Source organism: Phyllostomus hastatus, unplaced genomic scaffold, assembly GCF_019186645.2.
Source record: "Phyllostomus hastatus isolate PE091 unplaced genomic scaffold, TTU_PhHast_1.1 phas_scaffold_1066, whole genome shotgun sequence".
NCBI classification, from domain to species: domain Eukaryota; kingdom Metazoa; phylum Chordata; class Mammalia; order Chiroptera; family Phyllostomidae; genus Phyllostomus; species Phyllostomus hastatus.
This window is the reverse complement of record NW_025334004.1, coordinates 33,768,530-33,836,552: the sequence shown is the minus strand read 5'-3', so window position 1 is coordinate 33,836,552 and position 68,023 is coordinate 33,768,530. Positions and strand designations below refer to the sequence as shown.

The 68,023-nt window shown below is 63.7% G+C and overlaps 2 protein-coding genes and 1 long non-coding RNA gene across 7 annotated transcripts; 1 reads left to right on the top strand and 2 right to left on the bottom strand.

Annotated features, from left to right (window-relative positions):
- Window positions 1-9,378: 9,378 nt before the first annotated feature.
- Window positions 9,379-37,706, bottom strand: GLRX3 (glutaredoxin 3). The gene is made up of 14 exons (XM_045853813.1): window positions 37,512-37,706; window positions 33,954-34,077; window positions 33,154-33,289; window positions 28,185-28,496; window positions 22,827-22,935; window positions 18,471-18,545; window positions 17,516-17,717; window positions 15,033-15,205; window positions 14,724-14,785; window positions 13,496-13,553; window positions 12,356-12,408; window positions 10,503-10,542; window positions 10,326-10,418; window positions 9,379-9,632 (listed from the first exon to the last, which is right to left on the bottom strand). Exons 1-14 carry the CDS (start codon window positions 37,704-37,706, stop codon window positions 9,582-9,584), a joined length of 1,683 nt encoding a protein of 560 aa, XP_045709769.1. The 3' UTR covers window positions 9,379-9,581.
- A 3,216-nt stretch (window positions 37,707-40,922) lies between these two features.
- On the top strand, window positions 40,923-50,011 carry CUNH10orf143 (chromosome unknown C10orf143 homolog). Of its 5 annotated transcripts, none has more exons than XM_045854616.1 (5): window positions 40,923-41,077; window positions 44,800-44,967; window positions 45,076-45,138; window positions 45,506-45,592; window positions 49,558-50,011. In XM_045854616.1, the coding sequence occupies exons 1-5, from the start codon at window positions 41,009-41,011 to the stop codon at window positions 49,585-49,587; spliced, it is 417 nt and encodes a 138-aa protein (XP_045710572.1). In that variant the 5' UTR covers window positions 40,923-41,008; the 3' UTR covers window positions 49,588-50,011. The 5 variants fall into 5 exon arrangements, with proteins under 5 accessions (XP_045710572.1, XP_045710571.1, XP_045710573.1 ...); XM_045854615.1 differs by lacking the exon at window positions 49,558-50,011 and adding an exon at window positions 45,812-46,772; XM_045854617.1 differs by lacking the exon at window positions 49,558-50,011 and adding an exon at window positions 45,783-45,815.
- A 1,567-nt stretch (window positions 50,012-51,578) lies between these two features.
- LOC123828925 lies at window positions 51,579-54,331 on the bottom strand. The gene is made up of 3 exons (XR_006787527.1): window positions 54,139-54,331; window positions 53,258-53,397; window positions 51,579-53,130 (listed from the first exon to the last, which is right to left on the bottom strand). It is a non-coding gene; the product is annotated as an uncharacterized LOC123828925 (long non-coding RNA).
- Window positions 54,332-68,023: the final 13,692 nt, after the last annotated feature.

Genomic DNA, 68,023 nt, shown 5'->3' with positions numbered 1-68,023 from the left:
GCAGCGGCCCCCAGCCACCCCACGGGCCTTACGCCCAGGACAGCCCCTGCCCCTCGCTGGCCGCAGACGCAGGAGGACCCGGCGTGGAGGGGGTGCTGCGGTGGGGAGGGCGGCCACTGTGCGACCACAGAGAGCCGGCACAGGTGGCTGAAGCAACCGTCCTGTGGACACGAGAGCGGAACTCGCCCGGACCCTGCCCCCGAAACATGAGCTGTGAGGTCGGCAAGCTGCACGGGGGCCTGGCCGCCTCCCCAACTCTGGGAACCCGGGTCCTGCTGTGAGGCCCGGGGAAGGTCCCCCTGTGCAGGGGCAGCGACCGGATGGCCGCTGGCGGGCGTGTGTGGGGGCCAGGCCGGCACCGGGCCCGAGGAGCCCGCTCACGTCCCGTCGGACTCCCAGAGGGCGGCTGCAGGGGCCCCTGGCCCACCGTGGCTGCGAGGACTGGCCCCTCGGGTCCCAGCTGGGGCCTGTGCTCGCACCCCAGCCTGGCCCGGGGCCCTTCCGCCGCCCCGCTCACACCCACATGCGGGACACCAGGGCTGCGACCCTCAACCGCGTCCCTGCAGGTCCGCGGCCACGCCGGGGTCTCTGCCACGGCCCCTGCACCGGCTCCTCTGTTCCAGCCACTGTCTGTTGGGCGGATTTTCCCCACAGATGCTCAAGAAGTTTCGTCAGAGGCGCAGTGGCCGGCACGGGGAACAGGCTGGGGGCCACAGCCCGCCGGGCAGCGCCATTCAGGGGGCTGGTGGGCAGGTCCGGACCTGCCGGGGGTGGGGGGACAGGGGGCAGCTGCAGAAGGCAGGGCCCAGAGGGCTGCCGGGGCGATCACAGGCAGGGAGAGAGAGGCTTGAATGGAGATGAACCAAACTCAAAACTCCGACAGGTTGTTTGAGTTTGGAAACTGGGCTGGCTTGCCCAAACGACGCTTCCTCCTTTAGTTACAATCCCTCACCGACCGCCAGGCTCTGCCTCTGCCCGGGGCAGACAAGATGGCGAGCCCACACCCGTGAGCCGGGCGGCGGGTGGGTGTCGGGGTGGGGGGCCAGTGGGCTCCGGAGAAGGGGGGCCCCCGCAGACACCCCCTCACTCTCGGGCTGTGCGAGTGGCCCCGCACCCAGGACAGGAGGCCCCCTGGGGCCCCCGTCTGAAGGTTCCCGCGGGAAGCAGGGCCGCCCCAGGTGCCCCGGCCCAGCACTCACTCTGCAGCCGGTGCGAGGCGGTGGGCACGGCCCTGCGGCCCAGCGGGTCCCAGACACGCCCCCCCCTCCCCCGTCAGTGCAGGCTGAGTGATCACGCGGAGCGAGGAGGGCTTTGGGCGCCGGTGGAAGCCCGGCCTGCCCCCCACCCGGAGCCCTGACCACCATCGTCGGTGCGGACAGGGAGCTGGGCAGGGAGAGGGTGGACGGGCAGGGCAGCAGCCCTCCCGGCCCAGCCGCCCCCGGCCGGCGTGGAGGTGCCGTGGGGACCGTGACTGCCCACCACCCCGTTCAGGCCCTGGACAGCCGTAACCGTGTTCCCCTTTCTCTGCGCCCGGCGTCCCCAGCACAGACAAGAACAGGGGCCACTCGGCAAGACCTGCAGCAGCCGCCGCCTTCCCCCCTCTCCAAGCCATCCTCCCCCTCCCCTCCAGCATGAGATGCACGCCCAGGGGCCACGCCAGTTAAAGAAGTGAAGGAGCAAATAAACAAACAAACGGAGAGCAGACACACGTCTCCCGAAACCTCCGTGGAGAAGGATCCCAGGTCGTTCATGGGAGGGTCCCCGGGGACCTGCCCCAAGCACGGGCTGTGCCTCGACCTCCCTCCAGGGAGGACCGTCGGGGCCGGGCGGGAAGCGGCACCTCGTGTCTCCATGGACGACCTCCGCCAGGGGGTCCGGGCCAGCAGCAGCAGCAGCAGCGACGCCGCGCAGGACGGGCCCTCGACACCACCCGATGCGCAGGACACTTCACTCGGTGGTGGCCTCCTTCCCAGGTCCGGTCCCGGCGAACCGCGGATGAACCCCGTGCAGACACAGCACCGAACACCCGGCCACAGCTTCCGGCGGCCACGCCCACCAGAGACCGGGGGCGTCTGAGAAACTGTTGGAGCCTGACCCCCTGTGCCGGGTGGTCCTGGGACAAAAAGGGGACGTTGGACAAAAAAATCCGGAACTCTGGAACTCGGCCGGGCTTCCGCCAGTCACAGTGTGTCAGCACTGTGGGCAATTACAATAAATGAGCCACACTAACCACGCGGGCCCGTGCCGGGGACGCTGGGGGTAGGGGGCTGTTTCATCTAAAGCCAGTCTGAAGGATAAACACTAGTTGGTCCACACCGTCCCATGCTGTCCCCCAGAGCTCCCTCGTGGAGGGGACACTGGGGACCCACTGAGGCGGAATAACAAATCACTCCTGGGCAAAGCTGACCCCAGAGAGGCCCCAGCCTGTGCCGCTGAGACCCCGGGGGCCCTGAGGTGTGTCCCAGGGACCCGGCCCCGCCCCTCGGTGCACACGGCCCCACCGGCGCTGGGTCTCCGGACACGAGGGTGGGGAGGGGCTGTGAGAGGCGGCAGGGAGGCCGACAGGGTCCTGGCGGGTGCTGGCTGCCGGCGGCCCAGCAGGGGTCACAGGGGTCTCACCTGCAGAATCACGACCTCCAGGCTGCCTGGACCCCGCACGGGGCGGGGTCAGCACCACCACTGGGCCCCACCCAGGACCAGGCAGGGTGGAGGTGTCAGGGCGCCTACCCTGCTGGGGTCCCCTGCTCCCCAACCCCGCTGACCGGACCATGTGGCCCCCAAGGGCCCGGGCAGAGGCCAGGAGCCAGGGCACCGGCCGCGCAGGCGCAGTTCAGCTCGCAGCCCTCCCCAAAGCCCTGGGTCGGGACTGGACAGGGAGGCCGGCATCACCATACAGGGGACCCGCGAGCGTGGCTCCCAGGGGCAGGGGACGCCCGCTTGGGCGCGCGCACACCCGCCCAGCCGCGCTAGGGATCCGCGTGGACTCTGCGCGCTCCGCTCCGCGGTCTTCGCGCGCCTCCTGGCGTCCGGCAGCCGCCCCTGCAGGCGGCGCGCGTCGGCCCGAGCGCGGCGCGCAGCGCCCTCGCGTGGACGTGTGCTGTCACTGCCCTCCCCGAGGTCCGCAGCCACTCAATGGCCGCCGAGCGCTCCCCCGCGCGCTGACCTCGAGGTCCAGCCGGGGCCTGGGACCGGAGCCTGGGCCACTTGGCATGCGAGGCAGCCGGGACAGAAGAGGTTCTGGAGTGGCGTTGGCCGTGTCCGGCAGGCAGTGCGCGCACCGGCCCGGCCCCTTCGAGGTCGCCGCGGGCCTCTGCCGGGGTCACGCGGCCCCGGGGCTGGAGGCAGAGGGGCGGCCCGGCAGACCCCGCAAGTGCGGCGGGCGGGGACCAGGGACAGGGCCCGGCCCCGCCAGGTGGGTGAGGAGCCCGCGGGCCCAGCGCGGACGCGCCCGAGCCAGGCACTCCGGAGGGGGCGGTGATCTAGCACCAGCCTCTCCAGAAGGGGCTCACTCTGCGGCGGACCCCTCCAAAACGGGGGCACACGGGAGCCGACTCCCCAGAAGGGCCAGGCCCGCTGGGCCTCCCGCGCCCCCGCCTGGGGCACGGGGGAGGGGCGGAGGGGGGCGGGGCAGGCCCGCACGGGGCGCGCTGTCTGGGCGGCAGAACAGCACTCGGAGGACCCATCGTTCTCAAGTCAGACGCGGGCCTCCAGGTCATTAGCAGGGCGCATTTGTCACGGTAAGAGGACAGCGCACACACGCCAGCGTTTTGTCCTCTTGATCGAGAACTCCGGCGTTCGCACCCAGCGTGGGAGGCCCGCGCCCGGCCGCAGCGCACCACGCCGCCCCTGTGGCCCCGGATCCACAGAGCGCCCACCCAGGCAGGACCCCCGAGCCCCACGCAGAGGCTGGAGGGGCTTGCCCTGAGCGAGGGTCCGGTCTCCGGCCCGGCCACAAGCGAGCCCAGTGCCCACTCAGGACAGTGACCACTCGCTGCCCGGGAGGGGCAGGGGCCCAGCCTGGGGTGAGCCTCCCACGCAGCCACTCAGGGGTGTAGCCCCAGGGAATTTCTGAACCTTGTGCCCCATGGGGCGCTCCCAGCGGCGTCTTCAACAGAGGGCCCTCCCCGTGGCGGCGGGGCCCTCCCTGCACCCCCAGACCCCCACTGCCTGCACCAGCCTCGGCCCCGTCAGGACCAGCTGGGCCCATGGCTGGTCTCCGTGTCCTCGGGCACCCCGCACCCCGCCCCCATTCACGGGAAGGGGCAGTCTGACTCCACCCCCCCCAACCCCTCCCCCCCGCAGGATGAGCTCCAGGGCCGGCAGACCTGACCCCGGACTGGGTGCCTGCTGCTCCGGCCACTCTGCCTGCCTGGGGGCCGTCTGCTTCACCCACGGCCCCACCTGTACAGTAAAACCGGCCGAGGGCACCTCCTCCAAGGGCTGTGGTGACAGGTGAGTGACCGGCTGTGTCGGGCACCCGGGCGGCGCCTGGCACGTGACCAGCACCGGCGCTGGCTGCTGGTGCGCCAACGAGCCGGCACAGGAGTGCCGCGCACGGGCAGGAGGGGAACACTGCGTCTCTCTCGTCTCGGTCAAGGTCAGAGGGAGGCTCCAGCGGCAGGACTGCGGCTGCCCGAGGTGGTTCTGCCACCGAATCTCGAATGTCGAGGGAAAAGCACAGGTCGGGGCTGGACCCGCACCCTGCCGCTCCTCGGTCCACATCCCCGAGGGACCTGGCCCGTGACCGAGGTCCAGTGGGACAACAGAGCATGCCAGCGGCGTGCCCACCTGTGCCCGGGCCCCCGTTCCCAGTGTTGGCGACGCCCCGTGGGCAAGGACTCCAGTGGCCCCCTGTGGGGGCAGTCGGTGAGACTCAGGTGACAGAGCACACCCAGGTGGGGGCAAGGGTCAGGACGTTCCACCCAGAAGCCCCGGTGCTGGACCCCAGCCCCCCCCCCCAGTGCAGCCCCCTGCCCAGCTGCTTCCTCTCCGAAAGGCCCCCAGCCGGGAGGGGCAGGGCACAGTGGCTGAAGGTCCTGGGGGCACCCACAGGACACACGCAGGACAAGTGCCCTGGGTCTCAGCGCTGGCCCAGAGACTGGCCGCTGGCTCTGCGTGGGCATTCCCCCCGCCCCACCGCCTGCCTCCACAAAGCCCAAGGCCCCGGAACCTTCCCGTGGATCAGAGGAGGGAGGGGGAAGGGCAGGCGCTCTCCAAGGACCCCAGCCTCCTCCCAAGTCCTCGCTGTATCGGTGTCCGTTATTAAAGCCCAGGGCGAGGAGGGCGTGGCAACCTCTTCTAGCCCCGATGACACCAAGTTCCCCTTCCAGGGGGAGACTCCCAGGTCCAGAGGCCAGGCCGTGCCTGAGGCAGACGGACAGCCCCGCCCGCCACCCGGCGGGCACCCCAGGCCGCCCCGAGAAAGGCAGGTGCCCACTCTCCGGGCGCACGCGGGGAACCTGTGGCGCCCTCACAGACGACGGACGTGACGTCTTCAGAAAGGAGGGGCCCTGCCCAGGCGGCTCGGTTGGTTGGGGCGTCATCTCGTGCCCCAAAGGACTGGGGGTTGGAGTGTGTGTCTGGCACAGCGGCACAAGCCCTGAGGTTGTGCAACCAGAGTGCGGACGTGAACAGGAAAAACCTCTCTCCGCCATTGCCCATTTCGGTGCCACGTGGGTGCCAGTCTTTTCGGGGTGATCACCTTGTGAATTACATAGATGCCACTGTTGAACCCTTGGAACTGATGTGTCAGCTGCGTGTCAGCTGTTACTGGAAAATTAAAACTTTTTAAAGATCACAAAGGAAATTCCCCACCTCGGTGGAGCAGACATCGATAAGTCAGCTTATATCCGGTCCTAGGGCTCCGCACCCGAAATGTGTCTGAAAAAGTGAATTTACCCATGAAGTACCAACGGCCTTTATTTAGGAAAAAGCTTTCAAGTTTGGTAACAAGTAATGGTCACGTTTAAGAAAGCTGAATTAAAGGTTCAATCAGAACTACGTTCCACATTCCAAGCATAAGCTCCCTGCTCCGGAGCGGCCGGGGGTCAGGCTCTTGGCCCCTTCCCTCTGACGGCCTCGGGCTGGACTCACTGCCCAGCTCGCTGGCGGCCAGTCCGGCTGCTCCGGCGACCCCTTCGAGTGACCGAGATGTCCTCCTTGAAAGGGGTTCCGGCAACGAGACGTCCTGGTTGTGAAGATACGCTTTCTGTTTTTCACAGAGTGTCTCCACTTCCAACTCCCGAGTTGGATTAAACACCTGTTGTTGTTGTAAAGATTTAAAGTGGAAAATCGTTTTATTCTTCCCCTTTGACGACGCTGACGATCAGTCGCGATGCCGCGGTCCAGACCCTGCTGCCCCCCACAAGGCCCTGCCCCGCAGGGACAGGCGGGGCGGGGCCTGCACTCCGCCGGCTGCACAAGGGCCACGCCCACTGTCACAAGGGCCACGCCCACTGTCACAAGGGCCACGCCCACTGTCACGGCCGGTCTCCACAGCCGCCTCCCGAGCCGCCTGCAAATCAGCCCCGTGACTTGGGGGAGCACTGGGTTCTGCCACGTACGATGTGCATTTTTTGCCCAATTTTTGAGGGAAAAATAAGGACGTGCATCATCCATGGGAAGTAGCCAAAATGCCTTGTATCTGCTCTTGTGGTTTCTAATCGTTTGTTACATAAAGTTTCTTGTACTGTAATGTGTTAAAAAAGTAAGCGCTAAAATCCCTTCATAATACAAAAATTAAGTTAGCTACACAGAAATACATGGAAGTGTGGGCCAAGCACGTGGGTGCGCGTTACACACGGGAGTGCGGCAGACACGGCTGGCCGAACACGGTCCACAGGCCAGGGCTGGGGGCGGGGGTGGGGGTGGCTCCTGAGGCTCCCAGCTCCTCGGTCCGGGCAGGAGGGCGGTTCCCTCGCACGCCCAGTGGGCGGGGGCAAGCGTCAGGCGTGGGGACAGAGACCCCGGCACCCACGCTGCCGCTGGACCCTGGGTCAACGTCTCAGGCCCGAGGGCTTCACCTGCCCCGCCCCCGGTCCCTCCTCCTCCCGCTGGTGCTCTTCTGCCCGTGGGCGGGCACCAAACCACATCAGAGCGTTGGAAAACGCCGCCCTCCCTGTGGGCTGCGTCCCCTGGGGACCCTCCCCTCGCAGGGAGGTCACCTCCAGGCCCAGCACACGCGGGGGGCCGCCGCCCTCCCCTGCACAGTCGCGTCTGGAAGGCGGCGCTGCGACGGCAGGAGCGGTTTGGGGCCAGAGGGCGAGCAAAGCCCCGGCGGCGGCTGCCGGGCCGGTGCTCCCGGGCTTGGTGGGCTGATCGGCCCCGAAGCCCAGGGCCCCGGGCATGAGGAAAGGTGAGTGGGGGCGCCGCAGGGGCAAGTCTCCAGCAGAGCTGGGCGCGCTGAACTCCCAGCAGGCAGTGCGGCTCGGCCCCCACCCCCACACGCACCCCATGCTCAGGGCCCTCCACACCCCCCCCACAGCCCCCACAGAGCTCAGACCTGGGGCCGCCAGACGGCGTCACCTGTCCCTGCCGGGGACCCCTCCGCCTCCAGGGTCCGTGCGGCCGAGAGAGGAGGTCGGTCCTGACCCAACGGCTCCCCGAGCGCAGGCTCGATTTTGTGACCTTTGGACGTGCCGCTGGGCCCAGGGTCGCCTCGCCCCTGAAGCACATCCGACAGGCAGACGGAGAGCGGCCGCCCAGCAGTCGGCCCGAGGGGCGGGCCTTCCCGGCTCTGGCCGCAGACACCGGCAGCATGTGCGCCCCACTCACGGCCACGCACCTGGGGCCCCCGGGGCCCCCCGCCAGGCTAGGAGCAACTCGGACGAACACGTGCTCTGCACGGGACACGCTGAAAACCCAACACTGGCCCAACTGCAACCCCGACACTCGGCCACGGAGGGGACCGCGGACGCTGCTGTCTCCCCGGAGTCGCCCAGCGGAGGGGAAGCCTGTCCTGAAACGCAGGGACCGGAGCGACGACCGTGGGCCGGACCGGCGGTCCCCGAACCGGAGAGGCTGGCTGGTGGTGCCAGTCGGCATTTTCTTCGTCATCAGACCTGCGGTGGCGAGGATGCTCCCGCCCGGGACCAGGTGGGGCCCAGAGGTGACTCGGCAGAGGACGCCACAGGACAGGCGCACTGGCGGGCAGTGCAAACAGCGTGACAGCAGGACGCAGACGGCTGACCCTGGGGGTCAAGGGCACAAGGAGAGGGCGGGCTCCTCCTCCTCCTCCTCCGGGGCGAGGGGCGAACAGAAGCGCGGTCACCCCCACGTCCGCCGGCAGCGGGCAGGTTTGCTTGCACGACTCTCATTCCACACGGAAAAAGGCAGCTCACGGCCCGGGCCCGAAGGAGCCCCGCCTGATTACACGCAGCCGGGAGACACGCCCTCTCGGGGCAGGAGGCGGGGCCACGCCCACCTCTGGGGTGCAGACCCCGCCCCCATGGCATGCTCTGGGCCCCCCCACCCCCACTGCAGCCTGGGAGGGCCAGCCCTCGCTACCGCCCACGCATTTCCTGTTCGTTTGTTTGTTTTAATTGATTTGCGAGAGGAGGGGAGACAGAGACAACGACCAGTTGCCTTCCACACACACCCCAAGTGGGGACCAAACCCGCAACCCAGGCATGTGCCCCTGCTGGGGATCGAACCCACGACCAGCGGAACCACCGACCAGCGGGCGGGGCCTTCCTTGTCTCTTCTCTGAGTGGCCGCCAGGCAGCTGCGGGGAGCCCTAACCACCAGACAACAGGCCGGGGAAACGCCGCGGCCACGGCAGGGCCGCAGGCCCCCCGAAGCTCAGCAGCGTGAGGTGCGCTTAGCCACCCTGCTGATGGCACGCGTGACGGAGGCCCCACTGAGCGACTGGCTTCCACCCGCTTGACTCGGGGTCAGAGCCGGCCTGAGCTCCCCACCGACCTCCGGGGGGTCCCGGGCGGTGCGAGGGCCGAGTCAGGACAGCCCAGGTGACGACGGTGAGCTGGGACGCTGCCCACGCACCGGCGACGCCCCGCGTGTCCCCGCTGCCCGCGCCCCGTGCTCCGGGGAAGGGCTGGCTGGGCTGCACCCATCAGCCACCGAGCAGCACGCGCTGCCGCTCCCGGAGCCGGGTCCGGCCCACCCCGCAGCGCCTCGTGCCCCATGCCTCGTGCCCGAGCTCAGGGAGGCGGTCAGAAGACTGGTCCGAGAGCCAGTGAGGGGGGCGCCGCTGGCCCGGGAGCGGCTCCGAGGGCCCCCAGCCCGGTCCCCGCCCCCCGAGGACTCCCTCCTCCACGGGCCCGCGGCAAGGGCCCCGCGTCCTGAAAAGCAGACTTAACGTGAGCCCATTACGCCGCATTGCGTAACGTCTCTGTAAAGACACACCTTTCCGCATGAGGCTTTTTGTGGATCCCAGGGTGTTTATTGCATTCTGTTTTTGGTGGAAAAACGTAACGTAGGTGTGTTTAGCACAGCCCGCGGAGCGCACGGGGCGGGGCGCGGCGGGGCCGGGAGAAGCCCCGCCCCTTGCGTCCAGAGGCCGCACTCAGCCCCGCTCCGAGGTCTGGAGGCACTTCCCGCGCTCAGGCCGCGCGGGGCGGTCGTCAGTTTTCTCCTTTCAGCGTGGACAGCAACTCGCCATTTTCCTTCAGCTCCTGCAGAGGAGAAAGAAGAGAGCGACGTGTCTGTGTCTGTGCAGAGGACCCGCGGTTACAGACGCGTGTGTGTGTCCGAGACCCAGAGGAGGCCCTCACACTGAACACAAAGTAACAGACGCACTTCGGGGCTACTCGAGTGCCACAGTGCCACACATTACACCTCCTTCCCAGCAGCCACGAGACAGTTGGCTGGAAAGATGCCGCCCCGGCTGGCTCCAGAGGCGCCGTGCGGGCAGCACAGGGGCGGGGGGGAGCCCATAGGCGCAGCCTCCCCGCTCCAGGGCCGGCGCGGACAGTGGACAAGTCTGAACACCCCCCCCCCATGTCACTGGACTCAGCGCTGCCGACAACCTGCCTCCTGCTCGGAAGGGCAGAGACCGGACCCCCGAGGAAGTCCTGGCCACGAGCCGGCTGGCGCTGCTCTCTCGGGCCCACCCCCTCACTGCCACCCCCTGCAGCGCTGGGGTGCTGGGGTGGCGGCACAGCCGCGGCCGGGGCAGAGACAGCCGCGGCCGGGTCAGAGTCCGCTGGCCTCTGCGGCTCTGGGCTGACCACCGAGTCTGGAGCACTCGGGGGCCATCACGCGGGGGCGCCCTCCATTCCACACTGAGTTCCGGAAGAAGGTCCCGCCACTGACAGCCCCGTGGGGGCGTCCTCTGAGTGCCGCGGGGGCCAGGGGACGGGACCCACCTTGACGATGTCCAGGCCCCCAACGAGCTCGCCCCGCACGTAGAGCTGCGGGTACGTGGGCCAGTTGGAGAACGCCTTCAGCCCCTGGCGGACCTGCGGAGACAAGGGGCCTGAGCCTTCCCGCCGGGCTGCGCGGGGGACGGACAGACACACAGAGGACGGACACACGGGACTCACCTCCTCATCCTCCAGGATGTCGAACGTCTCGTAGTCGACACTGGAAAAAGGAAAAACGTTTCAGCTGGAAACTCGGCTTTAAACAGAAACTGCGAAGCCCACTTTGTGCTCCAAGGACCATCAGGAGTGAGGGGACCGTCCGGGCGCTGACGACACTCCCTGTGGGGCTCGCGGGCCTGCCCCAGCGACAGGGCCTGCTGCCTGCCTGCATGCATGCGTGAGGCCACCACCACCCACCGCACAGAGGGGGAAGGTCACCGCGGGGTCGGGGAGCCCGTGGGACTGGGGCCGGGTCGGCCCGAGGTCCCGGAGGCTGGCCTCGGGAGCCCCCCCACCTTGGGGGAGCATGTGTCCGGCGACCGGGCCACAGGGACCGCCCAGAAACAAGGCAGGTTAAATCAGCAGCAGGGATCAAACAAGACACGTTTGAGAGGTGGAAACGCATTGTTTGAGAAAGGGCCCAGCCCGCACGAGGTGAGGCTCCCGTCCGGGGGGCCGAGGGGGGCGGCTCCTTAGGCCAGGCCGTCTGAGAGGGGGTGGGGCACAGGCCGTCCTCTGTCACCAGAGTCCCAACAGCCCCTTGTACAGGTGGCAGTCACGTCTCAGTGTGCGCATGGGACTCAGCCCCTCGCGGCGAGTGGCGTGGGGGTGGCCAGGCAAAGACACGGGCCAGAGCGGAAGAGGGGCAGAAAGCCGGGGCTCCCTTCCCCAGTGCCCAGGGGAGCTCCGGCTACAGACCCGCAGAGGCCTCGGGGGGAGGGGAGAGGGGGGCAGTGGGGCACTCTCTCCCAAAGAGGCCCCAGCTCCAGGGAGCCGGCACCCTGCCCCTCCTGGGCTGCATGGACGCGGGGCAGACAGCAGGATAGACGGCAGACAGGGAGACGCCCCCCAGCACGGGAGCTGGCCCAGGCCCAGTGTCCCAGCCTCATGGCCCAGCCGAGGTGCCCAGGGCCAGGCTGGGGCCGGGGAGGAGTGAGCTGTCCGTGTGTCACTGTGGAGCGGGGGCGGAGGGGACACAAAGGGGCCTGAAGGTAACGACCGGACCGAGCCAGCCTGTCCCCCGCCGTCCGCAGCAGAGCCAACAGGTGCGGGCCAGGCCCTGCAGGACAGCGAGCTGGCCGGCTGGGCTCTGTGAAACGTCACAATCGCACGGAGCGTTCGTGTCTGTCCCCAAGGCCAGGTCCACACCTGCGCTGCTCCAGTGGCTGCTCCCAGCCCCGCCAAGCGCACGGGAGCGCCGTGGAAACCACCTTCCCGGCGACCGCCAGGGCCGCGCAGTCCGTGTTAAGCCGCGGCGTGCACGCTCGCCGCACGGAAAGGCAGCCGAGGGCCAGGACGTGAGGGAAACGGGCGGACACATGCGGGAAGGCCCCCGGAGCGCGTGCCGGCCGCACCCACGTCTCGGTTCTGCGTGGGTCTGCAAACGGACGGGTAACGGACACAGAAAAGGGCCTTTGTCGTCGAGCCCAGAAACCGCCCGTCCTCTCCCCGGCGGCTCGGCACCGGGCAGAGGGGGGCGAGGGCCGGGCGTTCCCGCTCCCACTTGCACCCGGAGTGCCGGCCTCCTGGGCTGGTCGGACGCCGAGGTGTGCGCCTCAGGTGCACACGACCCCTCAACCTTGACACACCGTCGGGCCCAGTGGAAGGGAAGTCACTGACCTCCCTCCGGAGCACAGACAGGCAGTCACTTCCCTGTCACTGGGAGTTGGTCGTGGGCCGGGACACTCTCTCGTCGTCGTCACCACCTTAAAGCACCCAGGGCGCAGCACAGCGGGACGGACAGACGCACAGACACTGAACTGGGAACCAGAGTCTCCCGCCACACCCGCCGCCCGAAGAGCAGGTCCACTCACCCAGTGCTGTTCAGTATCTCCAGGATCTGTCTGCTGAACCCGCACTTCGCTTCCTGAGACCAGAAAAGGGAGGTGAGGCTCCGCTCCCCACCCCCGAGGGTCCCTGGGGTGCCGCCGGCGGGTGCCCTGCCCCGTCCGAGGGTGCGCACCGCGGCCACAGGGTCTAAAACTGCACGCGCCCCCGGGGCCCGGGGCCCGTCAACCCCGGGTGGGGGGGGACTCGGCACCAGGGAAACACCTTCATGCCTCTAGTCTAGCAATTCCGCTCCCAAGGTGAACGAACGCTTCCTGGGCTTCCAGAAAAGCCGTTCGGAGAATCAACACAATCACCGCGAAGGGGGAAGAAGGGGACTCCCTCAGTGCTGGGGACGACCAGCTTCTCCTGTTCCGTTCCAGTGAACGCAGGGGCCCAAGGACCCGGCCCAGGCCCTGGCCCGGCGACCCCAGCGGGCGCGGTTCCGCCCCACTTTCCCGGTGCTGCTGTTCCCCCCCCCCGCCCCCCGCGGCAGCCGCAGAACGACCCCGCGTGACCTGACCGGTCTCACGGCACTGCCCCCGCCGGCCCCTGGACGGGCGGAGTCCGGGAAGCTCTGAGAACGGCCCCGTCGGGGAGTGGGGCTGCCTGACAGCGGGGCCACAGGACGGGGCAAAGTTCGAGGGGAGTCCGCCCTGTCCATGACCCCCAACCCCTCGGGGGCGGTCCTTGCGAGAATGTGATGAACACTAAGATCCTCTTTTCAGAGAAATGGGAATACGCCGTCACAGAAAGGAAAAAAGTACACCCGACGGCCCCGCTCACCCACGGGCCGGCCGAGGTACACTCGGGGGGCAGCGGGGCTCTGCCCGCTGGGGACGCTCCCACAGGGCCCCTCCCCCCCCCCCCCCGAGGACGCCGGGCTGCCCGCGCTCGTGCAGGGCAGCGGCTGTGCTCGGTGAGTGGGCAGCTCCAACCCGGCCAGTCTGCAGGCCAGTCTGGCGGCGGCGAGTGCACCCGGGAGACGCTGGGGCGGGGCAGGGGCACAGGCTGACCGCCCGCTCTGCATGGGCACCTCGAGGCCCCGCCCCTCCCTGACCCCCAGGCAGGGCCTCATGGGCGGATGCCCTGCGCGGCGGTCACAGAGGAGCCACGGAGTGCCCCACCTGCCGGCTTCCCTTCATGAACAGCATCACGGGAGCTTTCCGTGTCAGGGCGGCGAGCCTGCGGAGAGAACGGCGGCATGAGGCCACTCCGCTGGGCGACCGGACGCCACCCCGGCCCCGCTGGCCGCGCCGGGCGGCACCGCACGAGCAGATGCCCGGGCACTTCCCTGCAGACAGCGGGGCCGGGGCGGCCGCTGAGGGACGCCAGGCGGCTTTTCAAGGCCACAGCCCGCCCTCGGCTGTGGTGTCGGCCGTCCGCTCGCAGCTCCATGGAGACGGCAGCAGCCCGGAGCTGTCCCGGGGGCCTGCCGGGGCTCCCTCACCGCCCCCGTGCGCCCCTCTCCACCCACAGGCCGGGCACTCCCCGAGCCAAGGGCCCCCCCGACTGCCCGAGGAGGGTGGGTGAGCGAATGAGTGCTGAGCTCAGGCATGGCCCCCACCCCCGCCCCGGGGGCCCAACACTCCCACCTGCACTTCAGGTGCCGCACGACCAGGTCGCACTGGCCGTCAGCAACGTCACCACCCGTGCGCCTGCCTGGCGTCTAGACACGCACAGAGGCTGCGCCCAAGGGCCACCCTGTCCGCCGAGGACGGGAGTTGGGTTTGCGCTTGAAGCCCCAGAGGTTCCCGGAGTCACACGACGTGGCCGGACAGCGGGGCAGCGCGACCTCCCGGCCGGGAGCCCCAGAGTTCACACTGGAGGGGCCACGCCGCCGAAGACCCTCCGCTTCCCAAGGCTCCCCACCGACTCGTGCCGATGACAGCCCCCCCCCCGTCTCCCTGCCGGGGGGCCCTTCCGGGTCCCCAAGGTCAGAGCTCTGCCGCGATGGGACGCCCGCAAGCCGCCCGATGCCCTTCCGGAAACGGGCGCGGCAGGTCCCACAGCTCCGGACCCCCTGGCCGGTGCCCTGCCGCGGTCTGCAGAGGCAGACCACACCGGGGCGTCGTGACAGCTGAGCCCGGCTCCGACACGCAGAGGGGACTGAGGCCTGGCCGTCCCGCCGTGGCCGTGACCCCCCACACGTAGTCACCACGGAGACACAAAGCATCTCAGTCCAATCAGGGCCCCGGCTGGCGCGGCCTGCCGGACGGCACACGGCTGAGCACGGCCGGCACACGGCTGAGCACGGCTGGGGTGTGCGAGACTGGTCCCGATCCCAGCAGGAGAGGCGGCACACACCGGCTGTCACAGACGGCTCTGGAACGGGGCAGACTCCTGGACGCTCACCTCTCCTCCAGCTTGGGGGCTTTGGGGCAGACGGAGTCTAGTTCCCCCGAGGCTTCCAGCTCCTGCGACAGACAGAGGCGCGGGTCACGGGGGCTCGCTTCACCAGGGGTTCCCTGGTCACGGCACTGCTGCGCCGAGTCCAGGCACGGCTGTGCCATGCCGTGCCATCGGAACTGCCGCACGTCACACGCTGGTGCACGCGGAGGCTCGAAGGAACGTGCGTGTGGGACCCGCGACAGCACGCACGATACCGCGCTCTAACGGCAGACCCCCTGCCCTGGGTGGAACCCCTGCCCCGGTCAGTCCGACCTTCACGATGTCCAGGCCTCCCACGAGCTCGCCGGACACGTAGAGCTGGGGGTAGGTGGGCCAGTTGGAGAAGGTTTTGAGGCCCTGGCGGACCTCCTCGTCCGAGAAGACGTCGAAGCTGCTGAACTGGATGTTGTGGGTGTTCAGGATCTGCACCATCTGCTTGCTGAAGCCTGCGGGCGGGAGGGAGGGGCGGTGAAGAGCGGACTCCCCCCCCCCCGCAGGTGCCCCCACCGCTCCGCTCTCGGAGGACACGCCACCCGCGGACCCGCTCACCAGCGACCCAGTGAGCAGGGCCGGACGGCACGCAGGGAGAAAACCAACTCCAAGAGCGCCGTATCTAACACCGAACCGCACCCCGTGCCCAGGCGTGGTTTAACTTTGTAATGCACTTCTGAGTTTTGAAGAGTGAGTGAGTGTGTGTGTGTGTACGTGTGTGTGTACACCAGGCACATTTTCTGTCCCAAAAGTCCTGGACAAAAGGCAGAGCCCTCCGGCCCAGCACCGGGACCACCCACCCAGGGGACGCACAGGCAAGCCACGGACGGCCCCGCCCTGCGCTGGTGCACCCCCGGGGGCTGACCCGGACGGCGGGACGCGCCCCACGCTGGTGTTCGGTGAGCCTCGGAGGGGGAGCTGTGCCGCAGAGTCCCCAGCTGCCCCTGACCGGGCCGGAAGCCCACTCCGGTCTGGTTTCTGCTGCCCCCCATGCACCCCCCACCCCGAGCACCGCTCGGCCCTCACTGTCCCTGAGCAGAAGACACGGGCCATGTGATGGCAGCGGTGGCAACGGCCGGTCAGAGACGGGCACGCCGGCACCCTGAGTGTTCGTGCTGCCCAGCCCGCGGCGGTCGGGCGCTGTCAGCGCACCGGGGACGGGTGTTCTCTCTCCTCCGCTGCCGGAGCTGGACGGCTCCTCCTGGAGCTGTCCGCACCCCCAGAGTACGTCAGGGGATCCCCCCTGCAGTGCAGGGGCCCCGTGTCCGTGGGTTCGTTATCCTTCAGGGACACATTCCGGTCTGCACTCGGACCCCACCCTCTCGGGGACGTGCGCACTGGAGACGGAGAGTGTGGGAGTCCGTGCGGGGTGAGTCCGCCAGCACTGCCCGGGAAGAGGCTGTTTCCTCCCGCGAGCTCGGCCTCCAGCGGCCCGCCCCCCACACCCCAGCTCACCCCCAGCACTCTTCTCAGCCAACAGGCCGTCTGGAAGGGAGCCTCCTCTTCCGACTCCGAAACCCCGCACGCCTGACAGCGCCAGCGGTTCTCGTGAATGAAGCCGAACCATAACACCCAGCGCGGGACCATTCCCGGAGCACACCCGCCCCGGCGCCACACGGATGTGTACATGAGTGCCGCTGGACCGGCTGCCAGTCTCCCCGGGCCGTCGTCCCCCAACGACGGGAGACTGCTGCTGTCTGACCGCAGAGGGGACAGGCCCGGCCTCCCCGGCAGCCAGCGCCCCTGACGCAGTGACTGGACAGGTGCTCTCAGCCCCGGCACTGTGGTCACCGTGGCTGCACGACAAGGTCAGAGACGAGTTTCAGGCCGCAGGGCAGAGAGCAGGCAGGGGCAGCCTCCCTCAGAGACCGGGCACCACGCCCCGGACGCCTCCCGCCAGCCTTCCAGCGCCTGGGCAGCAGGCCGCACGGCCGTCCCGGCAGCGTGCGCGTTCGAGCAGAACTGGGAGGTAAAGGAATGATCTGCAATCTTTTCGAGATGGGCCTCACCAGAAAACTTGACTTTTAAACTACACTTTTTCGTGATGTAACGTGCAATTTGCTAAGCATGCAGAGAGGAACTGACCATTAAACTTCTCTGGAAGCTTGGCATTTTCCCAGCAAGCCCCCTGGACACGCAGCGACCCGATCGAGGGCCCGCTCCGAGTCCCGCCCCACCTCCACACAGGGCCGCCCGTGCGGCCGGGCACGTGCTCCCGGAGTCTCGACGCCCCCCAGAGGCAGCCCTGCTCGGGCGTGCAGCACGGTCACGCCGCCCGGGGCCCAGTGGACGGAAAACGCCACGAACCCCGTGCCGGAGGGTCGAGCAGCCGTGAGCCTCACGGACGTCAACGTGACAAAGCGTCCGTGTGGCTCCGAGAACAGGGGCGACGACAAGCCCCAGAAGTGGGTGGGAACCTTTGAAGGACCAGGAGCCCCCGGCTGGCGGAGGGAGGATGAGGGACACAGTCCCTCCCTCGGTGCCAAGAGGCCGCAGGGCAGGCGGCGGGGCCCAGGGCAGACACGGGAGCCCAATCAAGACTCGTCCGAGCCTGGAGGGGGGGGGGGGCAGGGGGGGCTGTCCGCGCACTTTTGGGTACGTGAGGGCTTCTAAGACGCCAGCCGGTGCCCCACCTTCTGGGTCTGCAGTGCGCACTGACTCACGCCACACAAATCTCTGCTGCCCTGGGGCTTCCGGCCCTCCTGGGGGCGCCTGAGCACCGCGCCCGACGCCCTGGACGGCCCCCAAACCCCGCGACCTCTCACCACAGCGCGGCTCCTGCGGCGTCCCCTTCATGAACAGCATGCAGGGGGCGGCGTGGGTCAGCTTCTTCAGGCGGACCTCCAGGTCTTCTCGGGGGCGCTCGCTGCCCCCGGCCGGGAGGGAGCCCACCGAGGAGTGCCGCTGGACCTTCCTGGTCAGCTCCGGGGCGTGCGCGCCGTCTAGCCGGTCGACTTTCTGGGAATTCTGGAGTCAGAGAAGTCACTGAGCACCCGCGGGGCACCCCTCATCGCCCGGACACCCGCCAGGCTCCACAGCACAAAGGGTCAGTGCTGTCACCGGGAACTTCTTAAGATCTGCCCACCAGCTGCCTGCTTCTCGGTTTTAGAAATAGTTAACTGCTCTCTGGTTTGTTTGTTTTTTTTCTTTTTTGGGGACATCGTTGGACGACGCCCACACATGTTCAAACAGCAAATCCCACCGAGGAGCTGGAGCTTTTAGAGCCCGTGGTTCTGGGGTCGACGACGCGCCGACGCCCCGCGGGACTCACTGGGCTGACGGGAAGTGGGAGGACACCCCGCACTCAAACCAGACCCCGGGCCAACGTCCCGCAGAAAGGACTTCCCACCCTGGGAGGGACGAAGCCTCCACAGAGGGGGCATGAGGGTGAGGGGACCCCCAGCCACAGCCAGGCGTGTCCTGCAGCACAGACCAGGGCCGGCCAGCGTCTCGCCGCGCCCAGAGGCAGCACCCCCCCACCCCGCCTTCCAGTCATGGGCCAGCGCTGCTCCCGAGGAGCCCCAGGTCGGGCCGCCGGGCCTCCGTCCCCGTGACTTCGCCAGGGCCCCGGACAAGCAGGCGCGGAGGCTGCGAGGAGAAGGGGCAGGGCCAGGAAGGGTCAGGGGCCAGGGGCCAGGGGCCAGGGGCGAGGGCGAAGGAACCAGCACAGACACCCCGTGGCCCGGGGCAGCAGGTGTTTCGTGCCAGCGGCAGCCTTACCTTGAAGAACAGGAAGGTGGGAACAGAACTAATTTCATATTTTTCAGACACTTCAGGAACGGCTTCGGCCTCCAGCTTTGAGAGAGAGAATTGAAGCTCGATTACAAAGAGGAACGCTTGCCTCGGGCAGCGTATTTTCGGGCTGTAAGACGAACCCCCCGCCCCAAATCTGGGAGGGAGGACGGTCGTCACGGCTGCTGTCGAGTTCTGTTCACACCCACGTTGGTGACATGCTGTGTTGCTGAATATTCACCACATTTTTGCCCTATCTTCCTCCTCTAGAACCTCGGTGCACCGTGCGGTCCGGAAAACGCAGCAGCGCGGCTTCGCAGGTGTCACCCCTCCAGGCAGCCGACGCTTTTATGGCGAGTGGCGCAGGGTCTAGGCCACACCCCCACTCGGACGAGACCCCCGGGCCGGCCCGCCGCCCGGGCTCAGAGGGGTTTACTCTGCCGTGTGCTTCGGCAGACGCCCGGGGGCCCTGGATACAGTTCTCGGTGCGCTCGTGACCTCGCCCATTTCCCACGATGCGCGGCCCCTGCTGCGCTCAAGTCCACAAACCAGCGGCCTCGGCCACGTCACGATCACAGCGCCACCCTCTGCCCACGTGGTTCCTGCCGTGGGCTCTGCTGACTAACTCCAGGGGGCAGTGCCTGGAGACCGGCGGCCGCAGCCCGCAGCCGATCGTGAAGCGAAAAGGAGTATTTCTTCAATCAACTGTGGACGTCTGTGAATCTCACTTCTACCTCCGGCGAGACTGCTGGACGCAAGCAGACGTCCGTGTCTCTGCACCCGGGGAGCGCACGCGGCCTGAGATGACCGCCTGTGTCCAGCGCCTCCCCACCAACGGTGCGCCGTGGGCCCCCGAGACACGGGCTGGAGCGCATCGAGGGACAGTCCCCGCCGTGAGGACACGGGCACCGTGGGCTGGGGGTGTGGGACTTCACAGACCGCGTGTCGGGGAAAAGCCGAGACACCTGGCGTCTTCCCTCCCAGGGCTGTCCGTGTGGGCCAGGCTCCCAGCCCAGGGAAACTCCGCATCCACACTGTAGGAAATGAAAGCCACCGTTCCTTACCATTTTTACTGTTGTGTGAACACAGCTGTCTCCATCTGCCCAGGAAATAGAAACTACTGACAAGGTGCACTGTTTAAAGCTCTTAAGATGCAGACACTCCGTCTCTCCAAGCGGGGAGGGCCCGCCGGCCCCGCCTGGCACCCCCACCCCCGCCCTCCGGGCGCTCTCTCCGTGCTGTCACGCTTCCTTCCCCGGAACACCCTCGAAACCGTGTTTTCAGCCACGTTCACGTGAAGTGCACGCATGTGACAAAGCTGTGCCCACCGCAAGCCCACGTCAGCCGTCAGACAGCGGGGGCAGGAACGGCCAGCAGACCAGGCCCTGGGGACGGCTCTCGGCTCGGGCTCCGAGGCCATGCGTCCGCGCCGCCTGCCCTCTCCCACGGCCCACAGTCACGCTGGGGAGGAGCGGCCGGGCCCACGAGGCAGGTCCCGTCTCCAGTCTTCCATCCCGGGACTGACGGCTACCGAGGGCCCCACGCACTGGGCGCCGGGCTGGGCTGGGCTCACTGCAGGGCCCCGCCTCTGGGGCCGCTGGACCCCAACAGAGAAGTAAAACAAACGCAAAAGGGGCGCCGTGGACGGAAAAGGAGGTGGCGTGGCCTTGGCTCGGAAGGAGGTGGGCGGCGCCCTCGCTCCTGACACCAGAGACCCGCTCGCCTCAGAGCTGGCCTCTCCCGCACTGCTGCTGCTCTGGGAGAGGGGGCAGGGGGGCAGGGCCCCCAGCACGGGAGGCAGGGCGACCTGCACAAAGGAAAGCGGCTTCAAAGGGGTGGGGCGTAGGTTCCTGCCCCGAGGACCCCCCAAGGCATCCCCTGACGGACAGACACCCCAAGACACCGCCAGCACAGACTCAGGTCAGAGACCAAAAGAAAGGCCGGGGGGCACACGGGGCAAATCCACACGAAATGGATGTGACTCAAATCATCACGTGGTACACCGTAAGTACCCACAATTTTTATTTGTAACATAAAATAAAATGTAAAATTTCAAAGGTTGCCACTGCTATAAAAAGTGCATTTGATCTCAACCTCGAACCCGACGAGGGGAACCCGACCAGGCCACGACCCAAAACGCCTCGGCGCCTGCCTCCCCCCATGGCCCCCCACCCCCGCACAGCCGCTGGAAAGGCCCCGCCCACCGGGCAGCGACTGAACGCCCAGCGTGTGTTCACTTCCGCCAGCGCCACCAGCCGCCGGCACGTGACCCGAAGGGCAGAGGCACTGGACACTGCATGTAACGTCGTTCCGAGTACAAGCAAGGCTTCCAGCAGACTCGGCCGTATAAACAACTCGAGTGTCACAGCCCCTGGCGGTGTGAGCACCCCCGGATCCGATGAGACGTGGCAGGCGGAGCGGGCGGGTGGCCCGGCCCTGGCCGGCCCCAGGAGGGCCGGCCCGCGCGCCCACCACCGCGGTGCCATGGGGACGCGGGGGCACCAGCCTCAGTCCTGGGAGAGCCCCCCCTGCAGCAGCCGAGTCCGACGAGCACGGACCCCCGGACCAGAGCTGCGAGCCGACTTCCCTCGGGGCACTGTCTCCCCATTCTCTCTGCAGTGAAAACTGCGGGTGGCCACCACCTGTTCCGCCGAACTACGGGAAACACCGAGGTTAAGACCCCTACCTGACGACTGCTTAAGTCTCGGTCCCCGAGCGGACTGGCCTCTACTTGCCACTCAGAAGTGCCGACCTGCTGCGGTCCCTAAGAAACAATCACGCGAGAAGACTCGGAGGTGGCAGAGCCGCAGCCTCACCCGAAGTTCCAGAAAGCTCTGCCTCGGAAACGCCGGCCGCTGTAACACGAACCGCCTGCCCCGGCACCGGGACACGGCAACTGAGCTGGCGAACGCGGCCCTTCCCGGTGGCTCCCGGTGCTTCGGCCACCGCGGCCTTGCCAACAGCCTCTGCCCTCCGGCGCCGGCGGAGGGAAGCCCCGCCCCAGAGCGGGGCGCAGGGAGCAGCCGCGCCCGCAGACCGCACCTGGCCCGCCGCCCCGGCCTGCCGACACGCTCCAGCGCCCGGACGGCGCGAGGCCTGGCTGCCCAGCGCGGCGTGGAAGTGAGAAGTAACTCTATCGTCCCGTTAAATAAGTCATCCCGGTGGCAGCGAGGAGCACTGTGTCACCTACACCGGTAACACTACACACAGGAGAGCAGGCTCGCGACAATTACCGTCACCTTGATTAATCGTATGATTGAAACGTTTAATCATTCATGTCCCTTGTAGTCCTTATCTCCTATCGCTGGCCGGCCATGCAGCTTTAATGTTCCCTCCATTATTCATGCGGGACCTTTCAGGGCCGCGCTCTAAGGCTACGTCACACGTTTCCCGGGAATTTCAGCCGAGCCCTCGGACTTGGAGAAGCTCGCCGCCGCGGTCGCCCCGGAGTCTATGCCGGCCGGCCGGCCACTCAGGGCGCCAGGGCTGCCGGAGGGCGGAGGGGCGGCGGCCTTCCCAGCGCCGGTCTCGGCTTTGGTTTCTGAGCCACCGACGGCAAGGCCTCCTCCGCGCAGCTCCCACCCGCGCAGCTCCCACACCGCGGCGTCTGAGGGCCACTCCCTCCCGATCGCTCCGCTGCCCGAGCCCTGCCCGCGCGTTCAGTCCACGCGCAAAGCGGCGAGTGAACACAGCCGGTGCCGCTTTGACCTCCACACGTGGGTATATCCGCCAACGTGTCTGAGAAAGACACGTTTTTTGTTTTAAATCCATTTCTGAGGCTCTCGCCTCCTCCTCCGGCCTGGCCGCCCACACCCGCACGCCGTCCGAGTGACGACACGGACGTGCTGGGCCCTTCCCGCGGCTCCCCACCCGGGAGACCCCACGGCACACGGCACGCCCAGGCAGCGCAGGCGCAGACGGCGAGAGCACCCGGCCGGCTCGCCCCTCCTCCGCTGGCCTCGCGCCAGCCTCGCCCGAAGGCTCGCCACGCCCCAGGCCGCGGCCTGGCCCTCCGCCCAGGTTCCAGGCGCACGGGCCACACTTCCTTCACTCACTCTCCCTTCCCGCCCAGCCTTTCTCGGCTGGTCTTTTCCGACCCGAACACCGGGGTGGCCCGCAGCGCATGGCCTAGTCTGCCCTGCCCACAAGCGGCCCCGCCCAGCCCCGTGCACACGTGCTGAGTGCCGAGCGCTGCGCTGCCGGGTGCTGCCCAGACGCAGACGCCTGTGAGCTGTTTGAGACGGGTCTTCTGCAAAAGCACAGGCCCCCACCCCAACGGCGAGAGCCCCGCTCCCACACGGCCCCCCAGGAACCCCTGCGGGCCCGCGGCTCGGGGTGAAGTACCTTCAGGAAGGAGACCTGCGGGTGCTCCCTGGCCAGCTCCACCATCACGCCGTTCATCTGAGCGCACTGCGGGGCCCACGGCGCCCAGAAGTGGACCACGACCAGGGACCTGCGGAGAGAGCAAGGGCGGCTGTAAGAGTGGCGTCTCTTCACAAGCAGGTGACACTGCCACGGTCGGTCCCCACAGACACCGTCGTGACAGCCGCTTGAGCCCTCTCCGTCCCGCCAGAGTGCCGCGGTGCGAGCATTGCGAGTGGGACGCACACTGAGACGCCAGGACCTGCGCGGCCTCAGAGCCCCTCCAGGGGAGTGTGCGCGTCACCGAGGGCCCTCGCGCCGACTCCGGGCTCACGTGGGCTGGTCCTGATGCTCACCGCCCCCGCGACGGACAGTCCCGCAAACCACGGTCTCCGGACCCCCAGCAAAGGCGGGGCGCGGGTTCGCGCACCGCGGGCACAGCGCTGGTGCGAGGTGGCTGCAGAGGCACGATCACCCGCGCTGCTAGAGTCTGCCTCTCCACCGCGTCGGGTGACAAAGGAGCACAATCATTACCATGGGAACGGCATATAATGCTGAGAAGGAAAGCACGCAAGCAGAAGGCCTCCAGAAAAACAACTGCTTCTTACAAAGACACGCTTTTTACATTACGCTACAAAAGGTTTTTTAAAAATAGCATGGACAGAATAGTGGATTAATAAACTATTGGTGGAATTCTTACATAAAATGATCTTGACAGACACATCTGTAAGTTTACCCTCATGCCCACTGAAAAGCTAGTTTTAAAGAGCTGTACTCCGGGAAGCTGAGCCCCGGCCAGCGTGGCTCAGGGGATTGAGCCCTGGCCTGTGACTGCAAAGGTCACAGGTTCGGTTCCCGGCCAGGTCCCCAGGTGGGGGCGGGGCCACCGAACGACCCATGTATCCCTCACACACGTCCACTGATGTTTCTCTCTCTCTCTTTCTCCCTCCCCTCCTAAAAGTAAATAAGTAAACCTTAAAAAAAAGAACTCTAAGTTCAAATATAGTCCCCCCCCCGCCCCAAACAACGGTCTGGGGAGTGAGGAAGAAAACGCGGCCTGAGCCCACTGCGTGGACAGAGGAACCGAGGCAGGTGGCACAGAAGGAAGGTGACACGGGAACACAGCGCGAGTGGGGCAGGAGCCACCACCCGGCATCCCAGCGCGGGAGCAGGGGGGGCTCTGGGGCTCAGAGGCGGGGCGCGGGGGCTGACCACCGGGGAGGCACAGGGTGGCGCTGACTGAGTCTCGGGCTCAGTGACAGAGGGCTAGCAGTGGCACCAGACGCAACCCCGCGCGGAAGGCGCCGGCCGAGAGGACAGGGAGCCCAACAGGCGGTTCCGGAATCTGCCGGTCTGGGAGTCAAGACACAGTCGGCCTCCACGCCGCGCTCAACCGCATGGCGGGGTGAGGCCAGCGCCGCTGGGGCTTCTCCGTAGGCAGGACAGGGGATGGAGGAAAGGGGACCAGGGAGTGGACCAGAGGCACGGCTTGGAGAGCGGGCCTCGCCGAAGTGCAGGAGGAAGGCGGGGGCACCAGCCACTGCAGCAGGGGAGGACCCCCGGTGATGGGGTGCGCCGCCCCTGCGGGCGCAGGGCGCACTGCGGTGGGTGGGGCCAGACTGAAGAGGGCCGGGAACCTGCTCTCCGTGCTGTCTGGCTGCGCACGGCGAGCACCAAGCAGAGGCAAGGACAGGCTCAAGGGCTGGGGGTTTCAGTGCAAGGAAATCGGACAGGTTAGTCTGCCAGCGGACCTGCAAAGGGACTGGGGGAGGCTGAGGAAGGCAGGGCGGCGGGGCGAGCGAGGACTCTCAGGCGGTAGGTAGCAGAGGGAGGTGCTCTCCCCTCTGCACCTGAAGCAAAGGGGCCACCACGGGCACAGGTAAATGGACAGGAGCTGGGGGAGGGACAAGTGGAAGGACAGCTCAGGAGATGCTTCTGGAAGTCCTGTTTTCCCAGGTGGGAAGCAAGGTCAAGGCTGAAAACAGGGAAACGGCGGACGGGGTAGAGACGCAGAGACTGGGCTGGTGCTGAGGGGAGGGCTCCCAGGGGCGGCCGAGCGGGTCGGGGCGGAAAATGGGAGACCCTGAAGGAAGACCCACTTGAGGCGGGAAGGCCAGTCTGTGGGGCCCCGTCCCTGCGTCCCCATTTGCTCCAGCAGAACCGGGTGGCGGCGGCAGAAAGCGGGGAGGGGGCCTGGGGTCGGGGGCCTGGGCCGGAGGCCGCCTCCAGCACTGCCTCCACCTGCCGCTGCCTGGGAGCCGGCCTCCGAGGCCCGGCGGCTGGGACGCAGGCCGGGGACGGCTGCCCGGCCCTCCCAGTCCCACCACGCGAGCCTCCCCGCCCACTCCAGCCGCTGGCACAGGGCCTCTGCCCAGGGCATGAGGGGCCGAGACCGAAGGCGAGGTGAGACGGAGGAGAGCCCCCACAGAACCCGTGCAAGAACGGCCACAGCAGGCCTGGACGTGAAGGCCACGTCCAGACGCCCGCCAACTGGAGGACCCGCGGTCCACTCACACGGAGGATGCTACTCGGCCATAAAGCAGCAGCGTGGAGATGAGCTACAGCAGGGAGGAATCTCAGACACACAGAACAAAACCAGACAGACAGACACAGAGGACCCACAGCTGCGAGACCCCCTCCCATCAAGTCCAGGGGCAGGACGCCCGCACCTGCAGCTCAGCCAGCAGGTCAGTGGGAGGGCCGCTGGGGGGGGGGGGGCGCTGCGGGCTCCCTGGGCTCTCTGTCCGGCTCTCGGCCAAGGTCATGCATGTGTGTGCAACTGTCGGAGTTCACCACACCTAATAATTAGGACCTGTGCCTTTTCTTATAGCAAGTTCCTGCCCCAGCCTTTTACCAGCTGGAGAAAGGTGTTTGAGATCGTAATAGCTAATGAGACAAAGGACAGAGTGAAACAGCCTGCTGGTACCTTCGGAAAATCTTACACACTTTCAAGTGTCCATCCTAGAAACGTAGTTAAAGAGACAAAAGTTTATGTGTATGAATACTCCCCCATTACTTTACAAAGCAAAGAAATGTAAAAACATACAGTACATCAATACAGTTTCTAAGAAACTCGATAAAAATATTGTAAAGCCACTAAAATCACATGTCAAAGACCTTTTAAGGACATGGGATATGATTACATTTTTTGAAAAACAAAATAGGTTACCAAACTTTTGACAGTATGAACTGGCAAGTAAAAAAGGAAATGAAAAACGCACACAGCTTAAATTCTATTACTAGGACCATGGCCTGAAAGAGAACTTAACTTCTCCTAACTTCCCCGTCTGCGAAACAGCAGCAACCAACACCCTGGGATGTCGGGAAGAGCCAACAAAAACAGAAAAGCACTCTGACAACATCAAAGAATGACAGTGATGTTCACTGTGACTTTCTGTCATCCACAATATTCTCATACTTAGATGCTCAATGCCCACTGTCCAATTAAGTACGCGACACCTAACGTCATCAGGATGCACAGCTCAAAGGGACACGGAGCTGTCACCCCCTCCTGGACAGGAAGTCGCAGCGTCCTCGCCACCTTCACGGAGCGCCGCCCGCAGAGCGCACCGGGCAGGGAGGCCCTGCAGAGGAGCAGGTCCGGGGCCTGAGTGCTGTGTTGAAACCGTCAGTGCCAGGCAAGTGGCTGCCGCTCCGTCAGGGCAGGGGCTCTGCTCCCAGTCCCTCCTCCGCAGGCACCGCCGGCGGCCACCATCAAACGCTGCCGTGCCGAACACTTCACAGACGGGCAGAACCTTAATCGCGCAGCAAGTGGCTGTTACTACCCCCACTGGAGAGACCAGCTGAGGTTTCCACAACATGTAAACGCCATGCATGTGATTAGATAATTTAAGCAAAAAAATACGCAATTCACATGAAACGTCCAAAGTGAAGAGATCTGGGAAGTGGGCTTTAAATGATTGCACTAATGAATGCTACTTAATATTCTCAAATGCTTCCACTTGCACGAAAAGCTGCAGAGACTTGTGCCTTCCCAGGGGCCAGGCACCGTGTCCCACAAGCCCGTGGGCACCGTGGCCGTGGGAGAGGTGCAGTGTTCTGAGTCACTTCGGGCACAGACCAGTGTCAAGAATGCATCTAAGTGGTAAGCACTTGTGTGCTTAAAAAAAAAAAAAAAAACAGAAACAAAAATGTGTAACAAAAAGCAAAACCGTGCTGCTGACGGTAAGTCCCCTGACGGGGTGGGGGCAGGTCCTCACCAGCCTGCCCCCCTCAAGGGACCAGCTGGGACTCTCACTGTGCTGTCACTGCGCGGCTTTAAGGCTGGTGGTGGGATGGCCCCGACCCCACCTTTCATCAGTAAGAAAACGTCGCTCTCTTTCCTTTTTCAAAAACCATTTCCCCGGTAACCCTAAAATATGCCAGAAGGGCTGTGGTGGCTAACACCTTTAACTTCATCACCTCCACCAAGCTCGGTGGACTCCAAGTCAGACAGGAAATTTCACCCGCCCGCGCCAGCAAGCGCAGTGACCGCCCACCCCCTCTGTCACCTGCAAGGTCCCTGCGGCTGCTCTGCTGTGTGTCTGCAAAACGCCGCTGCACTTGGGCCAGTCGCCCGCACGTCTTGCCGGTGAGCACCACGCAGCCACGGCCACTGTAAGGGCCGACGCCGAGGGCTCCCGCGCCGGGCAAGGTGTGTTACGGGCATCGTCCCCCTGAACCCCCCAGCCCCGAGGTGGACACTGCTCCGACCCACCTCGCGGCCAGGGAAACTGAGGCCCGGATGTGGACTTGCCCAGGGATCACCCGGCTAGTCCGCGGCACAGCTGGGTACGGCTCCCAGGCCCCCGACGCCGGACCTCCCCCCCAGGTCACCCACCGGTCTCCCCGCAGAGGACACTGCCCAGTCCCGGGACGGGAGACCCTACAAACCCCACCAAGCCAGGTGCGGCGGTCACCACCGAGCCCGGGCTTGTGGGCACTCGGGCAGCCCGGGTCCCTCTGCGTCCCTACGCGGTCCCCAGGCAACCCTGTAGGTGTCCTTCCTACGGCGACAAGCACGTGCCCCCGCGGCAAAGACCCCAGCAGGCATCCCTTCCCCGAGGCCGGCGACGCGGGGGACGGGGGTCTCCACGCCCCTCTCAGCCCCAGGCTCGGCCACCGCGCCGCCGCGCCCGGGGTGCGGGGCCCGGCGGGAGGGTGGGGGGCTGGGCCTGGGAGCGCCCGGCGGGTCGCGGTCGCGGTCGGGCTCGGGGCTGGGGTCTAGCCGCGCTTTTCCGCCAGCGCCAGGAGCCAGGGCCCGGAGGCTGTGCCCCCCGCCGCCGCCCACGAGGCCGCGGCCGCCGCCGCAGCGCCCCTCACTCCCGCCTCCCCGCTCACTTGGCTCTGAGGCGCAGCAGCTCCTCAAACTGCGGGGCTGAGCCGACCTCCAGCACCTCCACCGCCGCCATGCTGCCGCCACCAGACAGGAGCAATCGAGCGCAGGCGGGGCGGGGCCAACGGCGGCTGCGCGAGAGAGCCCCGCCCCCTGCCCGGGTCTGCGCAGGCGCCAACCGAGAACGGTCTTCTCCCCCACCCCCAGGGGCGGGGTTTCCGGTCAAGTTAGTCTCCTGCACCTCCGGGTCCTGGCGTTCTGTCCGCCGGGCTCCGCACCCTCCCTGCGGCTCCCGCAGCGGCTGGGACACGGTGTGCCTGTGATGGGACAGGGTGTGCGTGTGACCGGAGTGTCAGTGAAGGCAGCGAGTACATGCTTGTGCACAACGAGCCGAAACCTTAAAGCGAAATGACACCAAGGCGGGGTGGAGCGAGAGGTCAGGGACCGGGAGGGTGCGCGTCTCGAACCTCAACACTAACTGGGGCCTGCGGGACCCCAGCCAGCGCCACCGCGTGTCCGGCCACCTGCGCCGGCGGTGCCACCTCTGAGCGCAGGCCCACCTCCCCGCTCACTTGGACTTCACCGTGACCTCAGAGCAGCAGGGCCTGGCCCGGGGCCTTTCCTTGCTCCCGTGGCACGCCCTGATGGTGACTCTCCCGCCTGTTCGGTCCTGTCCCCCTCTTCTCACGCCCCCCACCCTCTCTCAGACCCAGTCCTCTGGTCCATGTCCCGAGTGTCCGCCTTCACCAGGGGGCCACTCCAGGCAAGCCGCTCTGATCTGCTTTGGGGAGAGGGCGACTCCTGTCGGGGGTCCTCAAACCACATGGGCCTCCCCCGCAAAGGGCCCTCCCCCTGTAGTTTCCATCTCACTGAAGCCACGCTCCCATCCTAGCGCGACCTGCCTCGCGATCAGGGCACCTGTGCCGCTTCCACCACATGTCTCTGTACCTACTACGTGCTTGTCTCCTCCAGCCCAGTTCTCAAGGGCAGGAACCGTGCCTGTCCAGGGGGCCTGCAAAAGAGCCAGGTGCTCGCTTGCACGCTCACTACGTGCCCCCAGTGAAGCAGCGGGCTCGTGGAGTTTGAAAGACTTAGTACAAAAAAAGGAATATATCTCATCAATAACGTTTACATTGATTGCATGCTGAAATGATAACATTTTGGGTTTTGTGAAATTATCATTAAGTTTACATCGCTTTACCTTCTTCATGAGGTTACTAGAAAATTGTAAGTCCCGCAGGGGACTCACTTGCATGCAGCTCACCTTGTGTTTTATCTTGGCTGCAGTGCGACAGTGACAGAAAGTGGCCTTAGGGGCTGTGACCTGTGTGCCTCCCCCTGAGAAATATATGTTACTGGAAACGGTGAATTAGAGCGTTTAAGACAGAACTAGAGGATGATGGGAAACTGTTTTGTATCCTGACCGTGGTGGTAGGTACACAGACCTAGACGCATGACGAAATGACGTGGAACAAAGCACACACACACATGTGCACCAGGGAGACGAGGGAGGTCTGGGAAAGGTGGGCGGCGAGTCCGAGTGTCAGCATCCTGGTGGTGGAACCCACTACAGTTTGCAAGATGTGATCTTCGGAGGTGTACACAACATCTCCGTGTACCACTTCTTAAGACCTGCATGTGACTCTACAACTAGTTTAAAGTGAAAAGGGTACTTTAAAAAAAAAAAAAATAACCTAGAGATTACCATGAAAAAAATGCAATGGAGGGGCACCGTGTTGCAACAACACCCTTTTGCCACAGAACTACATGGGAACAAAATGCGTGAGTGTGCACACAGCTGCATGCAGGGCTTGAGAGGGCTCTGACAAGCGTGTGCCCCGCGGTGCTGGAGAGCTCACCCCCGGCTTGTGAAAATAAGGGGCTTTCAAGAGGAAGACCTTCACTTTTTAGGTCACACACTTCTTCCTGTCATTTGCACTTTTTCAAAGAGTAGGGACAGGCTTTGTGGTTTTTAAACTAGTGAAACTGTAGTGCACCGGGGCAATGTGCTAAAGGGCTCTTTCAAAACATGAAGCAGTGGCCACCTCTGTAACGTGGCTGGTGTAGAACCCCGAGTTTTCCTTTACAAGGAATTTGCTGGAAGCAGCGCGTGCCCCAGCCCCAGAGCAGGCGTCCTCCCCAGCAGGCTGGGAAGGCCCAGGAGAAGCCTTCCAGTCCTGCCTCCTGCCTCCTGCGCTGGTCACCGCGGTACCCACAGGCCTGGCGTCCGCAGGTGACCTCTGAGCTGTAACGTGCCCTGACTTAGGCAACAGACGCAGGCCAGGCCGCTCTGAGGGGGCCGTCACATCCGAGATACAGGTGTGTCGGGCGCACATGGGTGTGCAGAGCGGCTCCCACACCCTTGCATGCCTGTGTCTGCATTCGCCATCACGGCTTCTGCCCGCCAACGTGTAAAAACACCTGGGAACACGGCGGGGAACCACAGCGGGGAAGGCCCTGTGCCAGGACTCACCCTGGAGCCTTCCCTGCGGCTGGAAGCTCTTCTCCGGACCTCACCCCACCCGGCTCGCTGTGGACGCCCCGGAGAGGGAGCCCGGTGCGCCCAGTCTGGGCCCGGAAGGAAAACCTTGTCATCAGCGGGCTGCACCGGTTTGGCCGGTTCAAGGATCTTCTGGGCTCAGCTTCCCCTCACCGCCCTGCTGCTGCTGGAAAGCTCAGCACCACGGCCAGGCAAGACACTGGGGCTGCCCTGGGCCTTGTCTCCAACGTGGGTTCATCGAATCTGCCCGTTAGCGTCTTCAGGCCACATCCCGTTCCCTCCCTGGGGCCAGGGCGCAGAGGGGCCCTTCCTTCATCTGAGTGCCCTTGGCCGGGGCTGCTCCCGGGCTCCCAGAGCCTCACACGGTCAGGGACCGGGAACAGCTTTCCCAGACAGCAGCGCAGCCCAGGAGTCTCCCCAGGGTGCGGTGTGGCACTCAGCGTGGGGTGGGGGTGGTGTTGCTGGGGCTCTTTCTCTGGGTCCTCGGTGCCGAAGCTCCAGACGGGGTTGCGGGGCCTCCCGGGCAGCAAAGGGGGGCCGTCCATGCCTGTGAACTGCCCCCTTTTAAAGAGGTGCGTCCGTGTGGTGGATTATTCTTCGTGGTCAGGACACCGAACACCGCGCCCCTACAAGGCAGGGGAATATCGGAGCGGAGCCACGCCCTCCGAGGGAGCGCCGCTCCGTCACGCGGCCAGGCGGGTGTCAGTGCGCGCAGGCGCAGCGCTGAGCTCTAGGTAGAGGCACCGTAACCGGAGCGCAGAGGAGTGGCAGTTAGCTAGGAGGGGCGCTTGGCACAGGATCCCCAGCAGGCGGGGTCCTCGTGAACCCCGCCCCGGGGGCTGAGAGACTCAGGGGCCCCGGAGGGAAGGACGCACGTTGAATGGGCAGAGCAGGGCCCGGGAAGGTGTTGTTGTTCAGGCAAAGGGGCCACAGTCTCCTTCCTTTGAAGAGAGCCCCTTAAATTCCAACTACCCTGCCCCCGAAGGCCAGTTGAGAACAGTCCCAACTGGAGGGAATTAATTTCCTTAGGAATTTCCCTCTTAGAAGATTAGTGGGGCCCCCCTGCCGAGAAACAGTAAAACTGTAAGTACAGGAGATTTGCACCTGAAGGATACATATTTCAATTTCTGCTCTGGAGCTGCGATGACGTCTCTGGGACGACTATAAAAAGCATAAAGGAGCCCCCACAGGGCTGCTGGGAACCTGCTCACGGAGCACCCTAGGAGGGGTCTGCACCCCACTGGGACCCCAGGAGCTCTCCACCCCCCTCCCCATGCTGTCTGTCCACCAAGGTGGCTGGGGGCCCGGGGCTGTGGCCAGGGGCGCTGCGATCACTTCGGGTGCCTGGCTGAGAAGGGAGCCCCGATAGGTTGATCAAAACCTGGAGCATTATCCCTGGACTAGACCCTCAAAGCCCACTCCCGAGCCCCAGCCCCGCCACCCACCCAGGGACCTCCCTCATGGCCCCGCCTGGGTGCAGAATGCACCCGCCAAGGGTCAGGCAGGCTGTGCCCTGTGCTCAGGGGCCCCCAGCAAAGTCCCCCCGCTGCCCCTCAGCGTGGGGGCTCCAAGACGGGCCTTGGGAAGGCCAGGTCCCAAGCTACGCCGAAACACGCTGGACACTGGATCCGGCCAACCGTCCGGTTCTTTTCCTCCTTGGCCCAAGGGCCAGCCTGGCGACGGGGACGCTGCAACTGTCACCCTGAAAGCCAAGGACCAGTCCAGGGTAGGGACGTGGGAAGGGCTGTGAGAGTTCCTCTGTCCACCCTTAGGAGCCGGGAACTTGACCTTGGCACAAGTCAGCCAGTGTTCCGGGCCATCTTCCTAGCCAGGAACTGCTTTTATTGGAAGGGCTCTGTGTATACGCCGGCTATAAAGGTTGTTTATGCTGTCATAGCTAGATTTTTATAGGTTGTATTTTTGCTGCACTTGCTTGAAACATAATTATTTTCAAAGAAAAGAAGAATTACATATCCGGTGAACTAAATAAAACTCACGTTTATTAGGGACCCCTGGCAGCTCCTCAGGCATGAAAAAAGATCTCGACACAGGAACGGACAATTTATGTGCGAGGTTGTTTGTAAAACAGATTTCCAGGCATGCCTCATCTGGGCTCCGCCAGGAAACATACATTCCATTTCTTGTCGGAGGCGTGCTGTCGATGCTTTCACGGGAATCCGGGTTCCTGGAAGAAGGTGAACCCACCTGGACGAGCAGGTGCTCGCTGTGCTAATTAATCTAGGGTCGGGCGGGATGTCTGGGGGTTGTGTGTGGGAAGCGGGGCCAGTTGTGAGCGCATCCCGTGAGAAATACATGTGTAAGAAATGTAGTTCACAGACCTTACTTCCGTGGCTGCCATCTCCAACAACTCTGGAGACGAAATAACTTTTAAACGTGTCTCTAACTGTTTACAGTTCACCAGGAACGGGCTCATCCGGGGAGCGACTGCCCACGCGCTTTCCCTCCCCACGCACGCTCCGGCTTCCTGTCCCACGCCCGCCAGGCGGCGGCAGGTGCCGGCTGCAGCGCGCGCTTCCAGGCTGCGGGTGGCGCCAGCCGCCTCTCCAGAGCGGAGGGCGCGTCCTCCGTTGAGTGCTTTCTTTATGCCACCTGGAGAGGCCGGGACTCAGAACTTGCACAGACGGTGCTGAGTCCGCAGGTGCTCTGAGCCGCCAGCAGAGGCAAACACCCTTCCCCCAGGCGCAGGCCCAGCTCCCCTCCGCCCGCCCTTCTCCCTGCGGGGGGCGGGCCGGGGAGAGGAGATCCCCAGACTCTCCAGTCGCGGCTGTGCCTGTGAACCAGCGGGCCGGGAAGGGGCGGGGACAAGCGGGAGGGACTCTGCGCCTGGTCACCTGCACACACTTTGCCACGTGCATCCTTGTTGACCCCAGGGCGGTTCCCGGCGGGGTCACCCCAGGTGCAGACTGGGGACACGCGGTGTCTGTTTGTATGCAGCTGCGTGGTGCTGAGTGGATCGCTTTACGCGAACACGCCGCGGTGTGCGCGCCCGCGTGTGTCTGAGCACGTATTCTCCGAGTCCACTGGAGTTCATTGTCTGCTCTCCTTTCCGGTTCTTGCAGCTGGAGGAACGAAGGGCCAGGCGCGCTGGCCGCTGTGCCCCAGACAGGAGCGCTGGTCGAGCCCGAAGTAACTCTGAAGGCAGCTAACGAACGAGTTGTGTCCAGGCGCGGCGGCCCTGCTCAGCGAGGAACCTGCCCGCAGTGGGCGCGTGCGCCCTGCGCCCTGTGAGCCACGCCCCGTCTGCTGCCAGTACGCTCTCCCACCGGCTGCTTTCCCCCGGAGGCATCACTCTCGGAGTGGCTGTCCGGCGGGTCCAGCGGGCACCACGAACAGAGCTGGGCCTCCCAGCCTGCAGAAGGGACTCGGGGCGCAAAGGCCTGGGACAGGAGAACGCAGGCACTCGCGCCCCTGAAAGACACAGCTCCATGACCACCGTGGGGTTCTAGGGTCCCAGCCACGCCGAGGGCAGAGCCGCCCCCTGGGCCTCTCTCCTGTGGCACACACCATCCCAACCCGGCCGGCGAATCGGCCTAACCAGTAAACTGGCGACCACAAACCTCACGCTGGTGGCACTGCCTCAAAAGTGCCGCCCCTGCAAGGCCCTGCTCCCCTTCCTCTCCATCCTCTGACCTGACGGAGACCGTGACCTTCCTGCGGGGGCGGGGCAAAGGAACCCCCGCAGTCAGCAGTGAGGCCCGTGCCCAGGGGTCAGCAGCTGCTGGCAGCGAGGCTCCGGGCTCAGGGACGCTCAGAAAGGCGGGGACAATCAGATACTCCTGAATGGTGTCACGGCTTTGGATTTGCTTCAGATCCCGAAAGGATTCCCAATCCAGAGGGTCTCCCAACCGTCCCCCGCCCCCCCACCAGGCTCGGAGGGCTGGGAAGACTGGGACCCGGTTCCTGTGGGTTGGTTGCGGACTCCACAATTCTTCCCCTGGGACCAAACCGGAAAGGGAAGGAAGAACGTGAACCAGGGATTTCAAGTGGTGCAGAGGCCCTGGCACCCGCGGGTGAACGAACGTGAAATAGGTGGGCAGTCCTTCGCGTTCTCCCGGCAAAGTCGCTCGTGTCCAGACCCCCGTGGCTGTGACCACTCTCCAGACACAGCGAGCACTTGCTGGCGACCCCATTAGTGCCCAAGTTCAGGTCAGTGTCTGCTACCCACATGTCCCTGTGAAGTGCAGATGCTTCAACCAGGAGAAATGTCTCGCTCAGGAATTTTGACGCCAACGTTACCTCCAGACTCTCCAGTGTGACGTACTTGCTTTTTCAGTTCGTGTCCGAACTAAGAAACGCACAAGAGGAGAGAGAATGGGAAGTCTCCTTCCTCCGAAAAGGGACAGGTGTGCAGGACCCTAAAACAGGTGGCCCTGGGTCCTTGGATCTAAGGGACAGAGAGGGCTCAGCCACGTCTGGCCAGTCTGCAGACGGGACAGGCCAGCTCTGCCAGGTGCTGGCCGCCGGCTGCCGGATGCAGCTGCCCCAGTGGCTGGGTGGGACCGAGCAAGGAGCTTGCTGGGGTCCAGGGCTGAGGCCCTCACACCCTCTGCCCCTCCCCACGGGAAGGCCCTTGTGGTCTTGTCTTCTGAAGCACTGGGCCTCACTCCAGTTGTCCCAAGCTGTCCGGCCCAGACTGGGGAGGACCAGGGGCGATGTTCTCACCCACGGCGAAGAAGCTTATTGCCTGGTCCCCATGCATTCGCCATCACTGTCACCGCTGGACCCCACTTTGGGAGGCCCTTGTCAGCGGAGCCCAGGCCGCCCGCTCGCTCTCCCCTTGAATCAGGTTATTACATGAGTCCCTACCCAGAACTGAGTTATTCTTAGCCACAAATGTATTGCCCCTACAGAAATATGGTCCTTTTATGGTGGGGCATGAATATTCAAGAAGAGCGTTCTAGAACACCTGGTCACCGCCACGGCAGGCTCAGGCCGGGTTCCAGTCGGTCTCCAGACCCACTCCTGCCTGTAAACGAAACGTCCCATTTTGCAGAGCGACCATAAAAGCCTGTAACACTATTTAGCAGTTGGCGGGAGCATGCCTCTTGTTTACCGGGAGAGGTGATGGGTGACTCTGTGTGTCTTTGCTTTTGTTTTATACCTTCAAATAGTCAGAAAATATTGCCTTCACTAGCAATCAATTTATTTTGATTGATAAAAAGGGGTTCATAAAACCCCCTTAGAAATAAAAACCAGGTGAGCCGTGATATATCTCCCGTGGTGCCTTCTTCAGGCGGCGCATAAAGAAGGCTGTTTACCTCTTCCCGAGAAGTCTCCCCCTGCTTCCTCCACCTGGCGAGTCATTTATAATCCTTATTATTGCCAAGCCCCGCACTCATGCGACATCCGTCATATTTCCACGTGCTGGGGGTTTCTCCGTACTACGGCGTGAGAGCCGAGAGGCAAAACACCCCGTAATTTATAGGAATCTATAATTTACAAGAAAGCGCATGCCAAAGTGGATTGTCAGGCATACGCCGTGTGACTTCACCCACTTGCAAATAAAAGAATTTTAGGATGAAATATAAAACATGCTCAAATTTCATCTCTTTTTGAAACACCGCACAGCATAGAACGTGTGCTTTGTGTGACCGTTAGCAAGTGCCACCAAGAGATAGAGACAGCCGAAGCAGGGGCGGGTTCAGAGGAAGGACAAGGAACACTTCTGGTCAGCCCTAAAGCCGTTGGTTTTCGAAGGCACATTTGCCGTTCACTGGCGTTTTTGTTTGTCTGCAGCACCTGTGGGGAGGAGGAACGTGGCAGACGACAAAGCCCTTCTTTTGTGTGCAGCGGGGGCTCACGGTTGCGGGGGTCCGGGAAGGCGCAGGCCGCAGGGCGCAGACGCCGCCCGGCCTCGCATGGACCTCTCTGCGCTCTGGCCCCAGGGTGTTCCGGTGAGAAATAGTCACCTGTTTCCGGTCTTCCCCCAAGAGCCCACTTACCACATCAGGGGATATCTTGGGGCCCTGGCTTAGATCACGAAGCTCTCCACAGACACATTTAGAAAGTTGAAAAGCAGTGGGTTATTATCTTATTTTTTGCCTTAAGGAAGTGTGTCTATATAGACCACTATACAGATGGCGTCTAGGAACGTCTCGCCCTGCGTCTTGCCCTTAAAAAAACAAACAACCTGAGATAAAACGACTGGAACAGAGCCGTGACCCTCAGCAAACAGTGCTGTGCTGGCCTTGCAGGGACAGGGGTACCCTGTGTGGCCCTAGCCCTCCTGGGACAGGCCAGCTGTCTGCAGGGAGTGGGCCGGGCGGGCGGGTTGCCTGGGCGCCGCGGAGCTGACGGCCCAGGTGGGAGCGAGGGCCCAGCGTGCACCCCCGGCGGGGGGGCAGCCCTGACCTGCCCCCCTTCAGTGACGCCTGGTTCCAACTGTGGAATAAGGGACGGAATTGCAGAGAGGAGAGGTGGAGGGGGCAACATTGGCTGTCTTCAGCTGACGGCTCCGGAAGGACACTGGAGGACAGGCCACCTCTCCCGAAGGCCTCCCCAGGCCCCGGCTGGAGCAGACGTCACACAGCTAAAGGTGAACTCCGCCCTCCGCCGGCCTCGCCCTGAGCTCCCCCCAGCCACCCGCCAGGGGCGGTGCTGGACGCTGGGGCAGATTCTCCGGAGGGGAACGATCGATTGCAGGGCCCGGTGCACAACTCGATCCCAATGCCAAGGCGGGCGCCCAGAAGACAGGTCCGTCCAGCAGAGGCCGCCGAGGGACAGCCGCCCGGCCCCCAGGCCCTGGGAGCCTGCGCTGGGGAGGTGAGGCCCTCGGGCAGCCGGCGGAGCTCATTTGTTCGACGACACTCACCCCCGTTTGCAGGAAGGCCTGCAGCTCGGTCCGAAGCTCTGACCCGGAACCGAAGAGGAGGGCGGAAGCGCAGAGCTGTGTCTGAATTCTGGCCTGCACGTCACCCCCCTGCACCCTGAGCACAGCAGGTGACCTCTGAGCCCCCTTCTCTGCCTGAACCAAAGATGCCCCTGCAGGGATGCCGTGGGGACCCATGACATCAGACGCCACACTGGCCAGCAGAGGCTCCGAAGCCCAAGGCACGGTTCCATCCGGAGTACCGGCTGCTGGCCTGGCTCTGTCTGGGGCGGGGCGGGATAGGGGGGAGACAGGAACTCTGGAGGGGGACACAGAACTCTAGTTGGTAAGAGAGAGGCCACCTGAGGTGGGTGGCCTACAGGGGCATGTGGTGGCTGCTCCAGTTGGGGGGTGGTGCCCGGCCTCCCTGGGGCGGTGGGTGTCAACATCCTGGATCTGAGGAGATGGCTGTCCCAGAGGGGGGTTTCCGGGCGAAGATGGCAACTGTCAGTGTAACAGCTCCATAAACTGAATTTCAAAGAAAAAATGCAGCCTTATATCAGTGTCCAAGAAGTGGTGGTTCTTTATTTTTAATATTCTTTTTTAAAAAAGATTTATTTATTTATTTATTGAGAGGGGAAGGGAAGGAGAAAGAGAGAGAGAGAAACATTAATGTGTGGTTGCCTCTCACGTGGCCTGCAACCCAGGCATGTGCCCTCACTGGGAATCGAACCGGCGATGCTTTGGTTCGAAGCCCAAGCTCAATCCACTGAGCTACGCCAGCCAGGGCGTGTTTTTTTTTTTAATTTTTTTTTTTCAGTAAGAGGACAAGAAGGTGTATTTATGAAACAACTAGTGTGTGCCAGGCTCCATGCCAGGGGGAGGGGACACACACACACACACACTCTTTTACAGCCCAATCGAGATAAGAAGATGGTAATTTTTGATAAGTCAATGGAATAGAAGCAGTGGCTTTGCCGCAGCTGAGGGTCAAAACTGTTACCAACCCCGCCCCTGCCACACACACACACACACACACACACACACACACACACACAGAGTCTGTGTTGGCCGGGTGCCGAGCCAGTGGCTAGAGGCGAGCCACAGCCACTCCCTGAAGCTCTGTGTCCCCGGCAGGCAGGCAGGTGACAGGCAGACAGGTGGCTGGGAGCAGGCTGTGGCTCTCCTGTTGACACAGGACGGAGCTGAGGCTCAGAGGCCTGCTCTCACCCAGCACACTCCTTTGTTAAGTGCGAATGAAACCTCTCCTGGCCCCTCCCGAACTCCAGCTGGTCCAGTGCTCAGCTGGGAGGGACTGCAGGTCGGCACGCCAGCCTCACGAGTGGGAGCTGTGTCCTGGACGCCTTGCTCAGCACGGTACAGACGGCTCCCTGGAAACCCTGAGCGCCCGGTGAGGCAGGTCCCCGGTCAGCACCCCTGCTCACCACCGAGGGGCGGGGATGGCAGGGCCAGGGGACCAAAACCCACAGGGGGGCTGGAACCCAGGCCACCCGCCTCCTGAGCCACTTCCCCTGACGGTGGTGTGCACGGTGACCGTCAGCGGTGCATGGACACAGAGCTCTCCTCTTAACGGCTGTGTCTTTATTGTGGTGAAACATACACAACACGGAATGGGCCACTTGAACCTTTCTTTCCTGTACAGCTCGGTGACATTAAGCACATTCAACTTTTGGGGCAACCATCACCCACTTCCAGGTCTGCCATGCTTCATCTCCTGAGTGGAAACCCTGTCCCCCTTAAACAATAGACCCCCGTGCCCCTCCCCCACCCCCGGAAACCGCCACCCTGCTGTCTGTCCCCAAGAGGTCATCTACTCCAGTACTTCCAGTAGCACAATCACAGTGCACTTGTCCTTTCGTGACCGGTGTCCATCCTTCAGCGTCACACACGCGGCAGGTGTAGAATTTCCTTCCCTTTGAAGGCTCGGTAAGAGTGCACGGTGTGTGTCCACCACACGTTGTTTGCCCACGTACCCCTCTGTGGGCACGCACGTGGGTTACTAGCACCTCTTGGCTGTTGTGAATGACAGGAGTGTTTGGAACACCGGCGCTCTAATCCCTGCATCATTCCGTTACCCTCAGAAGTGGAATTGTAGAGTCGCATGGTAAGTTTCTGAGGAGCTGTCACATGGCTTCCAGGAGTGGGTGCGCCACTGCCCATTCCTGCCAGCAGTGCGCTGCGTTCCGATTTCCCCGTTCTAGCCATCGCATTATTATTATTATTACTATCACCACCATCATTATTATCACAGCCCTCAGAATGCGCATGCAGGGTAGCTCCCTGTGGTTTTGAGCTGCGTTTCCCTAATGATCAGTGATGTTGGGCATCTTCCCAAATGCCTGCTGGCCATTTGCAGGTCACTGTTGATACAGTCCAGCTTGGCTACGGTTCTCTGTTGCCGACTGTGTCCTGGGCACCGTCTGCAAGAATCCAACGTCACGAAGTCCTCCCGTTTCCATCTCACGGTGAACGTATTGAACGTGAAAATAGCGAGCACTCGAACTATCATAGATGTCTTGTATTAGCTTTAACGTTTTTAAAATGTAAGATGTTAAGAACTTAAGTAAACACCCTAGGTAAGCAGGCTATAAATTCCCACTTACCCTGGAGGTCGGAGTTGAGCCCAACCTCTCTCCCTGGTGCAAACCCCGTACCTGTCGGGACGGTCCCCGAGTGAAGGCTGCCTTACCATTATTGACAAGTGTCGCCACTACCCTTCCGCCAACACCCTGCATGGCAGTAGACGTATTTAGAAGGATGCGGCGTAGCTAACTAAGCACACGGTTTACCAACATCAGTCATCTGGGCACCCCTGCGCACAGCCGGAAGCCCACCCCCGGGGGTAGGGCGGCGAGACCTTGGTTTCCCCTTCTGCACAACCGGAGGTTGCCGACAGCGCAGCCCTGTCTAAGACAAGGGGGGGTGCCCCGGGGGCTTCCGGCCCGGAAGCCACAGTCCAGGCCAAACCCTGTTAGGCACCGCAGAATCCGCGCGAAACCTTCAAGGCGGCCTCCCGCCCGGAAGTGAGGCCACCTCACAGGGACTACAAATCCCAGAGACCCCGCAGGCTCGCCCATGATGATTGGCTCATTGCGCCATCTATCAGCCAACCAGCCAGGAAGCCAGCCAATTGCAAGAACAAGGAGGCGGGCACCCCCCCCCCAGCCACTCCAAAGTCTGCAACGGAAGCGTGGCGGGACGCTAAAAGAGGTTTTTCGGAGCCTCACGGACGATTCTGCGATCGGAGAAGGGATAGGCCAGTCCTCTTAATAATGACTTGGGACAGACATCCTTTACGCCCAGAAGACTCTGGTCTCCGCTACTCCTGCCTGCGGCGCCCGCCGGGTGGGACTCCCGCTGTCCCGCAGAACCCCGCCCCTGCCTTTCATTGGCCCCCACCCTGACACGTGAGGGTCGGGGTGCGGACGCGGCCCGCCCGGGCTGGGGAAGAGCTCCGCGGACTCGGGCCTGTGGGTCGCATGGACACCCTGGCGCTGGGCCGGTGGCGTCGGCGGAGGCTGGAGGAGCTGCAGGTTCCGGGGGACGCGGTGAGTCCCCCGGGGCCTGGGCCTTAGGAACGGGAGGGTGGCGTCCTCGGGCAGGCCCTCAGTGGGCTTCCCGTTTCCCGGTGGCCCGGTCTACGAGGAGGCAGGACTGCAGCGGCCAGACCACACCTGTTGGGGGCGGAGCCCTGGGAATGGGCGGGGCCTTATTCCGGCCGCGCCTGCGCAGAAGTGCGGGACCAGAGCGCCATCGGACCCGCACACTCCCGAGCCCTGGGAGACCAGCGCCTCTCCTGGGCGCGCGGGGCTCCCTGCAAGGCCTTGAGGCCTCGGGGTCTGGGCAGGTGGTGGCGTTCCCCCGTCCCGCCTCCCGCGCCCGCGAAAGCCCCGGGCGGGTGCGGAAGGGGAGCTGGTTGAGCGGCAGATACCTCCGCGGCAGGAAGAGGGTCTGACTTTGTACCCTGCCGCACACGTCTCCTCGCCACGCACTGCCTGATCCCTAAGCCGGCGTCGTTTAGGTTGTGGCACAGTCACCCCACTCCTGGGAGCGTGTTGCTGGGGCACAGGGGTGGCTTCTGTAGCAGCGAGGCTTCGCACCACGTCGGCTCAAACAAGGTGGAAGTTTGATTCTCCCCTCTAAGGGTGTAAAGGGGAGCGGTGCTGGGCGGGGGAACGTAGGTACCCTAAATACACGTGTGAGGACAGGGCGCCCCAGACCAGAGACATCCAGGGTCGCAGGTTCCTTCTGTGTCGGCTCTGCCATCCCCGAGCCTTGTCTGCTTCTGCGGGGCCGGTGCGGGGTCGGTGCCGGCTGGCTGGTCGCTGCAGGGCTCACCCTCCGGGCTGGGAAGTAAATAGTGAAGCTGCGTTATCATACTGAGTCATCACACTGATGTTGGGAGAGCTGCCTGTGGCACCGCTGTAGGAGATGAAAGCGGTGGTGGTCAGAGGGAGGGCGGGGTCGGGGAGTAGTGCACAGACCACGGAGTTGGCAGGGACGAGAGCAAAGGACAGGATGGGCGATGAAAGCAGACAGCCCCACATGTGTGTGCAGGAGGAGGGACTGGCGGCTGGGCCGCTGCTGGAGTGCCCTGGAGGGGGATGTGCGAGGAGGCGTCCAGGGAGGCTCCCAGGGCTGTGCCTCCAGCACCTGGGCGGGCTGTGGCGCCCTCACCGAGGGGAGAAGGTGGGTGCGGAGCTGTGGCAGGGAGGGGAAGCTGAGGCGCAGAGAGGTGGCGAACCCCCAGTTCAGTGATGCACAGCGAGCAGGTGGTGGGGCTGGGGCTCACCCCCCTCTGCCCACACAGCCCGTCTCCCAGAGCACAGCTCGCACACGGGGCTGGGAGATGCAGACAGGACGCTTCATGGGGAGGTCCTGAGCTGGTGGTAAAGCAACAGCTGGGCTGTCAGGGACTTGGAGCTGCAGGTCATTACTGACCAGAAAGAACAGGGAAGGCCCTGGCCCAGTGGGTCAGAGGTTTGTAGCGTCGCCCTGCACACCAGAATGCGGGTGTGACCCCCAGTCATTGGGTGCATTTGGGAAGCAGCCCATCGACTTCTCTCTCTCTCTCTCTCTGCCCCCCGCCTCTCCCCCAACTCCTCCTCTCTCTCTAAAATCAACAAACATTTCACAGCCCTGGCTGGCGTAGCTCAGTGGTTTGAGCGCAGGCTGCGAACCAATGTGTCGCAGGTTCGATTCCCAGCCAGGGCACATGCCTGGGTTGCAGGCCATGACCCCCAGCACATTGATGTTTCTCTCTCTCTCTCTTTCTCCCTCCCTTCCCACCCTAAAAATAAATAAATAAAATCTTTTTTTAAAAAAGACTACATTTAAAATCTTCAATCTCCTGCCCCCATGTCTGGCTGTCGCCCTCACCTGCGCGACCTCCTCCTCATTGTATGTCACCTCCACTCTCCCAGGCACTTTCTAATTCACACCTTGAGTCTGACGTGATTTCCTTTTCTCCTTCTGTCACTTCCCTGAGTTCTCCCGACTCTTTCTTCCTGTTCTTGTCCCTTCCTGCTCGTGGTTTTGCATTTGTGATTCAAGGCGATTTGTGTGTCCTCAGATGTCAGATGTTTTTAGGGTGTTGAACCACGGTTTTCTCTCTGATCGGGATTGTTTCCGGGGGGATTTTTATGGTATTGGTGGTCCCGAAGGACCGCCAGTCTGAGGGCCCCCCTCCCCGTCTGCGGGCCGGTCGGGCATGGCCGCCGCTGCGGGTGTGTGTCTGGGAGGCTGGCAGAGGGCGGGCATCAGCCTCCGGCTGGTTTGGTCTGCTTTACTCCCAGGACCCGGAAGCTCCCTCCTGTCCTTCTCTGCGTCTCCGCCACCCAGCGCCGAAGGGCCGTCACCCACCCTCTTCTCCTTAGAAGACGCCCCGGTGCCTGCTCCCCGCGCTGTGCGGGCGGCGCCGTCCTTCCTCGCACGCCCTCTGCTCCACACACTGCTGCCCTCGCCCTCTCGTCTGTGGCGGGTGGCCATCACCACTCCACTGGGGTCCCTCCTCCGTCCGCCCCTGTGCCCTCCTGTCCTCGCTCATCACAGAGCCCAGTGGGCGGGGGCGGGTGGGGAGCCCCGGGACCCACCCTCCAACTGCCTGGCATTTCTTTTACTGTCCTGTTTCAGATCCTGGCGTTCTCTGTCTGTAAGCTGTGCTCGGGGTGCGGTTGGGGTGGATTTCGAGAGCTTCCCTGTCTTTGAGCCCCACCTTTTGGGGAGGGCTGTAGGAGGTGGGTGACTGGGTGGCTGCCCTTGTCTTCCGCCACCCGGAGGTCAGGCACTCAGGCGAAGACCTCACTCCAGTGGCTCGAGGGCTCGGAGCTGCCGTGTGCGTTTCCACCGCCGAGTGCCTGCTCTCGGGTGTGCTGGAGAACGGCAGAGGGACCAGCAAGGAAGCTTCCACGTTGAACGAGCCGTTGAGTGAAACGGCGCCGATTAGAAAACATTAAATAAGTAACAGCACAGATCATAGATCACTGGGCACGACTCACGACGATGGTTTGCATGTGACTGCAGAAGGCGCGGCCTCTGGTGTCACCGGTGGGCACTGTCTGCAGCCGGGCCTGCGGCGACCCACAGCACCCGAGACGCCGCTGGGCCAGGCCGGTCCCCGGCGTCCAGCTCTGTCAGCGAGGACAGTGTGACCGCGGAGTGCACAGTCGTGGCACCGCGAGAGCGAGGAATCTCCCTTTAGCTCCCGGGATCGATTGGTCTGGCAGTTTGTCCTTAGTTCAAGGGGAAGCAGGCACCGGACGCTGAGTTTTCCGAAGGTTATAGCCACGGGTCGCGTGCACCTCTCCTGGAAGGAAGCTGGCTGGGTCTCCGGTGTCCCTAAGGAGAGGAGTGGCGGGCACGCGGGCTCTCCCTGCTGCGTCGAGGAAGCCACGCCACTCAGTACTCGGCAGCGTGTGCCGAAGCGCAGGACTAGTTTCTTGAACAGGATTTACAGGGTTTGTACATTTCCAATATCAATAAACCAGTCACGATAGTTTACGACAAGAGTTTCTGCCCACATTATTAAAAACAACTATTTTAAATCTATAAAGCTAAGTAAATATCAGACAACTCGGGAAGTAACGAGGTTACGCGTAACTGATGACGGTTATTCCCGAAGACGAGCTTTCAAGTCTCCTCCTCAGACGTCCCATAAACCCTCCGGGCTCCACAGGGCCCGCGCGTGCAGGCGAAGTTTGCGGGGAGCAAATCGGATTAGAGCGCGGCGCGCTTTGCAATGCCGTCTCGAGTGAAACTTTGTCTGTTCCAGAAGCGGGCCTGCCGGAGCTCGGACGCCGCTGCGCAGTGGCGGGGCTGCCCGCAGGTGCTGGCCGGCGCCTGGGGGCCCTGCCGGGGCGGCGAGGAGCTGGAGGCGCCGCCCCGAGGCCTCCTGCCCGCACCGAGGCCAGACAGCAGCCCGGGGCCACCGACCGCCGGGGTAGGTTCCTGTTCCTGCCACACCAGCCGGGAACCCACTTACATGCTTTAATAAAAAGCGCCAGTAACCATTGTTCTGACCCGTCTGCGGCTGTGATTTGTTGACCAGATCCCTCCGAGCGGCGGAAGGAGCCCAGCCCGGCCCTGCCCGAGGTGCCTTGCAGGGGAGTCTGTAAGTGCCTTAACCTTCTCGCGCCCCGTAAGCGCACACCTGTCTTTAAATTTTAGATCCATAAGACGAAGTCGTTAGAGACGGCAGTTACATTTCCACGGGACGAGGGGTGTAAATAAAACGGCCCAGATTGATTTAAGCTTTTCTTAGCATTCTTCTGGGGTGCAAACTAATTTGTTCGCAGCTTGAAGTTGGAAATGGACATTGCAAATACATTTACAGTGTTCTTGAAAGCAGGAGTCAGGGAAGGGAACAGGCCCCCAGATACGATGAACACGGAGACCCTGGCCGTGCATCTGGGAGAGAGGCCACCCTCACTTAGTGACCCAAGCAGGAATCCACTTGTTTCTCCTTGTCTCTGCGTCAGCCTCTCTCTCCCGGGCCGGAAACTGCCCGCAGACCGCAGGCGTCGGGGGAAGAGCAGTGTTCGCACCAGCAGCTCAGAGTGGAGGCGGTAGGTCTGAGCGCCGCCCGGGCGGGCGGCAGGTGGGGGCAGGCGGCAGGCAGGGACGGGCGTGTGCATTAGCCCAGTAACACCTTTGTTATTAATGCTGAGCTCATTCTAAGAACAAGTTAATACATCTTTGATAACCTCTGTAATTCTTGGGTGATTCAATTTAAAACCAGGAATCCTAATATTGCAGCGAAGCAGACTTGTTTAATGTCCACACAGAAGCCAGGCATGTGTGTGCGTGTGTCTGCGTGTCTGTGCATTTCTGCCATTGCCGAGAGATTTCCAGAGAAGCCGTGTCCTTCTGTCTTTGACGAGCAAAGGACTGAATCAACAAAGGAGATCCTCAGTGGACAGGCGGCAGCTCCCGTGTCTTACAGTGACGGGCAAGGGTGTCGCTCTAAGCCAGGACGGAGACTGTGTCTGTGGTCACCCCCTGGTAATCTGAAGCCATCAGACACGCACGAGAACAGCGCCTCACGGCAGAGTCACTCCGTGGGGGCGTGCTCTGCTCCCCGGCCTGCGCCGTCCCCAGGAAAATCCCCGCAGGTTATGTGGTTCTGCGCGCGGGGGGCTGGGGGGGGAGGGTCAGAGACCCAGCACCCGAACTGCGCTGTTGCAGGCCGACGCACGTGACCGTCAGACGTGCCCGGCAGTGCCGGGAAGTAACACTTACCTCGAGGAATGGGACCCACTCTGGGCCCCCGGGCGATGCCGCCACCGACCCTCCGTCTCCTTACCCCGCAGCGGCGGGACACACTGCCCCCGCCCCACCCCCGGGGCATGCACGCCCGGACCGCGACGTGGGCCTGCGCGCTCCCGGAGGCTGCGTTCCAGCACCAGGGGCTTAAGGGAAAAAAATTTGGCTCAAGTGGCTGATGGGATCGTTTCGGCTAATATAGTCTGTTTGAACAACAGCACCTGTTTGAGGAGGGTTTTCCCTTCCTTTGTAACTCCCCAGACGCGCCTCTGCCGCGCTGCACAGGAAATGAGTCTGCGAGCAGAAGACCTATATTGATATGTAAATAGATCATTTTTTGTTAATGCTCGATATTCTTTTTCATCTAGGTTTCAGAAACCGACTTTAAAAAACCAGTTCCTCTTTATTTGTAGTTATTTTCAATAAAATTTCGCCCAGGCTTGGGAGATTTAATATTTACACCCACTATTTCTGAAAGTCTAGTGTAAATAAAGATTGAAATGTGAGTTTGGAAAGTCACGCCTCTTGACATTTGAGCAGGCCGTAGCCGCGTATATCTTCTTCTGCTAATAACGCGGCCAGTTTCCCTCCTAAGCTGTTAAAATAAGAAGACACTATTTTTGTATTCCAGAACATTGAAAGTTCAGTGTTAAATAAAAAGCAAATAGTATTTTTAGCGATGCAGGATCCCAGGGAGCCATGCTTAACAAAGATCACGGGCGGGGGCGGCCCGCGCGCCAGACGGCTTCATTAGGCACGCGCCGCTCCGCTCCGCTCCACGCACGGGCGCCTCCTGCCCCCGCGCGGCCCGGGGGCGGGGCCGTGTGGGACTCCTGGCGGGAACCCAGCTTATGTCTCTCAGCGTATTGGGCGCTTCTCCCCAGTAACCCCGGGGCGGGGCCCGGGGGCGGGGCCGTGTGGGACTCCTGGCGGGAACCCAGCGCACGCCTCTCAGCGTATTGGGCGCCTCTCCCCAGTAACCTGTGCACCCCCGGATTCGCTGGTGTGTTTCCAACCGGTGGAGCATCCGCAGATCTGATCTCGGCGTGGCCGTCTCGGCTCGGGGCCCGAGTGCCTGTCCTCATTCTCATCGTGGGTCATTGCCCACGAAGGCAAGGACTCCCCACACACCTCCTCACACTGGTTTTCCCTGTGGGCGTGCCGGCCCTGTCCCTGTCAGGTCCGCTCCAGCTGGCCGTCTCCACAACCCCGGCCCGGTGGTTGCCGATGGAGTCCCTGAGATGGCGGTCCCTGGGAAGGTCCAGCCCGTACTCAGGGCACTGTACTCCATGCCCTGGTTACTGCCGGCTGGAACAGAGCCGTCCTCTGCCGGTGCGGTGGGACATGGCAGCAGGTCATGTGGGGTGACCCTGCAACACTGCGGCCGGGCCGCCCTCTGCTGCACTCCACCCGGCACTGCGGGACTGGCAGCCAGGCTCCCGTTCCTTCCAGGGGGGCTCCGGCGCCGGACTGGGGCCTGCGAGCAGCCTCCTTGTCTCCTACCAGCTCAGCCCGTAGGGTCCCAAGTGTGACGTGGAAATCACACCACTCTTTGTAAATTCAGACCCGTTACATGAAACCTCACAAGGCTGCCAGAGCTCCCCAAACTAGTCCACAAAGGTGTGTGGGGGGGAGGCAGCATTGTAAGACAGAAAACCCCGGGAACCGCAGACGTGGGGTGTCGGTAGGCACGAAGGTGCTGTGCCCTCAGCACCTGGTTTCCAGGGGATCGGTCTCGGACACTCTCACCCAGGAGGCCTTGTAGGGAGGGGCCACCCTCAGATTTCCCTGGGTCGGGGGGCAGTCTCCGGCCCACCTCCTCGCAGCTCCCTCTCTGCTCGGGTGTCTGGCACTGGACCCCAGCGAGCGCGGTGCGAGGGCTGGGGGCCGGAGCGTTGCTCCCTCCCGTCCCTTGAGGGCAGCCTCTGGGCGCCTTCCTGCAGGGTCCCAGCTCCTGCAGAGACGGCCCCCGTGGCCCGGCTCTGGCTGGTCCTCCCCGCCCGAGGGTGGGCATCCCACCTCGGGGGTTGTTGGGTCGCCTGGCCCTGTCCTGTGTGGCTTCCCTCCGGCCTTTGCCAGCGTGAGGACCCTGATGGGTGGATGCATTCTCCTGGGAAAGGAAAAGAAAAGAAAAGAAAAAATTGCGGTTTTAAACACAGGCCTCTGGGTCAGAGAGAGACAAAGTGCCCCCCCACTTGGGGCCCAGGTCCCGGCCCAGAGCTCAGCACGGCCTCGGGAGTGCTGGCCCAGCCGGTCTGGCTGAGCTGCACAGGGGTCGGCGGGGTAGGGGGGTGTCAAATAGAAAAACTGTCGGGCCTTTTAATATTGCCCATCGCCGGTGTTCTCTGCTTCCTTTTATCTGGCGCTCGTGGGTTTTACTGCCCAAGCCGGAAGCCAACACGGACACCATGGTCTTTGGTAGCGCAGACTAGCACGCCCCCCCACCCCACTTCCTCCCAAACGGATCTGGGACCCCAGCCTGTTCACTGGAGCCAATGGCAGCTCCTGGAGTGGGGAGCCCTCCTGAGCCTGTGTGTCATCCCCGTTTCCACGCTGACCCCACGGCCTGACCGTGGGGGGGGGGGGAGGCGCTGCAGGGGCAGAGACGGAGGGCAAGGGGGGTGGTTTGGGTCATTTGCCGCCCTGTGGGGACAGCGGGAGGGGCCCGGTCGGATGATCACTGATTCCAAACGGACACACGTTTCCCCGCGCTCCTTTTACCTCCAAATGGGTGACCTTTACGGTGTTTGTCTGGCCTGTTTGCCTGCCTGTCTCACCGGTGGTGGCTCTGCACATCTGTAGCATCTGGAAGCACCGCCCTGGAGCGGGCGCGGAGCGCCGAGCCAGGCGCCGGCGGAAAAAAGTCCGCCCGCCTTCTCCTGGGCCTGCTGCGCTCCGTCCTGCAGGCCCGGGCTCAGGCCAGGGCCGAGGCCGGGGAGGGGGCGTTTTCAGACGCAGGACTGTCACCGCACGTGCACCGGGCCGCAGTGCTCCACCGCACAGGCCGCGTCCCCGTGCGCCAGGAAAGCGTCAGACCTGAGCGATCGTTCCGCCGCGATTTCCGCTTCCTGGCGCTGGCCCGCCCCGCGCTGCGCGCCCCCGAGGCCCGGTCGTACACGCTGTAAGCGCGCACGGCCTCAGAGTGGGGCCTCCCTCGCAGGTGGAGCCCGGGCCCCGGAGACGCAGCGCTGCGCGCGCGAACACGCAGCCCGGCCGAGGAGCCCAGTCGGTGGAATCAATGCCCACCCGTGCTCTCGTGTCGTTTCAGGGACATTTCAGCCACACCGGGAACGCCTAGACGGGCGAGCCGGCAAAGGGACACTCCCGTTTGGGTTGTGAGCCCCCACGTGGCGGCGAATGCGAACCTCTCACGGACGGATGGGGGCGCCCACCTGTTCCCTCCGCGATCCGGCCGAGCACCCCGTCACTTCCGCAGAGAGCCTGCGCACCGCCAGCACTCCCGAAGCCTTCTTCCCGTGTGTCTTGGCTGAGAGGGAGCCCAACGGTATCTTCCAGAAACCTCGGCCTCAGAGTTCCCGTGGGGTTGCAGAGCCCGTGGCTCGCGGAGGGAGCTGCAGCCCGATGAGGCCTCGCCTTACACGTCCCAGGGGCCCTGTGGGCGCCCCAGCGCTGCCCCTGCACCCTTTTCTAGTGGAAACCCTTATTTTTGTATTCCGTGCCCTGTAGCCCGGAACCGATTTTAGTAAATTCTCGCATCCAAACTGCTCTGTGTGACTCTGCACCCGGGCGTGGGAGACACGGGGCCCTTCGACATGAAATGGCGGTTCCCCTCTCACCCTGGGTTGTCAGCCTGTCGCCGGACGGGGCAGACTGGCGCCGTCCCCCCTGCGCCTGGAGGCTCCCGGAGATGTCCTGGGCCCCTGTGGACCAGGCCCTAACAGGTGCAGTGGGGGACAGGATGGCTGTCAGCTTCTCTCCCTTCCCGGGCCAGGGGTGGGACGAAGCCCCAGGCCCCGGGGATGGCGTGCGTCCCCCACGCAGGCCGGCTCTCTGCCCAGACCACGAACAGTCACAGGTGTGGTCCCGCAGGGAGCTTTGCCTTGGAAGGCCGGACAGGAGAGGACGAGGAGCCGGGGGGCGGGGGGCTGGTGAGCACTGGCTGGCGAGTGCCGGCCAGGCTGCCAGCTGTCCAGACAACGGACAGGAAGGTGGGCGTGCCGGCCCTGGTGTCCGGAGGCCACTGGACAGCTGGCCCCAGGGAGGTCACGGCTGTGGCAGATGCGGGACGGCCCTGCCCGTGCCCAGCAACCAAGACCAAGAGAGAGGGAGGGTTGAGCTTCCAGACCTTAAAATAGGTTTTTTCAAAGATCTTTAGTTGGTTCTTCTCTTTACATGCATCTTAATTTTTGTAAGAAAAATGAAAAGTTTTAGATTCACGACATGTTATTTTTGTGTGGCATCGCTGCTTTCCCCCACGTTCCCGGGGAGAGCAGTGCACACAGACTGCCCCCCCCCACTGGTGACCTGGAAGCGCTCTGCAGGGTGCGTGCCCCCTGCTGCTGCACCCGGCCCGGCGGCGCGGGGGGGGGGACACCTGCTTCGGAGCTGGACAGACGGGTTCAGGGCTTGTCTCCCCGAGGCCAGTGCCCAGCCCATGATCTTGAGCATCGTCACTGTCCTTGGGCCCGTCGTCTCCTGTGACTGGGATGGTGACCCGCAGGGCCTGTGCGGGGGACACAGGAGGGTGCACAGAGGACCCCAGTGACCACGCCGTGTCCGCCAGCCTCCCTGCACGGCCCCTCTGGAACCACCGAGAAAGGACCTGGGAGATCACAGCAGCGCGAAAGGGACAGTGGGCTCGAAGCCGGCCGGAGTCTGGGGGCCGGCGGTTTTACCGCGAGTCCCTGCTGTGAAGAGAGGGCTCCGCCTCCTCGCTCCCCGGCCGGTCTAGTGTGGGTCATGAAGGAGGAAGCCGGAGACGAGCTTCCAGAATGTTTCCACACCCCTCCGAGCCCCTCCCAGCCCGTCCCCCCGACCCCCGACCTGCTGTCACAGACGCCCACCCCGGCCTGTGGCCCCAGCGGTACAGTGGCCTCCACACCCCACCCACCCACCCACCCACCCACCTCCTCGAGGGCCCTACAGCCTGAAACCTCCAGGGGAAATGAACGTTTAGGTAAAACCTTTTGTTTCAGATGGCTTTTTAAAAAGATTTTATTTACTTATTTTTAGAGAGAGGGGAACGGAGGGAGAAAGCGAGGGAGAAAAACATCATTGTGTGGTGGCCTCTCGTGCGTCCCCCACTGGGGACCAGGCCCGCAGCCCAGGAGTGTGCCCTGACTGGGAATCGAACTGGCGGCCCTTTGGTTTGCAGGCCCGTGCTCAATCCACTGAGTCACACCAGCCAGGGCTCAGATGGCTTTTTTTAATGGTTATAAGAACAACCCCGGCTCCTTACAGAAGAATGCAGACAATACAGGAAGGAAAATAAATACCGCTCACCCAGACGCCACCTTCGCCCGGTGGGCACTGCCCCTGGGGATGGCTCCCTCTTCGTTTCTAACCCAATGTGTGTGGTGCGGGGGGGCCCCATCCCAGCAGGCCTTCGTGTCACCCCCCGTCCTGGTGCTAAGTACCCGCCTGGTCGGAAGAGGCTGTTCTCAAAGGCTGCAGGAAGTGTGGGGAGCGTCTCTGCAGCAGGCCGGGTCTGATGTTCGCTGTGACAGGCAGGAGGCAGGACGCGCGGGAGCGCCCACGGCGGGTGCTGTGACCTCGCACGGAGGCCGTCTCCTGCCTCGTGGACATGGCGGCGCTGCAGGTGCCCGCACGGATTCCCCAGCAGGCAAAACCTGCCCAGCTCTCCCCGAAGGGGCCCCGCACACTGAGGAGCGTGACATGGGACCAACCCTTTCAGGTTCTTCACCTTTGTCTTCTCGTCAAACCAGAGGACAGAGCGTGTTCTTACAGCCCGAGGACACAGACTGGTGTGGGTGTTTCCATTAGATAAACTTCCCAGTGTGTCTTTCATTATACTCCGTCACTGTTTGTTTTCTGTGTAGGGACAGACATGTCCACAGGCACCAGTTGTCATTGACGAAAATAAGTTCACGGCGGGTTCTAAACCAGCAGACTGTAAAACTCACAGGACATTCAGAAGCGTGGCAAACAGCTAAGGAAGCGCTAGTAGCACGACTGGAAATGTTTTTTCTTCTTGTACAATGTAGCCTCTTTCCACAAATGTTTAATGCTGAAACAATTCTACCTCAGACCCACCCTTAGGAAAGAAGAACGCCAACATTGCAGATCATCAGTAAGAGCGAACCGTAGACACGGAAGTCATTCGCAGCCGCGTCGCTCAGGGTGGCGAGGGGGGCGTTTCGTGGGCGCCCCTGTGAGCACCCCCGTGAAGCCCGCGGGTACTTGTTGCCTTGTGCTCGGTCGTCCCAGCCGTGGGCAGCGGCCCGAACGCCGGGACCGGGGAGCGGCAGGAGCCCCGGCCTGCGCGCTGCGGCCCTGCCCGCGACAGCCAGGACAGACACAGGGCCCAGATGTCCACCGGCGGGTGAACGGGTGAGGACCGTGTGGCATTCGCACGCAGTGGGCTGTCAGCCGCTTTGAGAGGAAGGGAACCCCGCGTAGGTGCGCAGCAGGGTGGGGGGTCCTGGGGGACGTTAAGGGGAGCTCAGTGAGCCTGGTCCCACCTGCTGCGCGGATGTGCAGACGCCGCTGTGCGGCGGAGTCCAGACTGGCCCGACTCCCGGGAGAGGAGCGTGGCCGGGCGGCTGCCCCGGAGGTCGTTTCGGTGCTGCCCACCTCTGCTGCACTGCCCGGACCTGCGGACAACGGCTGCATGGCACGCTCACCACGTTAGGTGTCCTCACTGCCGTGAAGAAAGCACAGACCTGTCACGGCAGTGGCACTTTGGGGGGAAGGCCCCCCCCCCAGTCTTTCCAGCAGGGCTCAGACACAGCCCCTCCCCCGGGGAGAGCCCTCCCTCCCATGCTCACCGCTGAGGGGGCTTCCTCCCTGGGCTGGTGGCCTGCACTCTCTCCTTGGACTTGAGCTCGGAGGGTGTCCAGCTCCGAGGTCCCGTGTCCCCAGCTGCCCGGGGTCCCTCCGGGTGTAAGGCACGCACACGGCAGGGAGCCTGGAAACCCGACACTGGCCGTGAGGCTTGAAATAACCCTGAACTTGATCGGAGAGTCACTTCCTGAGCGCTGCCCTATGTCCCACTTTTTCTGCTTTGATTCCTAGCAGTGTGATACGGACACCTGGGGTTTCTCCTCTGGCATTTTAAATGTGTCCTCCGACATTCCAATTCTCTGACCGAGGAGTCCTCCAAATCTGACCCCCAGGCTCTCCCTCCAGGACAGGGAGTGGCATCCCGCCCACGTGGCCCAGACGGATCGCCCCTGGGGCAGCCAAGCACAAACAAGGGGACTGCGCAGTGAGGAGCCCCCTCAGTGGCACCGGGAGAGCCCGAACCGCCCGAGGTCTCCCTGCCCTGCTCGCGGGGTCAGGACCCCGCACGGCCCCGGGAGGCCGCCCCTCCTCACCCCCATGTAAGCCGTGCGGGGCGTGAGGACGGGAGAGCCAGCCCAGGCACGCTCCGCCTGGCCCGTGGACGCGAAGCTGGGGCCCACCACTGGGGGCACACCCGGACCACGCCCCGTGGCCTCCGCAGTAGGAGGAAGTCTGTTCGGAAAACGTCCCCAAGCTCTTTTGCTAGGGAGCGCGCAGGGCCCGTGAGAAAAGCCGGTCCACTGCTGGGACTTGTGCGACCGTGGCGCCGGTGGGCGGTCCTGGCGCCTGAAACTGTCCCTGCGGGCCTCACCTCCCCTGGGCCCACCCCCTCCCCCAGGCCGGGAACTGCAGCCGAGTCCCTTACCCTGTGTCCTGAGTCGGGGCCTCACACAGCTGTTCCAGTAGCCCCAGAGGTAGCCCATAGAAGGGACCGTGGGGGCCCCAGCAGCAGGCACTGGGCCAAGGGAGTGGCAGGGAGACGGGGGCAGGATCCAGATGTGCAGGTCGTGGGGGGTGGGGTGTCTGTCCCCACCCGCCTGTGGACAGGGCGTCCACAGGCTCAGGCTCCACCCTCGGCAGTGGTGGGTGGGGCCCCAGAGGGGACAGCCAGAGCAGCCCTCCCCTGGCCCCACAGTCCTCCGGCCTGCAGAGGGCGCCAGACGGCCACTGCAAATTCCATCAGTGATGATGAGCCAGGGAGGGAGGCAGAAATCAAATGCCATTGTACTGAGCCCGAGGGTGACACGTGGGGGAGAGACCCTGGTCCTCGGAAGGACTCTGCGGGTGTCGGGGCTGTGGGCGCTGACCGGGCGTCGCAGTGGCCTCCGGGCAGGGCTGAGCTCCGGAGGCCCCGATGTCCCCTGCCGTCCATTTCCTCGCCAAGCGCCCAGCCCCCTGGGGCCTTGAACGGCCCCCCAGGCGACCGAGCGGACACGGGGTGAGAGGGAGCAGCCCGCCGCCGTCACCCGAGCACCAGCCATGACGCTGAGGGGGTGGCGGCCGTGAGCAGGAGGAACCGCAGCCCCAGCGCACGGCGGTGGGCCCTCGACCCCCAGGACGCCGCCGGGGGCTCCGCCCAGCCCTGCGGCATTAAACAGAGCACAGTGCCTGGCCCAGAGAAGGTCGTCCGGGTCGCACAGCCGGTTGGGTGGCTGCTCTGGAAGCCCCCCGGGATGTGACAGGCCAGGCGACCGTGGTGGATGGAAGACACTTCTGTCCCTTGTGGGCCCCTGGGCAACGCGGCGCGTGCCTTTCCTCCACTCGGGGAAACTGTCTTCCCCGGTTCTAGAGGGCGGGCGGAGCCTTAAAGAGCAGGTGTGCACGCACGGACGCACACGGCAGGGGCGCCTGCGCCGGTGAGGCGACCTCTGCCCTCCACCCCGGGACACGTGAGTGGCCGCTCCAGGGAGCGCGGGGGCTGGCCCTGTGCGGGGCGACGGGATGGCCGGTTGGAGCGGCCTCTCCCACCGGCGTTCGCAGCTGGGCTGGAGCCGCCGGAGCTGCCGGCGGCCGTGGCACCCCGGAGCCCCGCCCCGCCCGGCCCAGGGGCCACGGTGGTGCCACCTGCACTCCCGTGGCAGCGGCAGCTTTGAATGTTTAAAGGAGCGTGGCCGGCTTCCTGTGCGAAGTGCGTTTCCCCCGAGAGACCCCCACCACTTGATCTATTTTTGATTAAAACGTAAAAATTAAAAATTAAACCCAGTGGTAGCGTGGCTCCCCAGGGAAAACACACTTGGGCTGTGCCGCGTTCCCCACAGTAACCTGGGGACTCTCGCGGCCGCGCTCTGCCATCTGTGGGTGGTCTTCTCCCGTCCCACGCAATCGTGGCGCATTGCCTGCCTTCACGTGCGTGGGCTGTGGGCTGGTGCCTGCCAGCAGGTCCTGGGGGGCGGGGACAGGCGGGGCTGCTCGGCATGGCCCGCCCCCCTCCAGGTCCCCAGTGGGGTGTCCTCTGGCCCTGGGACGCAGGAGCTCACCTCCCCCACTCACATCACGTAGCATCACCAGGGATGGATGTCGCCCTGGAAACCAAAGCAGGCGTGGCGGGCTGTGCTAGGGAAGTGTGCTCACACAACCAACTCTGCCCCCTGTTTGCACCGGGCCGCGTCATCAGGCCGCTATGGGGGCTGGGAGACCAGGGTTTGGCAGGACCAGAGCGGGGCCAGCATCTGCAGCCATGGTCCCCGCCGCCCACGGGCACGCGCCACACCAGCGTGAATGGATGTGGCTCTCTGAGTCTCGACTTCCTCCTCTCGTGTGTCCTCTGATTGGACATGCCGTGGCTGCCACCAAATGAGGAGGCTCCTGGAGTGAAGGGTTTAACGCGGCCACTGGCAGCACGGCGCAGCCGCTCTAAGCTGGTGACTGTGTGTGAGGGCGTCAGGCCCGGGTGGCGTGGACACCCTGAGGCCAGTGTCCCAGCGCCCCAGGGCTGCCCCTGCTCTGCCCTTGGGGGCGCACGAGTGGGCCCACGCCCGACATCGGACACGTGTAGCTTTCCCTTCTGGCCTCAGGGTTCTGGCAGCAGCTCTGGCTCTCGGAAGGGCTTTGGGGAGGGGCAGTGGTGAGGGCGGCAGGGGCAGGCCCAGCACAGTCTCACTGCAGCGGCGGCGGTGAGCGGGTAGAGGGGGCTGGGGCCCAGTTCATGGTCGCCCAGAGCCTGCCCTGCGGGGAGCCCGGCTCCCCTGCCCTGGCTCCACACTTCCTCTGGGGGCTGGCTCTGCCCGCCGGACAGGCATTGCTGGGGCGCCTGCTCCCCTGCCCCCACGGCCTAGTGACTCCTGGAGCCCAGTGAGCGCGAGAGGGACAGGGCCTGGGGCTGGCAGGGACAGCAGTGGGTCGCCCGGCCAGCCCCCTGTGGGGCAGGCATGGGACTCAGCATGCCCAGCCAAGGACATGACCGGGGGACAGGCCGGAGCTGGGCCCCACGTGTCACCCACCCGTGGGCCGGCCAGCTGGTTCCTGGGTCAGCTAATCTGGCTCCATTTAAACGTAATAAGCGGGACCCTTCCCATCCACCCGGTGTACACCGTCCAACCTCACCCGGACCCTGGCCGTGAGGTCCCCCATGAGACAGTCGCCCTCGCCCTGGGCGGCCTCCGTCTGTGCCTCCCACCGGATGCTAAATCTCCCAAGTGAAAAAAAAAAAAAAAAGCAAATCAAGTGTATATCATTTAACTATCAAGTTGGCAAGAATTTTTTTTTAAATTCCAATACTTAGGGCTGATGGAGACGGTGGGGAACCGGCATCCGGACACCGTGGGCAGGAATGAATCGCGCCACCATCACTCTGGGAGACGGTTTGGCAGAATCCGTCAATACATAAAGTGCCCTGCTCCAGCGTCCGCTCCCTGCCCTCGTAAGGGTCGATTTTGTGTGGATTTACTCCCAAAGCTGCCTTCCGAGCCCTGTTCCTGGACCTCCTGAAGGAGGGACCACCGTCTTCGTCTCCTTCTGGGGTCAAACGCCGTCCGGGGAAGCCGTGACACCTGTCGGTGCTCTCAGGCCGGGGGCCGTGAGAGCCGCCGGCCAGGGGGACCCGCGCACCTTGCGCTGCCGCACCTGCTGCTTCGAGCCCGCGTCAAAGCGCATCTTCCCGGCCAGACATCGGCCCCGGGGCCTGGTCCGCCGCTCCAGCCTGGGGCACATTTCACAGACGTGCCCTTCCGGCCCCGGTCAGGACACCGCTGCTCCTCCCCCCAAGATCAGGCCCCAGGCTGTGCGCCTGCGCCCAGGTGTGTTGTCCGGAGGGAGGTGAACGCAGGCTCATAGAGACCCACCGTGCGGCTGTGGGAGCGCCCTGGTGCGGGGGGCAGCCAGGCGGCCAGGAGGCAGATGCTCCCGGTGCCGAAGCCGTGACAGAAGTGGGGGCTGCAGCAGCAGGCCCCCCGAGACACGCTGACCTCTGGGGCCCGAGCTTCCTTCCCACTCACGCCAGGGTGGCTTCCTCCTGAGCCAACGGGAAGTTCTGACCTGGACACTTCGGTCAGTGCCCAGAGCCCCTCCGGGGCCCTCCTGTCACCGGGGCTGGACACCTCCGGACCCCCACCCTCCCTCCGCGCTGGGCCCCCGCTAGAAGGTGCTGCTGCGCACCCTCCCTGTCACAAATGAATTAAAGACAACGTCCAGGGTGGGAAGCAATCGTGGAGGCGGGAAGTTTCTGGCCTGGCAAATAAATTGGATTTAAGTATATTACAGTCATAATCTTTTCCTGCCTCCCTCCAGACGGCCTCCGCGCGTGGAAAAATGAGAGCGCATTCACAGGCAAAGCGTGACCTGAGGGAGAAGCCTGCCGGAATCTGGGTTTTCAATAACGTAAGACAATAAAGCTCCGACTCCTAACCTGCCGCAATATGGTCAAAGTATAAAGAGCTTAGCTGCTAATAAAAGGGAAGGGGCCGCCCCTCCCGGCCGATGCCAGGGACCCCCCGGAAGGACGCGTCCTGGGGATCATCGCGGATTAGCCGGGGTCAGGCAGACACAAGGCCCCTTGTTGACCGATTGTCTGACACTTGTCACCTGCGGGTCTGATATTAATAAGTTCCGTGTGGATGTCCTTGGGGCACCCTCGCCCCTGTAATTGCACGCCTCCTGTCGTGACCCTGCGCTGAGCGGCGGGGCGACAGGTGCCGGCGGCGAGGCGCCTCTGTGTCACCCTTCTCGTTCTGGGCTGTGCTCGCCTCGCAGTGGCGCCTCCCCCAGCGACTGCCCCTCCCTGGGGGGCCGAGCACCCCAACTCCTCTCACCCCGGGGGGGGAGGGCACTGGTAGAATTCGGGACCCCGAACGGTTTTTGTCTGCGTGTGTGTGCCTTTCAAACGCCTTACCAGGGGCTCGTGGTTGCTAAGCTGCTCGCCAGGCGGTGCCACGTGGGCAGACGAATGGGCCATGTGCGCGAGACTGCGTGAGCACAGTCGGCGGGGGGGGAGCCCTGCTGGGGCAGGGATGTCCTCTGATGTGCGAGATGCCGGCCACCCGGCGCTGGCTGGGCAGCACCGTCACCCAGCCCCCGGGCCTGCCCGCACTGTGCCCTCCTCGCAGATTCTGCGCCGGACGGTCTGGTGGCTCCAGGCTGGGCCCCGCCTCCCGTATCCTGTGCTGTGCTCTTCTGTGTCATCGACACTTTAAAATGACCTTGAAGCCAAGTTTTCCAGCACATTCTAACTCTGCTAATTCCAGAGGTTGCCTCATCCCTTGAGCTGCACCTTGGAAGAGCCAGCCCCATTCCCAGAGGGGACACACAGTGGTCGAGGTGTCACTTCCGGGGTGGTCCCTCACAGGGAGAGAGAGAAAGGGGTGGGGGCAGCCAATGCCCCTGGAGAGACCCGCACTGCAGACCCCCTGGGCGCCCCAGATGTCTGGGGACGCTGCCCTGGGCCACATGGAGAGGGGGCAGCCTGGCACGACGCACATTTAGGCTGCATACCTGCCCCATGGCCACGCCCCACTGAGGGGACTCAGGACACTTTCCACCATGATTCCCAGCCCTTATGGAGCCGTGGGGGCTTCTCCCTTCAGTTGTCACACGCAGACAATTGACACGTGGTGCTCACAGGGACCCTGCAGCCAGGAGGCAGCTGACAAAGGGAGGGGAGGGTGCTGCTCCCCTCGGTGAGGTGCCAAGCAGGGATTTTAATGTCACCCAGGCCCCAGCATCAGGGACTGGAGGGAGCCACATGCCTCTGGGGCTCCCAGGAGCCGACACCAAGCCACAGACAGTCCCCCAGCGCCCTCTGGTCAGGTGCGGATGACCCAGCTGGTGCTTACGGTCCTGAGGCCTGGCGGAGGGGTGTGCCCGCAGCCCACTGGGCTCAGAAGACTGGAGCCCGGAGCAGCAGGACTCCCGGTCAGACAGGCTGGCGTGGGAAGTGCCGTCCGGTGTGTCGGCTGCACCCTGCACCACTGCCTCTTCCTGAGCCCCCGAGTCCTCATCAGGACATAGGCGACACGGGGACGTTGATGGATCAGCTGAATTAGTCACAGTCCCTTAGAGCAGACAGTGCTCAGCCTGTGAAGGGCAGATTATGGAACAGATTTTCTTCCCCCAATACCGTGTTGCCGTCCTAACCTCCAGTACCCACTCAGGATGTGACTCTCTTTGGGGGCAGAGCCTTTAAAGGCGATTAAGGTTAAACGAGGTCCTTGGGGTGGGCTCCACTCCCCTATGAGAGTTGTCCTCGTAAGGACCGAAGAGGACACAGACAAGCACAGAGGACAGACCATGAGAAGACAGCCATCCACAAGCCAAGGAGAGAGGCCTCAGGAGAATCCCAACCTGCTGATACCTTGACCCTGGACTTCTGGCCTCCAGAACTGGGAGGGAATAAGTTCCCACGGTTTGGGCTGCGCGTTCTGTGGTGGTTTGTGATGGCGGCCTGTGCAGACTCACACGGCAGGGTTACCCACGGCTGCCTCTGCGCATAGCCTAGACAGAGTCGGCCTGTAGTTCCTCAGTCTCTCCTCCTGAGAGAGGAGGCATCGCTGTCACTAGGTCACATGCTCAGAGGCCTCCCAGCTTGGGGACAGGAGAACAGAACACCTGTGTGGTAGAAAGAAGCGTAAGAACACAAGCGTCAGCCACATAAACTCAGGCTGGACCTGGCCCCCTGGCAAATGAAAACTGCAAACTCTGGACAGGAAGAAAGCTCACAGACTCTCCCCACGTCTCCGGCCGACGCCGGGACCACACGTGCTTTTACACGGGCTACAAGATGTTTGTTAAAGGAGAGAGATCTGAGCTGTGCTTGGAGCTGATGCTGAAGAGGCAGCGTTGCCACCATGAGCCGGTCATGCTGATCACCTACTAAACCAAAGTGGCGACACTCCGGGGGGCGGGGATGGGAACAGAACCCGGAGTCTCTGCGATAGGAAGGAAAGGAAATGGGGCCCAGCCTCAAGAGAAAAGCCACCCCGAGGAGGACAGCCCCGAGGGGCCCTCGAGGTGTTGGGATCAGAAGACAAGAGTGTTAACTATTATGACCATCCTTGAGGAAGTAAAGGAACACAGGCTGGCGGTGAAAGAGGGGGTAAGACATCTCAGCGAAGGAATGGAAATCATACAGATAAGAAGTAAATGGGAATTCTGGAGCTGAGAATTAGACAATATCTGAAATTGGGAAGTCAGTGGGTTGACTCACTACTGGAGCAGAGACAACAGTCAGGAGAGTCTGTGAACACGAATACCGATGACCCAACCCGAAGAAGAGAGGGAAAACACACGGAAAGTAGTGGCCGGAGCCTTGGGGACCTGTGGGACAGCGTCAGACGGTCTAACACATATGCCGTGAAGGTCCCAAGAAGAGAGAAAAGAGAGAATGTGGCAGAGAAAGTATTCAAGCAAATAGGAAATTAAGCAATTTCCTAAATTTGACAAAACACATCAATCTCAGTTTCAAAAAGCTCAGTGAACTCCAAACAGGATAAACAGAAATAAGCCACACCTATGCATCATAATCAAACTGCCGAAAATCAGAAGAAAGAGAAATCTTTAAAGCCGCCAGAGAAAAGCTATACGTACTGTACACAGAGGAATGTTCTTTGGATGACTACAGACGTCTCCTCAGAAACTATGGACGCCAGAAGGCGGTGGAACAATGCCTTTGAATTGCTGAAAGAAAAACCCGTCAATCCAGGATTTTACAATCAGGGACAGACAGTATCCTTCAAAAACGAAAACATTTTCAGATTAAAGAACATTTAGAGAATCCGTTGCTATTTATGAGAAATGCTAAATGAAGTTCTTTGAAGGGAACTTCAAATACCAGTTGGAAATTTAGATTTTAAGGAAGTAATGAACAGCATCAAAACTAGGAAACATGGGTAAATATAAAGAATTAAAAAATCTTTTTTTAAGATTTATTTATATATTTTTAGAGAGAGGGAAGGGAGAGAGAAAGAGAGCGAGAAACATGAATGTGCGGTTGCTGGGGGCCGTGGCCTACGACCCAGGCATGTACCCTGACTGGGAATCGAACCCGCGATGCTTTGGTTCGCAGCCCACGTTCAATCCACTGAGCTATGCCAGCCAGGGAGAATTAAAAAATCTTAATCTGTTTAAAATACGTGGTACTATTTAAAGCTAAAAATTCCAACATCGTCCTCTGGGGGTTATTACATCTGTGCACAGAGTACCCAGGACGATGACAGCCTACAGGACTGGGTGTGCGGGGCCTGTGCAGTTGTATGCTGTCTATGCCTCACACAGGACGGCACTATACTAACTCCAGTGAACACGAAAAGTGAAGTATGTACATTATGTATATTTTGATCTCTAAGCAACCACTAATGGTGTCATGTAAAGGGATGTAGCTACAGCTGAAACAATCAGTTAAAATGGAATTTAAAAAAAATATATAGGCAATTTAGAAGGCAAAAAATGAGGAACAGGGGACACAAATTGAGGAAAAAGCCCAGAACAAATAACAAACCAGCATACCTAAATCCAGCCGTATAAAACGTCACGTTAAAGGTCAATGAGCCGAGCGTGCCGGTTAAAAGGCAGAGATTTTCAGGACGAGTTTTTAAAAGGAAGGCGCCTCACCTCAAACGCAGGAGGACGCTGCTGTCGGAACACCAGGACATGACACGTGTCGGCGGGGCGTGGGGAGACTGGAGCCTTCGCGCGCCACCGGGGGCCGCGGGAGAGGCGCAGCCGCCGTGCAGCACGGTACGGCGGCTGCTAGAAGTTAAAGGTAGAGTCGCCGCGTGGCTCAGCGGTTCCGTGTCTGAGCCTGTACCCAGCAGAACGGAACGCGAGGACACGGACAGATGTTTGCACACCCGTGTGCATCGGAGCACCATGCGCGGCAGCCCCAGTACGCCGGCAGCCTCCGTGCCCCTCGGGGGCTGAGTGGGCGACCAAACATGGTCACGACGCACAGTGGGGTGCTGTTCGGCCTCGAGTAGGAGGGAGATCCTGGCCCCGGCCGCAGCGCGGCTGAGCCTTGAGGACCCCGCACTGAGAGAAGTGAGCCCGGCGCAAAGGGACGGACACCGGGTGACCCCACCACGCGTGAGGTCCCAGCGCAGTCCTGCTCAGAGGGGCGGAAGTGTTACAGAACGGGGGTCTCGAGGGTCTGGAAGTGGGGGGAAACGGGTGGTGTCTCGTGGGTCTCACATTGCGGGAAAGTTCTGGGGGCGGCTGCGCAGCCGGGTGAGCCCACCGGTCCGTGCCCTGAAAACGGGGAATTGCATTCCCGACGGTCGAGGCGCACTCACGGCGGCCGAGTCACGCTGCGTGCCTCTCGGAGAATAAGAGCGGAGGTAGCGTGACCCCGCTGTAGTCGCCATTCCGAGTGTGTCCCTTCAGAGCAGCTCACCGGAACGTGACAGGAAGCGGGGGAACGCCGGAGCGGCCGCGTTCACACCGGACAGGAGGCACCTGGAGACGGCGAGCCTTCCGGGCCCGGAGGTGGGCGTTCGGGAACGAAGGCTGCGTTCGTCAGGAAAACACAGCAATCCCAAGGGTGTGCGCGCCCGATAAAGAGAAATAAACAATTCCACAACCCGGAGACTTTCACAGCCATCTCTCAGCCGTCGGCGGAACAGAGACATTTAGTTTAAACGGTGCTGACAGGACGACGTCATCCCTGATCTTGACCTTGCTGGTATCACACAGCCTCCCACGACCTCAGAGACCACGTCCTTCCCACGTGTGCGTGGCTGTTCCCTGTGGCAGATGGCCTCGGGCTGCCCACATCGCGTCTCAGTAACCGAAAGGGTCGGATTCGTGCAGGAGATGGAATCCGATAAAAACGGAACCAGGTTAGAACTCGGTGACTGGAAGACATCCAGGAAGACCCCTGTCGTAGACAGAGTCATGCACAAAAGGCCACCCCAGGGTGCCCTGTCCTGGTCCCCAGAGCCTATGATCACAGGCAAGGGGAGTGAAGACCCCAGGTGGAGTTAAGGCGCCTCGTCTTCAGCCTCGAGTGGGAGATGGGCCTGCATCGTCCCCGCGTCAGTCACCCCGGGGCCTCGGCACTGGGACGGGGTCAGGAGGGAAGCCTGCGGGTGGCGATGGGGAAAGGACTCGACCCACCACTGCTCGCTTCGAGGGCAGGGCCACAGCCCCGGAGTGTGGGCGCCCCCAGAAGCCGGGGGAGGCAGAGAGGTGGAGCCAGAGACGGCATGCCGGCCCCCTTCCTGAGTGGCCCCCGGGTCCGGCGGAGCCCAGGGTGCCCCGTCAGCACCCAGGGAGACGGCCTGCCGCTGGCGCGGCTTGCTCAGCTGCCGCTGCCCACCCTCCTTGGTCTCCTTGCAGCACGTCCCATACGAGGTTCCGGGTGCACATGGCTTGGGGGACACTCTCCACCCTCCCCTGGAAACGTGCCATGAAGAGCACCCCCCCGCCCCGCCCCGCCCCCCCGCTGCCTCCCCGCTCGGAGAGACTCAGTCCCCGCCGCAGGCCGGCCACGCCCGAAGCAGCGCGTGGGGCTGAGGGATGTCGGGTGTTTTCTGACGGAAGCTGCTCCTGGGACGTTCCCTCCGGGTGACGGTCTCGTGGGAAGAGTGCCGGCGGGCCCAGCCCCCCAATACCCAGGCACCCCCTTCCTGCGCGTCAGCAGGCCTCTCGTTGGCACAGCTGGTGGGGCGCCCTGGGGAGCAGGCGGAGGGGCCTGCCCTGGAGAGGGGCGGGGGCTTTCTCCCGGGGGCAGCCGGACTGGCCTTGGGGCTGGGGGGCCGCAGGACCACGGGGCCACGGAAACACGGAAACACGGGGCCGCGGGGCCTCGGGCAGAAAGGGAGGCACTGGGCCCGGGCCTCGGGCCGGCTGCGGCCCTCTCAGGACCGGCCCCCCAGGTCCCTGGCCCTCTTCTCCTCGCCGCCTGTGCTGCGGCTTCCGGTCGCTGAAGTTGGGTTGGACTCACCCAACGGGACTGGACAAGACGCGATCGTGGGTTCGCAGGAGGTCGAGAGCACGTGGGGACGGGCTGAGGCGTCCAGGGGCCCCCCTGCAAGGACCTGCAGGTGTCTGCGCACACCCCCAAGCCCCGGGGAAGCAGGAGTGAGCCAGACCCGGACGTGAGACCTGGCCACACGGTGCCCGCTGGCCCCTCCCTGCTCCCCACTCGCCTAACTCGGCATTTCGGCCGCTGGCGTCCTTCACTCTCCCTGCAAACCGGTGTCTCCGCGTGGCTGCCGACAGCCCCCCGGTGGGTCGGCCTCGGCCGACTGGGGGCTCCAGTTCCCGGACCCTTGGGGCAGCGACACGTCAGTCAGGCGCCCCCACCGTCGGGGGCAGAGTGGGGACGAGGAGTCGCCCTCGGAAGGCGAGGCGCGGGCGGCAAGCCCTGGGAGACCCGCCAGGGGGCTGCCCTCACGTGACGCGGGCCTGGCTCCAGCAACGGCGCTCGGAAGCCCCCGCTGACGTTTGCCGTTTGGAAACCACTTCCTCTGCAGGGCTGCGCAAGCACCTCGAATGGAGCTCAGATCCCATGTTCGAAGAGTTTGGCTCACGCCGTGCTGTGCTCAGGAGCGACGCCAGGCCCCCAGCTCCTCTCGGGCCTCGGGGCGCAGGGAGCGGGAAGAGGGAAGGGAGTTGCTGCTTTTCTCTGGGCCCCAGAGCCCGGGCCCCCTGGGGTGGCCTCCACCCGTCTGGCCCACTTGCCCCGAACAAGCCTGGCAGTGACCCCTGCTTACAGGCCTGGGGTCCCAGGTCCCCCAGCTCCTCAAGTGCAAGAGGAGCCGGCCCCCACCCCGGAGAGGGGAAACAGAGATGGGCGCAGCCGGCGGAGGAGGGGCGGCGCCGCGCTTCCGGGAAGAACGGCGGGCGGCCGTGCTCACTGGGGAGCAGCGCTCTGGGGGGGACGGGGCAGCGGGGCCAGCGCCCTCCGTGGGGCACGACCCTGAGACGGCGGCCATGGCACCCGGAATGTTTGGGGACCGCTGAGCACATTTACCAGCAGGATTAGTCGGCTCAACCTGGGGGTCTAGAGGTGGTGACGGCTCCGGACACGGAACGACCCCCGTCAGGGCCGGCGTGGTCCTGCCGTGAGTTCTGGCGAACACCTTTCCACCGGAGAGCAGTGCCGGCGTTTGTGCAAGCATTGTGCGTGTCTGTGTTCACACGGCCGGGGCAGGGGCAGGCGTGCGTGCTCCGCCCACGGCCTGGCCGAGCCTAAGATATGCAGCGTGCGGCCCTCGGTGCACGGGTCCGCCCGCCCCGGGCCGGGGACTGCGCGGTGCCCCGCGGGCTGCCGGGCGCTGGGGACGCCCGCTGCGTGGCGGGCTGAGTCAGGTCGGGCCGTGAGAGTGAGCGACCCTCCGTGTGGGGAAGGGGTGTCAAACGGCTCATTAAGAAAGTGCGTGTGTATTGATCGCGCGCTAGGATGATATTTTCAGTACGCCGGGTTAAATCGATGACACGGTCATGGTGGCTTCGCCTGCTTCTCCTCGCCTTCTCCCGTGGCCCCTGGACTCGCTCGGCCGCGGCTGCGGCTCCCGTGGTTCCCTCCCCCGCGTGGCTTCCACGGCATTCAACCTCCCTCCGCCCCTGCTGGGCTCCCTGCGCCTGGCGGCCAGGCGGCTGCCGGCCTCACTGCCTTCAAGCCGAAGGTCCTGACCCTTTGATGGGCCAGGAAATCCGGTTGGCAGATTGTGGCCAGAACCGGTAAGAACTGAAGTGGAACGGCACAGAAAACCCCGACAGCGTGCGGCACGCTTGCGGGGAGGGCGGGTTTGCGAAGCCCGTTTCGGCTGTGGGTTTCTCGTTCCACCCCAGCGCCGGACGCTGGGAGATGTCCCAGGACTTTGCGGATGGCTCAGGGGGAGGATGCCCCCAGAACCTCGACGAGAGGCATCCGGCGACAGGCGTTTGAGGGGCAGAAGCGGTCCCCGCGGGCTCCAGGTGCTTCACGTCTCACCTGTCTCCACAGCCGTGGCACAGCCGGCCGAGTCCTGCATCTCCATCCCCAGCACGTCGGCTTCCTCTGCTCCGGGTTCCTCCCTTCCTACGGCTCAAAAGCAGGAGGCTGTTTGGAAACACCCGCAGCCTCGCGGCCTCTTTCCCAGGGACCCACGGTTGCCTCCTTTCTGGTGTCGGTCCCTCGCTAGCGTCAGCTGCCCTGCCTCGGCCCCTGTCTGTGTACCCAAACCCTGTCATTCACGGCCGAATCACAGCGGCTCTCTCGGAAGACATGTGGACAAAAATTGATTTCCGCCCACGAGGTGCCTGTGGGAGGCACAGCCTGGGCGCCGTGAGTCCCCGCCTCCTGCAGGGGCTCCGGCGAGCAGGCACGGCCAGAAGTTGAGTCACGCACGGGCCCATTCCCCAGCCTGACCTTGAGCCTGCTCCCACCTCCCTGCTGCACCCCCCCCCCCCCCGCCCCGTCCACACGGGAAAGAGGGGGGCGGGGCAGAACGCTGCTGGGGACGCAGAGCCGGGGTCCGGCGACGCCTCCTCCATGGGCTTGCTGGGTTCGTTTCTACTTCGCGCTCGCCTTGCTGGATGGCGGCGGGCGGGGGGCGGCGGGTGGTGCCTCGCAGGGCCCGCTCTCCTGCCATGCCTCACAGGCTGGCCTGTGTCCATCTGCTGCTTCGCTGGTTCCGGGAACAGTGACCGGGCATCCACCACGTGCGCGGCTCAGGCGCACACCGGGGTGGGGAGCACGGCTTTGGGCTGCCAGAGCCCAAACCGCACAGTGAGGCCGCCGGTTCCGAACGTTCTGCCCGGCGCGGGGGTGAGCGCAGCGTCACTGAGGGCACCGCAGTGAGAGGAGGTCATTTCCAGGGGGACTCGGGGTGGGGGGACGCCGCCCTGTGAGGGCGGAAGGGACACGGAATGGATTAAATAACCAACCAACCCACCCACTGACCAACCCGGTGCTGCCCGAGGCCCCGTGTGCCCAGCAGCCCCAGCGGCCCCGGGACTAGCAGAGGGTCCCGGGAGACGCTTCTGAGTGTCTCTGGGTAGGAGGGGCGGCCCCGGGACTGACCGGCCCGGGTCCTGTTTGCTCACCTGCCGGACACCGCAGGGTGGTGCGGGCCCTGACGCCCGCGGGTGCTCTCTCTGCAGGCAGCTAGCTGGCCCTGAGGGGCGCTGACCTGCGGGCAGCCCACAGGTCGGGGCCTGCGGTCCCCCCGGCCCGGCCCCACGCAGCAGGAACCACCACGCTCTCAGGTACAGACGCACCTGGGTTTCCTGCGCTGAGGCCGGAGTGTTCCCTGCACTGAGCGCCGTTTCCCTTGTCGACACACGAGACGGCAAAGCTTTACCTTCTGTGTCTCCCGGGGAAGGGCGGCCAGCGCTCC

Coding starts and splice junctions, on each gene's coding strand:
- GLRX3 (XM_045853813.1), bottom strand. CDS start 37,706: ATGGGTCCCCACGGCATCCCTGCAGGGGCATCTTTGGTTCAGGCAGAG. Junction 28,497..33,153: donor GTGGGACAGGAAGCCGGAGC/GTGCGTGGGGAG, acceptor GTCCCATCACAG/GCACACCGTGTCCCAGCCGC. Junction 13,554..14,723: donor GCCCCCAAGCTGGAGGAGAG/GTGAGCGTCCAG, acceptor TTCTCTCCGCAG/GCTCGCCGCCCTGACACGGA.
- CUNH10orf143 (XM_045854615.1), top strand. CDS start 41,009: ATGGACACCCTGGCGCTGGGCCGGTGGCGTCGGCGGAGGCTGGAGGAG. Junction 45,139..45,505: donor GGTGCCTTGCAGGGGAGTCT/GTAAGTGCCTTA, acceptor TCTCTGCGTCAG/CCTCTCTCTCCCGGGCCGGA. Junction 45,593..45,811: donor AGCAGCTCAGAGTGGAGGCG/GTAGGTCTGAGC, acceptor ATGTCCACACAG/AAGCCAGGCATGTGTGTGCG.